General features: G+C 40.2%; 3 protein-coding genes and 1 long non-coding RNA gene across 8 annotated transcripts in view; 2 read left to right on the top strand and 2 right to left on the bottom strand.

The window, feature by feature from the left end:
* The first annotated feature begins 6,045 nt into the window (after window positions 1-6,045).
* LOC118824660 (endonuclease domain-containing 1 protein) lies at window positions 6,046-9,956 on the top strand. Its single transcript, XM_036594966.1, is given in 4 exon segments — window positions 6,046-6,359; window positions 6,361-6,411; window positions 7,772-7,903; window positions 7,905-9,956. Coding segments are annotated over 4 exon segments (903 nt in total). The 5' UTR covers window positions 6,046-6,116; the 3' UTR covers window positions 8,382-9,956.
* A 1,699-nt stretch (window positions 9,957-11,655) lies between these two features.
* On the top strand, window positions 11,656-21,365 carry LOC118824889 (endonuclease domain-containing 1 protein-like). Its single transcript, XM_036595339.1, has 3 exons — window positions 11,656-11,973; window positions 20,051-20,379; window positions 20,947-21,365. The coding sequence occupies exons 1-3, from the start codon at window positions 11,689-11,691 to the stop codon at window positions 21,197-21,199; spliced, it is 867 nt and encodes a 288-aa protein (XP_036451232.1). The 5' UTR covers window positions 11,656-11,688; the 3' UTR covers window positions 21,200-21,365.
* Window positions 21,366-33,089: 11,724 nt separating this feature from the next.
* LOC118824450 lies at window positions 33,090-38,183 on the bottom strand. The gene is made up of 3 exons (XR_005008609.1): window positions 38,077-38,183; window positions 33,302-33,403; window positions 33,090-33,190 (listed from the first exon to the last, which is right to left on the bottom strand). It is a non-coding gene; the product is annotated as an uncharacterized LOC118824450 (long non-coding RNA).
* A 7,526-nt stretch (window positions 38,184-45,709) lies between these two features.
* Window positions 45,710-72,089, bottom strand: part of nlgn2b (neuroligin 2b) — a 93,636-nt gene continuing 67,256 nt past the window's right edge. For all 5 annotated transcript variants that reach the window (XM_036595353.1, XM_036595356.1, XM_036595354.1 and 2 more), the window contains 6 exons: window positions 61,229-61,414; window positions 57,080-57,177; window positions 54,984-55,151; window positions 51,741-51,894; window positions 50,493-50,859; window positions 45,710-46,733 (listed from right to left, as the gene is read on the bottom strand). In XM_036595353.1, the coding sequence (XP_036451246.1) occupies window positions 45,779-46,733; window positions 50,493-50,859; window positions 51,741-51,894; window positions 54,984-55,151; window positions 57,080-57,177; window positions 61,229-61,414 (1,928 nt within the window). In that variant the 3' untranslated portion in view covers window positions 45,710-45,778. The remainder of the gene's footprint in view (window positions 46,734-50,492; window positions 50,860-51,740; window positions 51,895-54,983; window positions 55,152-57,079; window positions 57,178-61,228; window positions 61,415-72,089) is intronic.

Raw genomic sequence — 72,089 nt, forward strand, 5'->3', positions numbered from 1 at the left:
AACTATAGTAGAACCCTTTTGGTGCTTTATAGAACCTTGTGCAATACATTCTCTAACAATCTGAAAAACAATTTCACCATGTATAGAACCATTTAGGCATGCAAATGGTTCTACACACTTAGAAAAGATGGTTTTTCAAGGGTTCTTTAATAAAGAAAATGGTTCTATATAGAACCATGAACACTCAAACAACCTTTTGCATGATTAAAGAGTTATTCGTCAAGTTATAAGCTTGACTTTGTAACAGTAGAAGAACACTTTTTGGTGCTATATAAAACCCTTTTCAAATGGGTTCTCTATAGAACCACCTACAGCACATTCTCCATCAATCAGAAGAACACTTTCACAGTGCAGAAACCCTTTGAGGTCTTCGAGTGTTCATAGTTCTATATAGAAACATTGCCTTTACTACAGAACCCTTGAAGAACCATCTTTTTTAAATGTGTAGATATAACACATGGTTCTATATAGAACCATTGCCTCTACTAAAGAACCCTTGAAGAACCTTCTTTTCAGGTGTGTAGTGTGGACTGTGTTATGTGTATCATTAGTTTTCATGTTTTTACATCAGCGTCACTGTTAGGTTGAAAGTGGTCCAACACCCAAAAATGTCCATTCAAGAACAGCTCAGCTCAGAGGACAGAAGCTGACCAAAGCAGTGGTCTAAAGGTCAGTTCCAGTTCACTGTATGTAGGCCTATTTGGACAGTGTCATGTTGCTGCAGTAGAGCGCCATGCAGTCCTGATATGCTAATACTACGCTGTAGTACGACCCGGTCAGTAAAGATATGTTTGCTGAGACTGAATGGACTCAGTGCTTCCTTTGTGCCTGGCCAAAGTCCATCTTACTACAGTTCCTTATTGAGGAGCTTATCACCCCGTTCCTCCACCGTCTCTCTCTCTCCATCACTACGCTGTCCTCTAAGACTCCTTTGTTCTCTTCATCTCTCGGGAAATTCAACTGAACCATCTCTTTTACATTTTACAGCACTGCAAACTATCCATGTAGATAGAAGAGAGCGATGGGGGAGGAGAGGCTGAGCTGGAAACTTGACTCATGGCCTGAGTGCAGAATATGGAGACTGTGGTTTATAGTGAATATAAACCTGCTACACAGTAGCCACATTTTTATGCAGCCTAATAATCTATTAATAATCCAACTAATAGCTCAATCGGAATAGAATACGTCCATGTAAACACCTCAGTCGGAATAGTTTAGTCTGGTTGAGGCCATTCGGAATACAGTTTCTATCCGACTGATCGAGGTGGGTAATCCTGTAAATAATCCGTTAAACGTAAACGCCTGTATCTGATTACATTCCCTATCGGAAAGTTTAAGTCCGTTCTGATCATATTTGTTGCGTCAGAGTGAAAGTTTATACCGTTCAACATGGCGGAGCAGAAACTGGTCTGCAGAGGAGACGAAGTTTATGCTCTGGTCTTTAAAAGACGGCGGTGGGACGGACGTCCAGCTTATGTGTCTCAGAACACGACGTCTTCCTCTCGGCCTTCTTTAATAAGGACATGTGAAGGACGTTTTCCTAAGTCTGACATCATTTTAAAGCAATTAAAAACACAAGCACTGCTCACTGCTGCTCATCTCACTCTGACTGGACTCACGTGATGCTGGTTGTCATGGTAACGTCTACCCTAAATGGTTCTCTACATGTGCATAATTTTGGATTGGATTACCTGTAGTGAGCATGTAAACAGATTTTCCATCAGATTGTTGAATAGAGTGAGAATAAACACATCAGTCTTCATCTATAATGGGAATGTATTCAATCGGATAGCAGGCAAACATCTTTGCGTGTAAACACAGACACTGTGAAACGTAAACACTAAGGTCAATTTTGATGTATATTCAAGCATTTAAATACAATTCTAAATAAAATATAAATGGCAAAAGCACAAATTGCAATTTTTTTCAGAAGATTTCTCCTCAAATGCATTTTGAAATAATGATCTATCTCTTTTCAGTCACTCCATTAAGGAGAAGTTAAGTGTTGGAACAAATGATCCTTGAGTAAGTGAAAATAGCATAAAAGTTGGTACTGGTCATTGGTCCTTGGCACACAGTACTGATACACAGCCTGTAAACCACTAAGACAAACTTTTTTATCTTGACCTTCAGTGTCTGGTATTTCTAGGCATAAATGATGCATTATGAATTCTTACCATTTGAGCACTAGAAAAAGAAAGCATTGACAAATTGGTGAGTAGGCACCAAAGACCAAGGCCCAAAAATGACTTCCAAAGGCACCCAAGGAGTTCACAGACAGAAATGGAAGAAAAGTATAGACTGGAAATGTCTTCTGGTTTATTTTCAACCACACATGCAATCCACCTGATGTCAAAAACCACTCAACAAATGATAGTTGAAAATGTTGAGCTAATGCAGCTCCTTTAAACATTTTTGGAATGAGCTGGTGTGATGAAGCTCCACTGAACACCTTTGGGATGATTTTGGAGTGAAGAAGCTCCACTGAACATGTTTTGGAATGAGCTGGTGTGATGAAGCTCCACTGAACACCTTTGGGATGATTTTGGAGTGATGAAGCTCCACTGAACATGTTTTGGAATGAGTTGGAAGGATGAAGCTCCACCAAACACCTTTGGGATGAGTTGGTGTGATTAAGCTCCACTGAACATCTTTGGGATGAGTTGGAGTGATTAAGCTCCACTGAACATCTTTGGGATGAGTTAAAGTGAAGAAGCTCCACTGAACATGTTTTGGAATGAGCTGGTGTGATGAAGCTCCACTGAACACCTTTGGGATGAGTTGGAGTGATTAAGCTCCACCGAACACCTTTGGGATGAGTTGGAGTGATGAAGCTCCACCGAACACCTTTGGGATGAGTTGGAGTGATGAAGCTCCACTGAACATGTTTTGGAATGAGCTGGTGGGATGAAGCTCCACTGAACACCTTTGAAATGAGTTGGAAGGATGAAGCTCCACCAAACACCTTTGGGATGAGTTGGAGTGATTAAGCCCCCCCGAACACCTTTGGGATGAGTTGGAGTGAAGAAGCTCCACTGAACATGTTTTGGAATGAGCTGGTGTGATGAAGCTCCACTGAACACATTTGGGATGAGTTGGAGTGATGAAGCTCCACTGAACACTTTTGAAATGAGTTGGAGTGATGAAGGTCCACTGAACACCTTTGGAATGAGTTGGAAGGATGAAGCTCCACCGAACACCTTTGGGATGAGTTGGAGTGATGGAGCTCCACTGAACACCTTTGGGATGAGTTGGAGTGATGGAGCTCCACTGAACACCTTTGGGATGAGTTGGAGTGATGAAGCTCCACTGAACACTTTTGGGATGAGCTGGAATGATGAAGCTCCATTGAACACTTTTGGGATGAGCTGGAATGATGAAGCTCCACTGAACACCTTTTGAACATGTGATGGTTTTTGGCTTGGATGTACAGCTCCAGAAAAACAACTTTACCTGGTATTCACCCTTTGTGTTCTGAGGATGTTCTTTAAGCTTCACATCTTCACACTCAAATATCTAATGTATTAGGAAGTGGTTCCTTAAAGAACCACACATTCTTTAGGGAACTAAAAGTGGCATTGTTGCCAAAAGCACGACCAGTTTTGATTTAGGAAGAAATGTACCACAGGCAGGTCTGAATAGTGTGTGTGCAAGTAAGCAGTCCTTTGTTAAATGAGGCCAACATTAAGGCCAGGTTCCAGCCCAGAACTTAAGGACACCTCAGTCTAGTCCACTTCTATACAACTCCCAACACAGCTGGGCCACGTAATCAAATTCTACCCACACAACCTGTCTCAGGTGTGCTTAGAGTTGGGGTAGAGCAAAAGTATGGACTGGCAGAGAGTTGTTGAGAACTGGATTGGGAAATGCTGGTCTGGAGCTGCTAACCTGAATTGTCAGTCCTCCGTGAGTTTTTTTTTGCACTCTTTTTTTTATTTCCACTCTTAACCCTCTGGGGTCTGAGGACATTCTCTTGATTTGTTCATCTCTTCCTAAACTCTCCTTAAAGGCTCTTCATATAACGTGATCCTCATATGTTTCATATCTAAATGCTCCGTTATCTTCATCACTACTTTCCAAAACCGCTGCAGCAGCTTCAGCAGCTGTAAACTCTCTGCACGCCGTTTCACATGAGTCTCCGATGTGGACTGAATGAGGAATGTAGGGTTTCCGGTGTGATGGTCAGTCCTTAGTGATTTCCTGAGTGTCCGTTGGTCAGTTTCACACAGAATGTAGATGGACATACGAACCCACCAGTTCCACACGGTGAGAGGCAGATGATGTGTATCTCAGCCCCTCTTCATAGGCTCATAACTCCGGATGTGAGTCTCGTATGATCTCGTGATCAGATGGAATGGAAAGAGCGACTCTACAGATTCAGGAAGTGTTTGAACTGGATTTCTGTGCTGGATCATCACAAAGATACAGACACAGATATAGAAACATTGAATTTGACGGGCAGGCAAGTTTGTGAACCCCAGAGGTTTAAAAAGGTGCCACAAAGGGTTATTTGAGTGATGCCACTGAAGGGTTCCCTGAAGAACCTTTTAAAGGTTTAAAGAACCTTCATATAATGTGCAGGTTCTAAAGAATTACATTCACATGATGTTTATCTAGAGCAACTTACAATTTAATCATGTTGCAGAGGTTGGTGAATGTAGCGTCAGGTTTATTACCCAATGACTCTTATTAATAAAGTCTGGTTTTCTGGGAAGGGTGGGTTTCAATTAGGCCCCTTTAAAGGGTTCTTCCTAGAACTTTACATTACATGGTGTTTTTTTAAATATTAAAAATGTCTTTCACACTTACACATCTCAGTTACTAAAATGGTTCTCTAAAGAACCATCCATTGAAAGATTTTTTAGGGAAAGAAAAAAGAAAACGTGACGTAAACTCAATGTAAGACTCAAAATTCACTCTGCAGCTTTTTTTTAATCATCGCGCCACTTTACCTGAAAATATGATCATACATCTTTTTTTGTTTTTGCACATGTTCAGACTGGGAAATTCGAAAGAAATCAGAGTAAGAGTTTACATGCACTGAAATCTGATTACTGGGCTAAAATCCAGCCCCTTTATTGGATTTCTTTATTGGATTTTAGACCTTACTCCAATCTAAGAATTATGCTGTTTACAGGACCATTTGAGTAATCAGATAACTGCAGGAATCTGAATATGATCAGACTATTGTGTGCACGTAAACATATTCAATGCTGACACAGTTATATAGAGTACGGGAAACACAAAAATGTGCAGATCCAGGGTCACCAGGTCTGGGAACCTCAATCGTGCCAAGAACCTGTTTGCCAACTTTGTTTTTAAGAGTGTACTTAAATGAGCAGAATTAGGTCTTTCTGAAAGCTCCTCCTTTAGAGGCCCTTTACATGATTTAACTAGCTGAGCTGGCTGGCTTTGGTTGGCGAAGCAAGAACATTCTGTGTTGTGAACCTTATTACCATTATAACAATCTCTTACACGCTCAGAAATAAAGGTGCTAAACTGTCACTGGGTCAGTTCCCCTCTTGTCACTGGGGTGGAACCCTCAAGGCTCCATCTCAGTACCTTCAGTCAGGGAACATAACTGAACCATAATCCACTGAAATGATATGTTCTAAGCTGTACTGACTCCACACACCCCGTCTCGTCTCCAGGCTTTTATTTTACTGTTCTGTTTAAAACATTCGGTTATGAAAAGGTACAAATACAAACTTTTCACCTGGAAAAACTTATTTAAGGTTCACAATCGGACCTTAAAACCACTGTTGGAGCTTTGAGGGAACATTTATGTTGTTTGTACCTTGATGAATGATGAATGTACCTGTACAGAACCTTTATTTCTAACATATTCTGTTTGCTCCATCAACCCTGTCAATAAACAACCACAATCATTAATGTGGCTTCCTCCACTAAACCTCTTAGGTCTCAAGTCTAGTCCTGGAAGGTTGGCAGCTCTTGCTGGGGGAGCAGTGGAGGCACGTCAGTAGATGAAAGGCACCAATTGCCTAATTTGCTTATCAGTTCACTGCCATTCAAAGCAAATAGCTCAGGCTTCTACTCACTTACTCATTCAGTCCAAGCAGCATCGCAGCGAGAGCCTCGGCTAGAGCCCCACCAAAATGAACCTCATCCTCAGCCTGGAGGTGCTCCTCTCTGTGATGGTAGTGACCACAGCGACTGTGGTGGAAGACTTCAACCATGTGGAGAGATGCAAAGACTCACTGTACATGGGCACTCCACCGAGGGGCATCATCGAAACCCACCTGAAGAAGATATGCCAGCGTTACGCCGACAAGCCACGCTACGTAACCCTGTATGACCCCCGCAAGCGCATCCCCGTCTACTCTGCGTACACGTTCAAGAAAAACCGAGGGTGACCGGAGGGTGGACTACCCTTGGATGTACGAGCCTCAGGTATGAACGTTTAGATGTTGTATGAATATAGAATATAGAAATTGTACAAGAATTGTAGTTAGCATTATCATTTAACTAATTAAAGTACAGTAGCAATCACATAGCTATACTTAGTAATTACATAATAAATAATATAACGATAATAAATAATGTGAAAGGATGACACACATATAAATGCAATTAAATGTAACTACACTAGTAATTACATGGCTCAAGTCCACATTTTCTTTTGATTGACCAACATGGAAGTGTAATTAAATGTAACTACACAAGTAATTACATAGTTATGCTTAGTAATTACACAACTATGATCATTTACATTAACATTCATGTTATGCTTGAAAGGTTTCAATGTCAAAGATCACCAACAAGTAAATGTGATTTAATGTAACTACAGAAGTAATTATGTAGTTATGCTTAGTAATAACATACGTTATAATACATTAAATTGACAAAGTATTGACAGGTTTGAGTCTGATTTTTTCATTTCTTTTGATGTGAAAGCTCGACAAAAATGTAAATGTAATTACATGTAACTACACATGTAATTACATAGCTATGCTTAGTAATTACATAATTATAAAGACTTGCATTTACATCAAATGTACATTCTGTATCATCAGCTTCAAGTTTGACTTTTTCATTTCTTTCATTATGAAAGACAAAAATGTAATTGTAATTAGATATAATTACACAAGTAATTACACAGTTATGCTCAGTAATTACATGATAATAATCAATTACATTGACAATGAAGTTCTGACAGGTTTGAGTCAGACTTTTCTTTCCATGTAGAAAAAAAGAAATTAATTAAAGCAATTAAATGTAACTACACAAGTAATTACATAATCTAACATTTTCCATTTTTTGATGATTGACAAAAATGTAAAAGTAATTAAATATTATTATGCAAGTAATTACATACTTATGCTTAGTAACTACATGATTGCAATAAATTACATCGACTTTTGAGTTACATTATTTATCAACAGGTTCAAATCTGATTTTTCCATTTTCTTCTTTTACTTACAAACACTAATGTGGTATGAATCGAAAGTTTAGAATCTGCATTTTCCACATACTTTTTCTGTACGTTTACAGTGAGCTATGAGTCAGAAATAATTCATATAAATGACATGCATGTTATATGCAATAACAATGACATTAATGGAGAAACAATGACCCTTAGAGGTAACAGGCGCGATGGTCTAATGGTGATGCTTATTTTGGGGATTTTTTAATAAGTGCTTATTATTTCTGTATGTGGGTCGACACTTCAGCTCCCCACTCTTCAGACTAATAACTGTATAATAAGCCTGTAGTTTAAGACATTAAAGCACTGCATCCCTCTGATTTCCAGCTTGCAGAAACAGATGGCAATGGAAACATGCTTCCATTCCCTACCGGCTACCTGCACATGAAGTTTGAAGACAGCCAGGCGGTCCTCGAAGACTATTCCGACGTGGTTTTGTACGAGAGAGGTCATCTGAACCCCTGATCAGCACCAATCTGACCCTCATGACCGCGCTGCTACGTACACCTTGACCAACGTGGTGCCTGAAATCCGGGAGTTTAACATCGGGCCCTGGAGAGAGTATGAGGAACGCATTAGAGTTCGCCTCAACAACTACTGCCGTGGAACCGCGTTCATTGTGACCGGTGTGACCACTGCAGGCTACATGATCCGCCGAAACAACCAGGACCGCGTGGCCATCCCAGAAGATGTTTGGTCGGCCTACTGTTGCACCGAATATGACCGAAACGCGCCGCACGACGTCCGAATCCGCTTCCCCACCCAGGGTGCTCTGGCCAAAAACGCCAAGGAGGGCAACGCGGTCCACGAGATGCCCGTGCAGGACCTGGAGAACTTCCTGAAGACCAGAATGGACGTGGACCAGAACCTGCAGATATTCTATGACAACTGCATCTCTCCGTCACCACTGCCGCTCTACCTGCACCACACCATATGACGAGATGCGTCCTTGCCTCACAGCATCGCTGTGCTTCTGGCCTCCACAGGCCTGTTCTCTCTTTCTCTGGCTGCTCTCGCCATGTTTTTATATTCTTCTGTATCGTTACACATGAAAAAGTAGGGCTGTTAATCTCTGACCTTTCAAATATTCTACTCGATTACAATCGTTTAGGAAGAAATTCAGAGCGACATTTCGCTAATTTCATCACGAGTTGATTCAATTATATAATGATTCTTTGGGAAAAGATTCATTGTTTCATGAAATTCAGAGTTTCATCATAATTCAAATCAGTTTGAGTATGATTATTTCAAAAAAGATTCAATTCTTCATAAAATCTCCAGATTTTTCACAATTTGATTCAGTTTGATAATGATTCTTTCAAAAAAGATTCATTGAATCATTTCTCTAATTTCATCACAGTCTGACTTAATTTGAATGTAATTCTTTAAGAAATGATTCAGTGTCACAAAATCTCTAGTTTCATCATCATTTGATTCAATTTGTTAATGATTCTTTCAAAGATTCAATTGTTCTATAATATAATGTGTTCATTATATCATGACATTTCAGATTCCTTCATGATTTGATTCAGGTTGTTTGATTCTTTAGCAAATGACTCAGTTTTAAAGAAATCTCTAATCTCAAGTTTCATCATGATTTAATTAAATCTGACGATGATTCTGTCAAAAAAGATTCAGTGTATTTTATCAAATTTTGACTCAGTTTGATTATGATGTTTTAAGGAAATGACTCAATGCATCATGAAATCTGAAATTTAACTACAGTCCAGAATTATTAAAAAATTTGCCTGAGAATTTGAAAATGGTCTGAAAACTGGCCAAAAATGATACTTATACTTAAATATATACTTTCTTGAATGTTGTTATAATTGATCATAATCAAGTTTCACAATAGAACTATTTGAATTTCAAGCTTTTGATTGATACATTGATACATTTTCCCACCTTTGTGTGCATTTCTGTTAAAAAAAACCCTCTTCTTCTCATCTTAACATGGATTTTAAAAGTGATATTTCTGTATCCTGTCTTTACTGGGTTTGTAGGGTTTGTTAGAAATATGTGTTACTGTTTTGTCTCTGTGATTTATTATTCTTTTCTCTCTTCTGTCGTGTGTAGCTTTAACTGGTTTGTTTAACAGATGTAGGATCGAATAATAGTAACATATAAATCTAAAAACAGAACGTAACGGGTTTGTCTGAAAGGTGTAGAGCTGAAAGGTGTGAAGGTGATTTAGTTGTTTTTTGGTATATAAGATGAATGACATTTTAAATTTGTGTCCAAAAGTTAAAGGACATTTACTACTTTACTACTTTACAGGCCTTTATCTCACACACGGGCCGACGTTTACACGGCCTCTTTATCTCTAAAGAATTCTGCATAATGTGAAGTTAAATGGTGGCAATTTGCCTACACTCACAACGGCTCAGCGACGTTTACAGCTCTCAGTGATCAGCTGTAATTTGAGCCTCGTTTGAAAGCAGTGTGTTAAAACAGAGTCAGAATGACAGAGAAACCCTGTTTTTCTTGGTGTGAATGAAATAAAGAGTCCCTGTATCACATCTCATTGTGTTTCTTTTGAAAAATTGCTTTCACTGCAAAATATCACCATCAGTACATTTACATTTATCACATTTTATATATCAGAGACATATTAAGCTAATGTATTACCAAAGGTGCATAACTATCCTCTCCCTGGCCACTTTATTAGAAACTCCTCCATTGCCTTTGTACAGCTTTGAGACAGATGGTCTTCAGCCTGTAACTGTACACCCACATATTGGATCTATATGATAGTTTTATCTTATAAAGTGGCCAGTTAGTGGAAGCCCAAGGTAGGTGTTTCTAATAAAGTGGCCAGTGAGTGGAAGCACAAAGTAGGTGTTTCTAATAAAGTGGCCAGTTAATGAAAGCACAAGGTAGGTGTTTCCAATAAAGTGACCAGTGAGTGGAAGCACAAAGTAGGTGTTTCTAATAAAGTGGCCAGTTAATGAAAGCACAAGGTAGGTGTTTCTAATAAAGTGGCCAGTTGGTGGAAGCACAAGGTTGGTGTTTCCAATAAAGTGGCCAGTGAGTGGAAGCACAAGGTAGGTGTTTCCAATAAAGTGGCCAGTTAATGAAAGCACAATTTAGGTGTTTCTAATAAAGTGGCCAGTTGGTGGAAGCACAAGGTTGGTGTTTCTAATAAAGCGGCCAGTTAGTGGAAGCACAACGTAGGTGTTTCTAATAAAGTGGCCAGTTAAAAGAAGCACAAAGTAGGTGTTTCTAATAAAGTGGCCAGTTGGTGGAAGCACAAGGTAGGTGTTTCTAATAAAGTGGCCAGTTGGTGGAAGCACAAGGTAGGTGTTTCTAATAAAGTGTCCAGTGAGTGGAAGCACAAAGTAGGTGTTTCCATTATAGTGGCCAGTTAATGAAAGCACAAGGTTGGTGTTTCTAATAAAGTGGCCAGTTGGTGGAAGCACAATGTAGGTGTTTCTAATAAAGAGGCCAGTATGTGGAAGTGCAAAATGGGTGTTTCTAATAAAGTGGCCAGTTGGTGGAAGCACAAGGTAGGTGATTCTAATAAAGAGGCCAGTTAATGGAAGCACAAAGTAGGTGTTTCCATTAAAGTGGCCAGATAATGAAAGCACAAGTTGGGTGTTTCTAATAAAGTGGCCAGTTGATGGAAGCACAAGGTAGGTGTTTCTAATAAAGTGGCCAGTTAATGAAAGCACAAGTTGGGTGTTTCTAATAATGTGGCCAGTTGGTGGAAGCACAAGGTAGGTGTTTCTAATAAAGTGGCCAGTGAGGGGAAGCACAGGGTAGGTGTTTCTAATAAAGTGGCCAGTTAGCAGAAGCACAGGGTAGGTATTTCTTATAAGTTGGCCAGTTGGTGGAAGCACAAGGTCGGTGTTTCCAATAAAGTGGCCAGTTAGTGGAGGTACAAGTTTCTAATTTGTTTTATTTCTATCTGTAAGTCTGTGTGTCTCTCCTTATATGGTTGTGACCAAGCACTAGATAAAGCGTCCACACCAGCACAGTGAATAGTCTCCATCATGTAATGAGACTGCATGAGGCAATTCCTTACTTTCATAACTACATAAATTACACACGCTGTCGTAGTAATTACAGAGTAATAAGCCTTCAGACTACTAAATAAACAATAATTGCAGAGTATAAGGATGGTAAGTGCTGTAGAGTGACAGTAGGAAATGGGAGGAGAGTGGTGACGCTGCAGAGTTAAAGGGAAAGTTCAAGGGTGCTGCAGTGAGAGAGCGAGAGAGTGAAGATAAAGCGACAGTAGCAGGATGAAAGGCTGGCTGTACCTGCTGCTGTGCCTCCCGCTGGCCCATGCCGGGGTGGTGCAGGATTTTAACCATGTGGAGCGGTGTAAAGACTCGCTCTACATGGGCACTCCACCAAGGGGCTACCTGAACCACGGGCACAAGAAAATCTGCCAGCGGCTGCAGGACAGGCCGCGCTACGTGACCCTGTACGACCCCCGCAGGCGCATGCCCATCTACTCGGCTTACACCTTCAAAAAATCAGATGGGGAGAAGAGCGTGGACCAGCCCTGGATGTACGAACCTCAGGTGAGACTGAGTGAGACACTGAATGAACTTCAGTGTCACACGACCAGACTATATTACACTAACACAGATATTGGAAAAATACAATGCAATAGAAATATAAATACCCAACTTTGAGCCCAAAGTTTTGTTACACATTTCTATAACCTGAGAATAGCTCAGCCTGTTTGCACTGAAGTCCCTGTAGTTACTGAATAATAAGCCTTGGTGTGGAATAACCCTGAGATTTTAATGGGGTCATTTTTTTTGTACATAGAAAAACATGGGGTGAAAACCAGGGGCGTCCAAACTTTTGCATACAAGTACATAAGTGTATTGAAATAAATTTATAGAAATAAGGCACCATAATTCACATCAATATTATATTAGTAACTACATGAAAAGGATGAAACATGGTTGAGTTTGGGTCCTGGCACACTAGTCTGGACCTGCCATGGTTCTGTTAATATTGAGGGGTTAATTAAAGAAACTGTACAGACTTATGCAAAAGTTTGAACACCCCTGGTTGAATGACATGTTTTGTTGATTTTCTTAGTATAAATAAGTTAACACAGTTAAACATAGCATCTTCTGCTAATTTTAGAGCACAGTTTCTATCTATTTGCTGGAGAAATATGAAAAATATAAAATTTAAAGTATGCCATAACTTCTGTCCAGGCAGCATTTAATATTTTCACCTCATTTACCTTTTTTTCACTTAGAAAATCAACAAATACAGGGAATTTGCTCAGGGCCCAAAGTTTTGCATACAACTGTACACATAAGTTACATCTCAGTTTGTGCGCAACTCTATAGCATAGAATAAAATAGAATAGTTCTGATGTTTATTTTTTATCGTGGACATATCTTTTATTAGAATAGAATAGAATAGAATAGAATAGAACCGATGTTTATTATCTATTATGGAAACATATCTATTATTAGATTGAATAGAAAAGAATACAATAAAATAGAATAGAATAGAACAGAATAGAATAGAATAGATATTCATTATCTGTTAAGGAAATGTCTATTATTAGAATAGAATAGAATAGAATAGAATAGAATACAATAGAATAGAATAGAATAAATGTTTATTATCTATTATGGAAAAATATCTATTATTAGCTTAGAAAAGAATAGAATAGAATAGAATAGAATAGAATAGAATAGAACCAATGTTTATTATCTATTATGGAAACATATCTATTATTAGATTGAATAGAAAAGAATACAATAAAATAGAATAGAATAGAACAGAATAGAATAGAATAGATATTCATTATCTGTTAAGGAAATGTCTATTATTAGAATAGAATAGAATAGAATAGAATAGAACTGATGTTTATTATCTATTATGGAAACATCTATTATTAGATTGAATAGAATAGAATACAATAAAATAGAATAGAATAGAACAGAATAGAATAGAATAGATGTTCATTATCTATTATGGAAAATATTAGAATAGAATAGAATAGAATAGAATAGAATAGAACTGATGTTTATTATCTATTACGGAAACATATCTATTGTTAGATTGAATAGAATAGAATACAATAAAATAGAACAGAATAGAATAGAATAGATGTTCATTATCTATTATGGAAAATATTAGAATAGAATAGAATAGAATAGAATAGATTTGCCATTTGGTGGAATATCTCAGGTGTCCAGCACAGTGAAGGTGAGACAGGTAACAGTCAGGTGAGACACTGTCCAGTTCACACACACAACAGGAGAGACTCGCGCTAACACACTGCTCAGTTAAAATGCAAACTGAGTGATAAGAGGATACGAGAGAGTCCGAGCAGTCGTGATCAGGATATACGACTGTATGCATAAGCAAAAGTGTGAGTAGTGTAAATGTGAATAAGTGAACACATCCTCTACAGAGAACACACAGAAACATGATTTTGAAGTGCTGTTCCTTTGCTGAGTTTAACATATTGAGGGGAATAATATCAAAAATAACATGCAAAGCGTGCCATAACTTTTGCACAGACTATACTTTGTGTTTTTTTTCCCCAATAGGATTAATGCAGTAAATAAACAGTAACTGTGCATTAAAAAGTGTAGAAGTGTGTCTCTGGAAGGATGTGTTCACTTATTTACACTAAGACTGGACGTTACTAAGTTACTGGACGTGGCCGTTGCAGAGAAACACGGCTTCCGCTAAATTAAAGGTCGGCAACTTGCAGCTCCGGAGCTGCATGCGGCTCTTTTACTGCCCTGTTGAGGCTCCACAGCTGAATCTGATTAGTAGGTAAAAATAAAATAATCCTCCTTTACAGTAAAATAAAGCTCTGCTGATCGTTCAACACAGTTTAACAATAAATGGTCTTAAACTCTGGAGTTAATGTAGAACTGCTAATTCACCCTTTAACCCTGAAGATCAGCGCAGACTGCTGGTCACCATAGCAACACAGACAACAGTCTCGCCTAGCTAGTAGCTAACGAAACGGCAAAGAGAGAGATTTAAGAAGACCATCTAGAATATGGACTTATTTGCTTCTATAATCACTTCAGCTGGTTTCCTGATACGTTTATTCTGCAGCGAAAAACTGTCAAACACTAAAAAGTCGTGAAGCTGAAGTCAGTTTCTCATTCGCCAGCTTCTTGTTCAAATTGTCCCGTTCCACCTTAAATGGTACAGCAGTTACATTCTGGCACCTCATGCACCATTTAAGGTGGAACGAGAAATTTTACAAGAAGCCGCAAATGAGAAGCGACTTTAGACCCATAAAAATTTGGATGTTGAGACATTTTACAAAAACTTTTTTACTTTTGAGGAAAAGTTTCCTGCAGGAGATGTGAGAAAAGTGGCTATAGCTGAGCTAAAGCTTAAAGCAGACCAAAGTAAGTCTGCGTTTTCGTTTATATTATATTTTTCAGCCTATACCACATCAGCACATACTGAGACACATTTGCAGCCAAGATGGTTTGATTGGTTTGATTTTTATTGAAAGGACAAAATCGTTCTTGTTAGCATTTGGGTTGCTAACCCTGTGCTAAAGCAACGACAATAACAACGATGATGAGTAGAGTGTACAGATTACTTACGTGCTCGGGTTTGAAGGGAAAACAGCCTCATCTCAGTTTCAGTGGTTTGTCTGCTGATGATGAGCAGAGGAAAACTGGTTTTGTGCATTTAACAAAGGAGCAGACTTTGTCATACGGAGGAAAAGAACCTCTGTGTCTTCTTTTCACCACTGCTGACCAACGTTAACATGCAGTTTGTGCTTTAAAGTTGCTGCTGCAGCCGCTTTCAGAGGAACAGTTTTCATTTTCCCCCTCAAAACCTGTCAGTATCTGAGAGAGCGAGAGCTCAGCGGGGAGCAGATGTTCGTTCACTGGTGCCGGTGTTTATAGAAAACGTCTACAGTGGCGCTACGGACCCTGGCGACCCTGCGCGCCCCCTGCTGGTGTGTGTGCATCATTAGCTTTTTGCCAAGCAGTTATTGTTAGTGAGCTGTTTCAACATCTCCAGCTAGCACGGCTAATCTAGCGTTTGGTTATAGTTATTTTCACCTATTCAGTGATTTATCACTCTGCAGACGTTAGCTGACGATACTGTGCTCTGATAGCTTTTGGTGTTTGGTTCTCTAACAGTTCTGCACACAACCTCGAATTCCATCTCAGCAACTATGACAAAGATAAAGTGAGACACCTTTCCACACTCTCAGGAATAAAGGTACTAAGCTGTCACTGGGTCAGTGCTCCTCTTGCCACTGGGGTGGAACCCTCAAGGGTCCATCTCAGTACCTTTAGTCAGGGAACATAACTGAACCATAATCCACTGAAATGATATGTTCTAAGCTGTACTGACTCCACACACCCCGTCTCGTCTCCAGGCTTTTATTTTACTGTTCTGTTTAAAACATTCGGTTATGAAAAGGTACAAATACGAACTTTTCACCTGGAAAAACTTATTTAAGGTTCACAATCAGACCTTAAAACCACTGTTGATCCTTTGAGGGAACATTTACACTGTTTGTACCTTGACGAACGAAAATGTACCTGAACAGAACCTTTATTTCTAACAGTGATATTCTGTTTGCTCCATCAACCCCTGTCAATAAACAGCCACAATCATTAATGTGGCTTCCTCCACTAAACCTCTTAGGTCTCAAGTCTGGTCCTCGAAAGTTGGCAGCTCTTGCTGGGGGAGCAGTGTAGGCACGTCAGTAGATGAAAGGCACCAATTGCCTAATTTGCTTATCAGTTTGCTACCATTCAAAGCAAATAGCTCAGGCTTCTACTCACTTACTCATTCAGTCCCAGCAGCATCGCAGCGAGAGTCTAGGCCACAGCTGGGTCACAATCAGACCTTAAAACCACTGTTGTACCTTTGAGGGAACATTTACACTGTTTGTACCTCGATGAATGACGAATGTACCTGCACAGACCCTTTATCTCTAACAGTGCATGGTGAGCTGAAGTGACACGAACGCCTGTATTTCTGAGGTTAATAACTGTCCATAAGGCTGTAGCGAAACTTGTTTACCCAGCATTTATGTACTTTTGTACATACTGTTTGTTGTGAAAAGGGCCTATAGAACAGGCTTTGGCTTTAATGGGTTGCAAATAAACTGGAATTGTAAGCATGGCCAAGAGAAAAATATCCAGTGAATATTTTATTTATTTTGTAATATTCTGTGCTGAATAACATTTGCCATTTGGTGGAATATCTCAGGTGTTCAGCACTGTGCAGGTGAGACAGGTAACAGACAGGTGAGACATTGTCCAGTTCCAACACACACACTCCACACTAACACACTCAGTTAAAATGCAAACTGAGTGATAAGAGGATACGAGAGAGTCCGAGTAGTCGTGATCAGGATATACGACTGTATGCAAAAGTGTGAACAGTGATAATAAGTGAACACATCCTCTACAGAGAACTCACTTCTGCACATTTAAACCACAGTTACTGTTTTATTTTACTGAATTTACAACACTGGGGAAAAAAATAAACCATAATCTACAAAATGTGTCATCACTTTTGCACAGGTCACTTTTAATGGATTGTTTTTTCCCTCAATATCGCTGCTGTCGGGAGAAAGTCTTGTATTTTTTCCCTCAATCTCCCGTTTTTTACGTTTTTCAGTTTTTGGCATCATTTGCAAATGCCTGTTGCTCTTTACATTGTATGTAAATTTCATGATGAACGGACCAAAAGAAACGGCCCAAAATTACTTGGGAAAAAAATCTGGTTCCATTGACTTACATTAAAAGTAAGGTATGTTTTTTCCTTCTCCTGTAAAGTTACCATTTTGGAGAAAAAGATTCGGTTCTGACAGCAGCGATATGTTAAATTGAGCAAATAAACAGTTATTGTGCATTAAAATGCACTGTCTGTATATATAACCATCTGCAAAATAGTCAGAAGAACCCATTTATGATGCAAAGAACTCCTCAACCATGCATTGAGTGTTCATGGTTCCATATAAAACCATTTCCTTTACCAAAGAACCCTTTAGTAAAGAGTGTAGCACAAGGCCTGGAGACTGACCACTTACATAAGACGCCTGCTCATCAGTGTTTCCTCTGAAATTAAGGGAGTAGCGACAAAGCGAGAGAGGAGGGTGAGAAAGGGACGAGATGAGAAGCAGAACCTTCAGCAGGAATAAAATCAGCCACCTCTTCATCTCCTCTGCTCCCTCTGAGCTTGTTTGCTGTTATTGCTATTGAACCAGCGCCACACGCTTAAACATGTAATATCACTGCCATCAATAATGCTAATAACCGATGAGAGATTGCAGAGGGGAATTAGAGAGCGGGAGGGCGGTGGAGGAAGAGAAAGAGAGCGCCAGAACAAAACTCATTCATTCTGTCCGAGCTCGTTAGCTTTGCAGCGGCAGCATTTTCATCCTCATTTGTGTTTCTGCTAGATTAGATTAGCGCCGCGCCACATGAAAGGCACCTTTGAGAAATGTCATAGTAAAGCGTCCGAGCTCACTCACTCCGACAGCTGTGCGTGTGGGGAGGCCTCAACCTGTCATTGCCTGTGAATTATGGTTCAGGTGGGGAACCCTCAGGGCCCTGTGAGTCCAGTGAAATAAAAAATACATGTCTGTCATTTTTATTTAATAGAATTATCACACTTATTTTGTTTATGCTCTACAAGTTTTGCAGTAATGCTGTTATTTCATTGTTAAAGGGGAATTTCACAGATTTTTAATTATGCCTGCATAATTCAGTGTATGAGATATAAACAGAGTGATTCAGAGTGGTTTGGTATGAAATGGTTCAGATGGCTTTACAGTGGTGGTGATAGGAACCAGGGGTCCCCATGACTACAACACAAATATAGACATTTTATTTACTATCCAGAACCACCAGTGAACCTACACGAGTCTTCTGAGTTTATATGGAATGTTGATGATGGAAAATAGTGGAAAATCTGAAAAATAAGATGTCCTTTGAGGACTATTTTGCCTTAGAATGCCCTGTTTTATCCCTTTACCATGAATGGATTAAAATAAATGGATTGAAATTTGGTTTAGGCCAAAACTACAGTGGATCAGTGTCTCAGACATCAGGCAGTGTATTCATTTCATGTAGTAACTTTCTGTGAGGGAGAAAGTTAAAGATCTCTCGTGCTCTCCCATTGGTCAGGACTTCAGGAGCTGAAAAGAAGGCCTTACACAATAGATTAACTACCAACATACAAGCTGACAGAGGAATCAACCAATCACGCTTTGGTTGCCAATGAGCCCAAGTCTGTGAGACAAAAACATCACTCTGGGCCCTCTTGAAGTTCTAGATACACCTCAGACTTTGAATACAAGTCGTCTAGCCTGCTTCCAGTTAGCTGTTAGGAATGGAAAACAGCAGCGGCAGCTCTACGTCAGAACCCTTTACTGAAAGAGTCACTAAAACTGATATATACAAGCTCAGATATATGATAATGTCTGTTAAAAGCTTTAAACGCCAGCATTTAATCTAGAACCCTAAAATTACTCACGTGAATCAGTGCTAGCTCAGCAAAAACACACTACTAGAATCCCATTAGCATCAACTACACTCTTAAAAATGAAGTTCTTCAAGGCTTTATTAGTAAAGAAAATGGTTTTATGTAGAACTATTAACACTCATAGAACCCTTTGCATGTTTATAGGGCTTTTTGCATCGTTCTTCAGATCGATGGAGAATGTGTTTTATGGGGTTCTATATAGATCCATTTTGAAAAGTGTTCTATACAGCACCAGAAACAGTTCTTCTATTGTTATGCACCAAAAAAGGTTCTTCTACTGTTACAAAGCCTGTAACTATAGAAGAACGCTTTTAATGCTATATATGTAGAACCATATAAAACACATTCTCCATCAATCTGAAGAACACTTTCATGAGACAAAGAACTCTTTAATCATGCAAACGTTCATGGTTCTATATAGAACCATTTTCTTTACTAAAGAACCCTTGAAAAACCATCTGTAGTACCATCCTATTTGGTGCTATATAGAATCGTTTTCAAAAAGGTTCTATATGGAAACACCTACAGCGCATTCTTCATCAATCTGATGAATACAATACATTACATCTACAATACATTCAGAAGAACCCATTTACGATGCAAAGAACCCTTGAATCATGCAAAGGGTTCTTTGTGTGTTCATGGTTCTGTATTGAACCATTTTCTTTACTAAAGAACCCTTGAAGAACCATCTTTTATAAGTGTGTAGTAACAATAGAAGAATCCTATTTGGTGCTATATAGAACCGTTTTCAAAAAGCACATTCTCCATCAATGTGAAGAATACAATACATTACATCTGCAATACATTCAGAAGAACCCATTTATGATCCCAAGAACCCTTTAATTAGGGTTCTTTGTGTGTTTATAGTTAGTATGTAGGGTTAGTCAGAGTTGATTTTTCCTTGTTTTGGCATTTACCATAGAAATGAACGGCAGAACGCTAAAAAATACGGCTGTCACCCTAGCAACCACCTGGAACACCATAGTGATCACCTTGTCACACACTTATAACCAGTCGCCTAGCAACAACTTAATAACCACTTAAAAACCATTGTAACCATAAATCAACACCCTAGCAATACGGGGAAAGTATATATTAGCTCTCTCTCTTTATTTACAGCTGGCCTCAGGTCTGGGCAGCAGTAACATGGAGCCGTTTTCTCCGTCTTCAAGCACGCGGATGCTGATGGACTCTCAGGCCACCCTGGAGGACTTTGCGGATGTGGTCCAGTACGAGAGAGGTCATCTGAACCCTGACCAGCACCAGGCCGACCCCGTGGACAAAGCAGCCACTTACGCCCTCACCAACGTCGTCCCACAGATCAGAGAGTTTAACGTGGGCCCGTGGGGGCAGCATGAAGACCGCATCCGGCAGCGGCTAAACAACTACTGCCGCGGGACGGCCTACGTGGTGACCGGCACCACCACGGCCGGCAACATGATTCGCAGGTAGGAGTAAGGCTGTATATCAACCCAACGGGCTCCAAAAGAATGTCCGGGTCTCAAAAATCAACATTATACTGATGAAGATATGATGATAACTCACTCACATTCTGGGACGATGTGTCCTTCACCGAGTTTTGAGTTCTGTTTCAACGCAGATGCAACCGTCACATTCATCCGCTCAGGGAAGGGGTCTGACGCATGCATGCAATTACACATTTCCACCAGAGAGGTCACCAAAACGTACATAAGGCAGCATTAAGTTTTAACCATCTCTCTCCATCGGCTTCTTTCTTTGTATTTAACATTTTTTCATGCTGTATGAACCATAATTTAATATTATAAATGTTTATAAATTTAATGTTATAAATTAAATTAGCTACCATGACTTAGCTAGCTAGCTAACCACTTTAGCTACAAGGAAGTAGCCCAACCAACCATTAGAGGACGCAAACCTACAACCCAAAAATGGCAGTTTTAGAGCCTCTGTTGACTTCAGCTCTGCAGATGAATGACGTTTGTTTGTGCTGCTCTGAATAATGTGTTTATGTTGTTGAACATCCGTATCTGCAGGAATAACAATGACCGGGTGGGCATTCCAGAGTACATGTGGACGGCGTACTGCTGCACCGATTTTGACCGCAACGCTCCCTACCTGGAGCGCTACCGGTTCCCCGCCTTCGGGGCCTACGGCCTGAACGACCGGGTTAACAACGCTGTGGTGGAGGTGCCTCTCAAAACCCTGGAGAAGTTCCTGAAAGGACGCATGGACGTGGACAAGAACTTCCAGATATTCTACAATGACTGCGTCCCAGATGAAATGTAGCTTTAATCATCTTCCATTATCTCTATTGTCTATTATGTTACATGCATATATTATAAATCACCTGCTTCTATGGTAATATACATAACATATGACCTTTATGTATTATACATAGGGGTAATTACATATTTATAGCTTTAACTCTGCTGGTCTCAGCATATCGCTGTTGTTGGAAGAAAATCTTGTATCTCCAAAATGGTAACTTTACAGGAGAAGGAAAAAACATACCTTACTTTTAATGTAAGTCAATGGAACCAGACTTTTTTCCAAGTGATTTTGGGTCGTTTCTTTTAGTCCATTCATCATGAAATTTATAAACAATGTAAAGGGTAACAGGTATTTTCAAATTATGTCAAAAACTGAAAAACAACAAAAATGGAGATACGAGGTTTGTTCCGACAGGAAAATTCTGTGATATTCAATTTTATGTTCAAAATACTGTGAACCTGCCCGCAAACTGAAAGATTTTAAACAGATTGGAGAAATAAACAAACAAACAAACAAAAAATCTGTGTTCTGGTGAAATTCATGAATTACGTTTTATCTCTAAGCTTTATAAGGGCCTTTATATGAACACCTTACTATTAAGAAAAGTGAACTACTGTTACAAATATAGCTTATAAAGCAATCAGGCATAACATTCTGACCACCTCCTTGTTTCTACACTCATTGTCCATTTTATCAGCTCCACTTACTCTATAGGTCCACTTTGCAGTTCTACAGTTACAGACTGTAGTCCATCTGTTTCTCTGCATACTTTGTTAGCCCCCTTTTACCCTGTTCTTCAGTGGTCAGGACCCCCATGGACCCTCACAGAGCAGGTACTATTTGGGTGGTGGGTCATTCTCAGCACTGCAGTAACACTGACGTGGTGGTGGTGTGTTAGTGTGTGTTGTGCTGGTACGAGTGGATCAGACACAGCAGTGCTGCTGGAGTTTTTAAACACTGTGTCCACTCACTGTCCACTCTATTAGACACTCGTACCTTGTCAGTCCACCTTGTAGATGTAAAGTCAGAGCCGATAGCTCATCTCTGCACAGTTTGTGTTGGTCATCCTCTAGTCCTTCATCAGTGGTCACAGGACGCTGCCCACAGGACGCTGCTGGCGGGATATTTTTGGTTGGTGGACTATTCTCAGTCCAGCAGTGACACTGAGGTGTTTAAAAACTCCAGCAGCACTGCTGTGTCTGATCCACTCAGACCAGCACAACACACACTAACACACCTCCACGTCAGTGTTACTGCAGTGCTGAGAATGATCCACCACCCAAATAGTACCTGCTCTGTGAGGGTCCATGGGGGTCCTGACCACTGAAGAACAGGGTAAAAGGGGGCTAACAAAGTATCAGAGAAACAGATGGACTACAGTCTGTAACTGTAGAACTACAAAGTGCACCTATATAGTAAGTGGAGCCGATTAAATGGACAATGAGCGTAGAAACAAGGAGGTGGTCATAATGTTATGCCTGATCGGTGTATATGGAGTTTAAACTAGCGATTGGTTCAAATTGGTTTAAGATTAACTCACTTCCTTTTACTTGAATTCAAATACTAAAAATGTAAAATTCAAACATCTTCAAGCAATAATTATATTGAAGTCTCTCTATGAAAAAAATAATCTACATTTTGCTTAATTGCATTTTAGTCTTTCAGCATTTAGTTTCTTCTTCCTTTTTCTGAATTTAAAGGGGAATTCCACCACAATTTCTGCATAATTCTGCCAGTGAGATGTAAATAAAATTAAGAAATTTGAAATGCTGAAACGCACAATTCTGGAGTCAGAATACATCACAGATGTGGTGATAGGAACCAGATGTCTGAATAGTTTAAAGGGGAGTCCCACCAATTCTTTGAATTCCTGCATAATTAAATGGCTAGGATGTAAACAGTCGTTCAGAGTGGTTTGGTGTGAAACGCTCTGTTCTAGATAAACTTACAGAGTCAGAACTGTTCACAGTGGTGGTGATAGGAACCAGACGTCCACCTCTAAAAGCTCCCTCACAGAAAGTTACTACATGAAATGGTCATGAATTCACTGCCTGATGACTGAGACATGCTAAAATTTCCCCTTTCATTTCATTATGTTGCCCTGGTTTAGATCCTAGGTTGCTTTCCTGTTCTCACTGTAGAGCTATAGCATTATCTTTTAGGCCAAAAGGATCCAAAAAGAGAAGAACAGAGCCGAACAAACTTCCTATGCTGATAGATACTGAATGTACTAACAGCATTTCAGGATTGTTTTTGGTCCGCTCTGGTATCTTCTCTAACTTAAATGGAAATTTTTCCAAGTTTCTGCACTGAGTGTTTGTGATGTAAACAGAGTGATTCAGAGCGGTTTGGTGTGAAATGGTTCAGATGTCTTTACAGTGGTGGTCATAGGAACCAGGGGTCGCCATGACTACAACACAAATATAAACATTTTATTTACTATCCAGAACCTCCAGTGAACCTACACGAGTCTTCTGAGTTTATATGGAATGTTGATGATGGAAAATAGTGGAAAATCTGAAATTGAAAATTTTGTTTGGGGACTATTTTGCCTCACAACACCCTGCATATTATGTATCCCTCCACCATGAATGGCCATGAATAAGGCCAAAATCTTCTCAAAACTATCATAAAACAGTGTCTCAGTCATCAGGCAGTGAATTCATAACCATTTCATGTAGTAACTTTCTGTGAGGGAGCTTTTAGAGGTGGACGTCTGGTTCCTATCACCACCTCTGTGAACAATTCTGACTCAGTAAGTTTCTCTGGAACAGAGCGTTTCACACCTCGACTCGGTTTACATCTCAACCATTTAACTATGCAGAAATTTTGAAAAAACGGTGGAATTCTCCTTTTTAGTTGGCTCTGGCTGCTTCAGTCATTGACACAACAACAGAGTTACTTGTGGAATAAGCTCACAAGTATGCTGGAATGCTGAAGCGTGCCGCTGCTAATCTGTGTGTCTCCACCAGATGGCGCTGTCGTCAAACTCAACTCAGCCATCAAAGCCTTCAGAAAAGTGAGACTTGCATTAAAATGCTTTATAATTCAAAGATAAATCACATAGATTCACATTTATTTTCAAGAACTACTTTATATTTAGTAAGATTACAAGTTAGTAACGTCAGGCGCATCCAAAAGGCCAGAGTTGCCTCTGAGAGGCTTTAAACCAGGCAGAAAGGCCACTCGGGCCTGCAGGAGACACCTGACACAGGCAGTGCATTCAAAGGCCAGAGGAACCGCGCATGCAGCAGGGTGAAGTAGTTGCATGCCGTTCAACGATCTACGACCCAAAATGCAAAAGCTGGCCGTGAATGCTCTCAGATTCAGGTAGAACATCTAAAGCTACACCTATTCATAATAATTAGGGGGTCCTTGTGCATTAAGCATGAGAGATGCAGCTACAGCACATGTATCTGAACCAGTTTAACCCAACAAAGTACTGAAATATAAGTGTTGTTTTTCAGTTTTATACTGAAAATGACTGATGTGCTGGACATATTATTGGTCTCATAATTGCACGTGGGCTGGAACTGGACATTATGAGGTCAACCGACCTTATAGGCCCACTGTGCATCCTTTTATTTATTCAATTTCCAGTCAAAACGGCCATTAAGTGCAGAAAATTACACAGAGCTAAATCTAATATCAGCTGGTTGAGTGTTCAGTGTGTCACTCTTTACCTTTATTACAGCTTCCATTCTTTTCAGGAGACTCACTTTCAGTTCCTCAAAGAATCTGCAGACACACCGCCAAAGTTCAGTCTTAGAAGCTGGTTGATCATTTTCTGAAGTAATCAAACACATTCAGTGGTGTTGAGGCCTGGACTGGTTTGGGCTCTTGTACACTCTTGAAAACGATGGTTCTATGTAGATCCTTTTTGAAAAGAGTTCTATATAGCACCAAAAAGGTTCTTCTATTGTTACAAGCTTGACATCATAACAATAGAAGAACCCTATTTAATGCCATATAGAATCCTTTTTGAAAAGGTTCACTATGGAACCATCTACAGCACATTCTCCACCAATCTATAGAACCATTTCACGATGCAAAGAACCCTTTAACCATGTAAAGGCTTCTTTGGATGTTTATGGTTCTATAAAGAACCGTTTTCTTATTAAAGAACCCTTGAAGAACCATATTTTTTAAGAGTGTACTTGGCCATTTTTGACTGAATGACAGATGGTCTCTGACTTTTGCACCTCTTCAGAAATCTGCAGACTCACCTCCAAAGTTCAGTCTTAGAGGCTGGTTGATCATTTTCTGGAGTAATCAAACACATTCAGTGGTGTTGAGGCCTGGACTCTGGGGTGGTCAGTCCATTGTGTTGAGAACACCAGCATCTTCTTTGATTTATTGTTTTCTGCCTGTTGCCTTTTTCAGTAGCGGCTTCTTCACTGGGGGGGTTTACTACGGTGGCCGACAAGGCCCAAAACACTGTAAAATTAAAAAATGAGCTGCAAACACAGGAAGCACGTCCGTCAAAATGGCAAATTTACACTGCATTTTACAAACAGTCTCCAAAAAAATAAAAATGGGCCACAAAGTCGTAGACGTCATCAAAATGGCGACACCAGTGCTAAGTTTTACAAACATGCTGCAAATACAGAAGAACACGCGCAGCTCCAGAGAAACGCTACCCAGCGGAAATGTTTACAGAGGACACTCAAAGAAGACGGAGCCGTTCAAGCTTTTCTCAGAACTGACCAGACGCTTGTGGATAAAATCAGGAAAAAAGGCTTTACTGGTTAGAATGTGATCCGAGCTCGTTGTCAGAAATGAGGCATGGGTCAAATCCAAAACAGACCAAAAATACAAAAGGACGATCATAACAAAGCAGGCCAACAAGATCAAAAAGGTAGTGATGTCACCCTTGACCCTGAAGCTTCGTGTCACAAAGGTTGCCTCGAACCACTGTGTTGATGCCTGATTGATCATGTGACCACTCACGTCTGAAGCTTCGTTTCAGGGAGTGATTCAAAAGTAGCAAATCACTGAGTGGGCTTTGAGGGTCGTTCAAGGATTGAAAGAGAGAGAAATCAAAACAAATAGCGAGTAGAATGGAACCAGGGAGAAAAAGAGGGCGTTCTGTAGTTTTGGAACACAATTTTCGCCATCAACTAAAGTATTTTAGAGCGTTTTATAAGAAATTTTATAAATTTTATAAAACTTTTGAAGAAATATTATAAAAATAAAGAAAAAACTTAGCCTTAAAATAGGTAATGGACTAGGGCTGTGAAAAATATAAGTCGGTAATCAAAAGCCCTGCTCAGGAGTTTGTCAAAAAAATGTTCGAACTTGAGAATAATTACATAACAATAAATGTGTTCTGGGTGTTTATTCTGAATACATTACTGTTTAAAGCATGATAATAAAATACATGGAAGAGTCCAATGCCATTCAAATCCAGCCTGAATTATCACAGAACTGCTTGTAGCGCATCATAATGTAAAGTGATGTAAAGTAACACTGTAAAAAATGATTCTGTAATTTTACAGTTACTTTCTGGTAGCACAGTTGTCAGTTAATGTAACTAATCAATTAAAAGGTGTTTTCACACTTTTTTCCGGACCCAGGATCACTTACTCTGCCAGTTTGGTACGTTTGGTGAAGTGTGAGAGCTGTTGTCGAGCCCGGGAACGTCCAGAGAACCAATCTCTGGTCCTGAAATTGATAATCTGGGGTTTACTTCACATCCGCTGCGTGTGTGGAAGCATTGGCTCCCGGCGCCGCATGTGAGGTTGCATAATTGGTCCATTGTGTAACGTAACTGCTTTGATTTATAATGTTGTTGTAATAAATGGTGATGCAAAAAGATTCACCTGATTTCAAAATGATTTATTCCACTTGTAAATCATTACAGATCAATGCAGTGAACTGTAAAAGGTTTAAATGAACGTAAACTTTTATGTTAACTTTTAACTTTTAACCTATTATGTAATTGCTCAGTGCTCAGTATGAACCTCCTCCAGCTGTACAGACAACATCAACACCATAGTCAAACTCATCCCATACTGGATTGAGCATGTCGGGTGTCGCTGCACTCACGGCTCTTTCAGTGCGATTTCGGAGATCATCCAGTGTTGTGGAACCAACGACGAACGCTCTGAGCTGTTGGAGCTTCACTGATCATGAAAATCACACTGCACAGTTATGACGGATTCACTCTTGTTGAAGTGGAGAATGCAGAACGCTTTCTGTCAGAAACTCTATGACCCCCTCTTTCAATTGGAATGTGATTGGTTCCTAGGCAACTCATGATTGTACAAATATGGTGCTTTGAAATCAGATGAATCTTTTTGAATCACCCTGTAAGTTCACCTCTGTGGAGCGAGTGTGTGTAGTGAGAGTATGGTGAATAATACCTTGTGTTGGCCTGCAAGGCTAAAAACCTATGAGAAAGGCTTGCTGGCGCTCCTGTACAGTAAAATGCCATGTATCAAAAAGAGCTTTGAGAGTTTATATCCAAGGACACAAATAAAAAGCAGCAAACTGTTGAGGCTGTGCTGACTACTCTGCAAACTGACACAGGGAAGTGTCGTATGGAATTGTGCAATCGACCCACAGTTTAGATGGAATTCTTGTGCGTGAAAGCAAACCAGCAATAATAAGCCCCTCCCCCAAACAAGCCCAGAATCAATCCTGGGTACAGATTCAAGTATTTGGGACCAACGTGTGCAGCATAAACATTCACTGGCAAAAGTGAGCTGACTTTTATGTGAGCAGATAACTAATATCATTGCAGGGTGATGTGAATTAGCTGAATGTAACTGTGTCTGTGTTTACATGCAAAGATTTTTGCCAATCCGATTGAACACATTCCGATTATAGATTAAGACTGATGTGTCTATCTGCTCACTCCATTCAACAACCTGATGAAATCTCTGTTTACATGCTCACTACAAGTAATCTGATCCAAAATGACGTGCATGAGTAGATAACCACTTAGTGTAGACGTTACCATGACAACCAGCATCACGTGAGTCCAGTCAGAGTGAGATGAGCAGCAGTGAGCAGTGCTTGTGGTTTTAATTGCTTTAAAATGATGTCAGACTCAGGAAAACGTCCTTCACATGTCCTTATTAAAGAAGGCCGAGAGGAAGACGTCGTGTTCTGAGACACATAAGCTGGACGTCCGTCCCACCGCCGTCTTTTAAAGATCAGAGCATAAACTTCGTCTCCTCTGCAGGCCAGTTTCTGCTCCGCCATGTTGAATGGTATAAACTCTCACTATGACGCGACGAACATGATCAGAACAGACTTTAACTTTCCGATAGGGAATGTAATCAGATACAGGCGTTTACGTGGATATTATTCTTCTATTTAACGGATTATTAACTGGATTACCCACCTCGATCAGTCGGGTAGAAATTGTATTCTGAATGGCCTCAATCTGACTAGACTATTCTGATTGAGGTGTTTACATGGATGTATTCTATTCTGAATGGGCTATTAGTCAGATTATTAACGGATTATTAGGTTGCATGTAAACGTGGCTTGTAAAACTCAAAATAGCAAAATTTGATATGACTAACTATGCTAGTACAGCCATGACGTGTCAGATGGCTAACTAGCCAGCCAAGTTAACCATGAACTTACTGAATGTGAGTATCTGTGTGTAGAACAAGTCCCAAATAAGAGAACATTGGTGAAAGTCAGAATCTTCATAAAAACTTTATAAGTGAGTTTATACTGTGCACTGGCCACTGTATTTTACACACCTCACTCGTAGGTTTAGACCTAAAAATATCCAGCCAAAGGCAGCTCTCTGGTCAGAAACTGGCCATTGAGGAAGGCCTAGAGAACGGCTAACACAAACTGTGCATCAACAGATGGAGCTACAGCCTCTAACTGTATTTCTGATAAAGTGGCCGGGTCATGTATATTTGCAATGTGCACAGTGTAATCTCATATGTTTTAAGCACACGAGTGAACAAGGCCGTCCTGGTGCGACTCACGGCCGTGTCCTCAGCCTTAGTGTCACAGTTTAGTTACACCATTAGGCCAGTTGAGTAGACGGCCTGTTGCTGTGAATGTAGCCTATGGCTGCAATCTGAAATGAAGCAATGGAGATGGAGGTAATGGGCTGCACTGTAGCTGTAAATAGTCTCAGAGCAGAGCTCTGTGGGCCATAATGTAGAAGACGAGTGAACGATGTGCCCAAGCACACTGGCCTGTAAACCTGGCACAGATCCAGTACTCAGTATCAATATCAGGCCAATATAACAGCAGAAATTGCTGGATCATGCAATGATGGAGAAGCAAATCCCATTCAAATTCAGCCTGAATTGCTTGTAGCACAACACAGTGTAAAGTAAAGTAAACCACTGTAAAAATGAATCTGTAAATTTACAGTAACTTTCTAGCAGCACATTTGCCAGTTAAAGTACTTAAAGTACTTCCAATGTCCCATTTTAAGATTTATAAGATTACCTGGCTTATTTCCAGACATCTTTCACTTGTTTTAAGAAATTTTATTAAGTAAAATTATCTCGTTATAGCCCTGCGATGGACTGGCGACCTTTCCAGGGTGTTTCCTGCCTTCCGCCCAATGATAGCTGGGATAGGCTCCAGCTGCCCCACAGCGACCCAGAAGGATAAGCAGTTTAGATGATGTGTGTGTGTGTGTGTGTGTGTATCTCACTATACTGGCAGATAATGTTGCTGGTTTCAAGCACATTTCTTCAATTCTTAATGAGACAATTTTACTTAAAATGACTTACAACAAGTTATAAATGTCTAGAAAAAAGGAAAACAATCTTAAATTAATCTAACAACAATATCACCAGGAGAAACTTTAGATTTATTGACTATATTTAATATAATTGTAATTGACAATATACCATTTTTCGCAGGGGTATGAACAGAGTCTCTGACATTATAGGAAACATAATCCTTAATTCACAGTCTTCACACAGCAGTTCTGACCTGAGGAGAAAGTGAACACAGCCTCACGGTTTAGAGGTAATATTACTGTAAATTGATTCTACACAGATTAGGAGCACAGACTTCTTAGAGAATAATCACTGATCCTTGGTTTCTATATAGATCAAAGTTCTTAGATTTAAGACCAATCAAAGCAAAGGTTTTTGCTTTTTAAATTAGACACACAGAGCAGAGCTGATCCTGAATCAGGAGCGTAGCTGACTACAAAGTAATAACATCAGGCCTCAGCATGAGAATATCTAAATAATGGCCATTAACCCTCTGAGGTCATTCTCTCAATTTATTCATATCTCCTTAAATCCTCCTTTAAAGGCTCTTCATATAACACGATCCTCATATGTTTCATATCTAAATGCTCCGTTATCTTCATCACTACTTTCCAAACCCGCTGCAGCAGCTTCAGCAGCTGTAAACTCTCTGTACTCCATTTCACATGAGTCTCCGATGTGGACTGAATGAAGAATGAAGGGTTTCCGGCGTGATGGTCAGTGTTTAGTGATTTTCTGAGTGTCCATTGGTCAGTTTCACACAGAATGTAGACGGACACACGAATCCACCAGTTCCACACGGTGAGAGGCAGATGACGTGTATCTCAGCCCCTCTTCATAGGCTCATAACTCCGGATGTGAGTCTCGTATGATCTCGTGATAAGATGGAATGGAAAGGGCGACTCTACAGATTCAGGAAGTGTTTGAACTGGATTTCTGAGCTGGATCATCACAAAGATACACAAACAGATATAGAAACAGAGAATTTGACGCACAGCTGAGTTCACGGACCCCGGAGGGTTAAGCACATGTCATTTGTCAGGAGATATTTCTTGGGAGATTAGATAAAGTCAAAGGAAAATAATCAAATTTTCCAAATCTAGAGTTGAAAAAAATGAGCTACAGAGAAAATGAGGCTCCTAACAACCACCTGGAAGACCTGGTAGACCCCAAAACTGCCCCCATCAGATAAACAGCACTTAAAGCTTTCATCTCTGAGAGAGAGGAGAAAATCAAGCTGCTTCAGATCTGAAAACATCCACAGGTGTTTCTGTCCATCCTTCCACTGTGAGAAGACAACTCAGCACTGTGGGTCTGAAAGGATGTGTAGCTGTCAAGAAGAACCTCACTGAGAAAAGGAGACGGACACATCAAACAAAGAAGCTGAACGATGGACTGACCACCCCAGATGTCAACTCAGAGGTTACTTGAAAACGGTTTGAGGCAAATGTGCAATGATTTAGACATACAGTTAGCATAAAGCTAATTGGTGGGATATAAGCTTTCATTACTTGTTAGATACATTAACCTCTTAGCTCCAGGGCTAAAACTAAAGAAGCAAACGTCAGACAACAAACATGATTGTTCATATTCAGAATAAGGGTGCAAATGAGTTTTTTTAAATAAATTACTCTTTTGAGCTGAATTGAGAAACGCTGCTTTGTGAAGTGCGTCCCTGGCGTCTGGTTTGTGTGTGAACTGAAGGCTCTAGAACGTTCTCCCTCATTGACACTGGCTAATTTGGCGGGTCAGTTCTCTCTGTGGACGCTCTGAGGGATTTGTTGGTGTTTATTTGGTGTGTGTGAAGGCCTCTCTCAGGCTCTGTGTACTGAGGGTGACTCTAAACTCCATGTGTTCTCTGAACCCGGACAAATACGTTGGGAAACGAGAGCAGAGGGAGGAACCCAGCCTGAGTATTTACACTCAAATATCTGAACATGCACAGCGATGTGTACAGCAGATATACTGCTTTCAGAACAAAACCTCATATCTCCATTTTCTTTGTCACTTTTTGAAATAATTTGAAAGTACCTGTTGTCCTTTACACTAAGTGTAAAGTTTACAAAGAAAGGACCAAAAGAAATGGCCCAAAGTTACTTGGAAAAAATTCTGATTCTATTGATTTACATTAAAAGTAAAGTAGGTTTTTCCTTCTCCTGTAAAGTTACTATTTTAGAGATAGGTTTAGTTCCAACAGCAGTGATATATAAGTACCTACATATACTATATCCTACATACATATAATATATATATATATATATATATATATATATACATATATATGTATGTGTGTATATATATATATGTATGTGTGTATATATATATATATATATATATATATATATATATATATAATGAGATGTCCAATATGTAGAAGTACATAATATGTATTATGTATTACATATAAGTTCTGACAGTGAAGAGATGCAAATACTTATATGTTGTTATGTACTAATAACATGCCTTATATGTATATATGTAAGTATCCATATGCAATAATAATACATCCCATACATTCCATTTACATATATATATATATATATTTATATATATATATACATATATTTATACATGTAGCTTTAAGTATCTTCCATTATCTCTATTGTCTGTTATGTTACATGCATATATTATAAATCACCTGCCTCTATGATAATATACATAACATATGACCTTTATGTATTATAAATGGGGTATTTTCATATTTATAGCTCTACCTCTGCTGGTCTCAGCATATCGCTGTTGTCAGAACAAAACCTTGTATCTCCAAAATGGTAACTTTACAGGAGAAGGATATATATATATATATATATATATATATATATATATATATTATATATATATATAAATATAATATGTGTATTAATTATTTCTTTAATACAATGCAAAAGTAAGAGACTACACTTCATGTATTAAATTCCTAGTAAAAACTGCCATTAAGAACAACTTATTCATTTTTGAGTATCAGTAAAAAAAGTAGAAATATATTTAGCAGAAATTATAATAATAAATCACAACACCTAAATCTAATCTCAGCTGTGTGAGTGTCAGTGAGTCACTCTTTACCTTCATTACAGCTTCTATTCTTTTCAGGAGACTCAGTTCCTCAAAGAATCTGCAGGGATATGGAATATGAATATTAGAATATGTGTAATTATTACTTTAAAACAACAGCTACAAACGACACACATGACCTGCTGTGTTCTGTGTTCAAACTGTTCAGGGTGTCTGACAGCAGCTGCTCCTGTATGAAACTTTATTGTTCCAGGTCGAGTGTCTGATGAAGGACGTCTTTCTAAATGTGAGAGGATGGGATCAGCAGGATCACCGTAAAGCATGAAGAGCAGGGTTTTATAAGGGATTTCACTCAGTCTGGGATAAACCATGGCGAATCGTGAGCTCTCACCTTCTTCAGCTCCGCAGAGTCAGTGTGACATTCCCTCAGTGGTGAACTGTCTGTGCATGTGGACGCACCATCAGCGTACATCTTCTCCCAGTGAATGAATGCCTAACGAGGGATTGAAGCTCATGCGAAAGCTGTTTTTCACAATATGTCACATCAGATAAAGCTCAAACAGGACGACTGAGATGCTAAATTACTGTGAAGGATATGGAAGAAGAGAAAAACTATGGTGTTTTCTCCTCCTCTGTTTCTTTTATGTCAAAATATTGATTTATATTGTGGCTTATTTTCTCATAATATAGAGATATCTACTAATGATGACATCACACTAAAATAATGAATTACTTTCTCAAAGTATTGACTTACTAACTTACTTATTTTCTTAAAGCATAAATTAATAAAAGTAATAACTCAATGTTGAATTAGTCTTGTAATAATTACTCATCATCCAAAAATAATTATTTACTTTCTTAAAATGTAATAACTAATTTTTTTTGACATTGTATCACAGATTTTGATAAAACAAGGCATTATTTCAAGGTAATAAAGCAGATGTTAATATTTTAAGATAATTAGCGATTATATTAAGATATAATATGTGTGTGTGTGTGTGTGTGTGTGTGTGTGTGTGTGTAGGTTTGGTGATTGTGATGCTGATGGTTCTCATGAGGACAAGTGTGTGTCATGTTGATGTCGCATCTTGGAGCCGTGCGAACTGAGACAGCCATAGTGAGAGTGCTAATGCTAATACATGAATAATTTATAGTAGATACTGAAAACTTCATACAAGATACTGAATAATTCATAGTAGAGACTGAATAATTCACAGTAGATACTGAATAATTCATTGTAGGTACTGAATAATTCATAGTAGATACTGAATAATCTCAAGTAGATACTGAATAAGGCTGTACCACGCCCTTTCCAGAACATAGTGTACCACTAAAATGAAAGTCTGTCAGTCAGTCAGTCGTTTTCTTCAGGCAAGCAAACACATGATCCAGAATCACAGCACTGACAGCTCCAGTATGGATTACTTTCCTCTTAACTGGCTTAAGATTCAGTCTGTTTTCTTATGAAATGCTGTCAAAGTCACCGCCCATATTCTTCTAGGAAATAATCCCCAACCTGAGCCGGAATGATGGACATTCAATAAATGCGACTGACCTACATTCAGTATTGTCTATGTGTCTTGGAATAGTACCGCTAACCGCTCAGCTTGACGCTTCTTTCATGTGCTGTCAAACTTATCGTCAATATATAAATACATAAGGGCAGTTCCTGGCCTACTGGCCTTTACAAGCTCTTACTGACCTTTAGCCTTTTTGTCATGGCAGAGAAAAGATGTTTGTGGTGATGTTGTGGACTCACTTGACACTTGCTGGCTTCTGGTCAGGTTTTACTCAAGTGTTCTCTAAAACTAGGCGAGAAAGTGGTAGAAGTGGTCAGTAGATAGCAGCAGCCCCCTCTGCTGGACAAAACGAGCACAATGCAAGACGTCTGTCCGTCAGTTAATGGGCTACACATCAGCCAAAATCAAGGAAAGCATTCACCTCGCTAACATTAGTGGCGTACTTCATAAGAAGAGGCTGATCTAGCAAATTCTCCATGCTTCCATCTACGAAGCATTTCAATGCATATACAAAATAATTATGACTTTGCAGGTGGAAAATAGGACCATCTTCAGTAGAGGCAGCTGTATTTCACATAAACTCATCTCTTGTTTCTCTCTGGCAGGCGCAGACCTCGGCCTGCCTCAGACGGTCAGTGCAGATACACGCTTTCTGTCCTGTTCACGCTCCTCCGAGTTCAGAGTGGACAATTCTAGTGAAATAGAGCTTTAGAGCGTTTAAGTTTTAACTATTAAAACTGAATGATGAGTCAATGTTTCTACAGGGGTCATTCTACAGAAACGTCCATTTTTGTGTCTCTAGCGGTTACAGATATATTACACTTGAAAAACATATTAGAGTTACAATTTATTTATATTTTAAAACAAAACAATTAGTTATTTTAATAATTACACCTTCTTGAGCCTCAATTTAGCAATACTGGTTTTTAAATCAATCATATAGAATTCCAAGCACCACAGAAGAGCTCGTCCTCACAGTCATGTGTGAAGGCTGAGGCCATATTTTGAGGTAAAAAACATGATTTTCTGCACTTTTAACTGCAATAATCTCTACATGACTATGAAATATATGATTTGAATGACATAAAGAAAACAAATGGCAAATAAATATTATAAAATATATAATGGAAGTTGTCCCCAGGAGTCGTGTCACTGGTGTTACTGCATAACAAAAAGTCTCTTATTTTGAAATAAAAGTCACACTGATGACATCACTTGACTTCCTTTTACCTGTTTTCTGAGGATCTATGAAGAAAAGCACATGGTGAGTCCACTGAGTCTTTCAGTTATCAGAGATTTTCTCATTTAGCTCATGATTTCATATGAAGCTTTTAGCTGAAGTTGCTGGTGTGACCGACTTTATTCCGAGGTCATTGTGAAAAAACAATATAAATGGATTAAATTACATATTTTGGTGGATATTCCATGATTGACATCATGTGGTTTGATGCTCTGTAGCAGCCGTTTTGTAAAATGCATTGTTCATTAAAAATGTCTCTGGTGTTCCTTTATTATGAGGAACACCAATGAGGATCAGTAACACCAGTGACTCCTATGGAGAGACAGAAAAGTGGACGTTTCTGTAGAATGACCCTTTTTTTTTTTTTCATCATTGGTTAGTTAATGACTGACCACAGGACCACTTATTTGACCACTGTTGTCTAGATATTATATCTCTGCTAGATTGAGAGTGGACCACCACCCAAAATTCTTTTGGTCAGAAACTGACCATTTATGAAGGGCTTCAGGATGACTGACACAACCTGGAAATTCTAATCTCACTGTATGCTGACAGAGAGTGGAGCAGATGACCCTTACGCCCGGCAGCTGAGGCCGTGTAATGTACGTATGTATCTGTGTGGGCGTGTTTGTGAATAAGTAAGCTGTGCCTTCTCTCTTTACATTTCACTTCTACAAGCGAAGGTCTTTCTGGTTCAGCGACGCGCTGTGTGAGGAAAAACTGCTGAAGGCCACAAACAGAGAAATCAGAGAAGAACGTCTGCCATCTAGAGGATGAAGCAGGTATTACAATTGAAATACAAACAAGCCATCTACAAGAAAGCAAAGAGAAAAGCCACTAATTTTATAGCTTAGTGACTAACAGGAGGAAAAAGTACAGAGAAACTGTGAACATGGGAGTACGGAGTCACAAATACACTTAGGTAAAAGTCAAAAAGCACCAATTTTTAAACACATTCAAAAAATAAAACCATTTGCTTTTTAATCCATCAGAAAAAATAAGAGTCAGGACTCTTAATTTGGAGGTGTAAGATGTGAGTAGCCAGTACTGATCCTTGTCCAAGGACAAATGAGCGTAGATGTGGGCAGGTTCATTTCACGTTTTATGTAGACTTCACTGGATGTTTTATTAAAAATAAAACTCAAATAAAAAACACTGCTGGTTGGAAAAAGACAAATAAAAAAATATATAATTAAAAAATGTTTTTTCTCTTGGAAATGTAGTTAGTTGTGTGAAAGTTGTGAAAATGTATTAGCTTGTAATTCAGACACGCAATATGGAACCAAACTCACAGAGCAATGACAAAACTAACGTACAGAATTGTAAGCTAAATTTCATGGTTACTGTATTTGCCAACACTGATTTTAATGTGATGTCTTGTGATAAATAACGTCACAGAGCAATGCTGAGCTTCAGTTAACCAGCTAAGTTAGCCTTTCTTTCCTGAGCTGCTAACGGTTAGCTTGATAAAGTAGTCAGATAAAACAGGACTGCAGTGCTTAAGTTAGTGATTAAAATAGATAAACGCACTCCTACACACGTCATTATCATTTATATTGTTTCATAAGTTTGATTAAACTTAAAAAAACAACAAGTTCTCCTCAGCATAGCACTGACTAGCTCTAGTGTTAGCTTTAGCTTTAGCCTTAGCTCATCTAAAAGGGGCAGCTTTCTTAGCTCAAACTTTGCCTTACTAGACATGAAAACTGACCACTTTAATGCCAAATGCCTTTTTTGTGTGATTACTGTAAACATGGTTTTCAGAATCCTTTATAAAAGTGATTTAAATTGACCTTCCTTTACATTGACGCTTCCTGCACTTGTGTGCACTGAACATGAGTGCTGCTGAGCTTTTTAGCAAAGTCCTTATAGGAAAGTATTTAACTGGATAAAAACATTACAGATCTCATGAGCGTCCTCTGCTCTTCAAAAACGCAACATAAATGGACTCTGTTTAATGACAGAAGAACAAAAGTAACCCTTTAATGTTCTGCTCAACCATCTGGTAGAGCACATTTTGAGTCACTATATATGCCACAAAGTGCCATCTTGACCATTTAGTAGATGTGAATATTTTTTTAAATTATGTGGTTAAAAAAACGAAAAAGAAACACCAATTGTTTTTATCATTGCCCCAAAACAAATAAAAAAACGCAAAAAATAAATAATCCACTGCTTTTTTCTTGGTTAGGACATTAAAGGGGTAAACAACAGACATAATTTCCAGCGCATCTTGTTTCCGACAAAACCACCTGAACACAGATCAATTCTTATTTAGGCCTCTGGAGTCATAAGTAGGAACTTGCAAGGTGGACTTGAAGGCAGTGTAAGTTGAGAAATCAGCGAGCTAACTGACCTGGACATAGTTCTGTAATGTTATCAGTAACCCATGTAAAGTATATTTACCTTGGGGTCAATGTAGGCAAAAGACTGAGCTGTGAGTGCAGCCTGCCTCAAAACTGTTTCAGCTCCAGGAATGAAATAAAAGCAGCTCCATGTGAGTCAGACTTCATACATTCCACCATTTCTCACTCTGACCCTGCGTTCACACCGGCAGTGACGCAACACGACAAAACGGCCAGAGGTCATTCATTTTCAATGACAGCTGGCAATTTCCTGTGACAGGAGGCGGCGTGAACGTTCTCGATGCAAAGTGGGTGGAGTCGGCGACGAACAAGGTCAGAGCCGGTTTATGAGGAGACTGGCCACTTCCTATTTCCCCTATTATATCAAAAACAGGACTACAAAACAGCAGAAGACACCCGCAAATGAGTCTTCATGAATTGGAGTGAACGGAGCTCAACGGCTAAAAACGAAAAGTTAAAATAGTTTCTAATCACTGAACCAGAACTTTCCTTTAATTTTCGACAGTAGAAGGATGATTTCACTAAAAAAGCAGAGAAAACTCACCTGTATGTTTCCTTTTTTCTACAGCAAACAGGATTTGGGCAGCGTGACGCTAACGTTACTGCTACTGAGTGCTGATTGGTTGGCGAGAGGAGCAGCTCATTGGCTGTTCACGCTCACTGACGTCATGAACGTACTTGAGGTGCCATTTTAAACTCCTATAGCTCGAGTTTAAAAGCTCTTAAAAATAGAACAGCAGTGTTAAAATATTTTATGCTGTTCTCTGTTCAGGAAAAATGTTTAAGAACTCAAACTACAATTTTACTCAAATGCTCCATCTTAACCCATTCATTTTGGACTCGCTCGGGAGCGCCCTCTAGTGTTTGAGAAACCTGGAAGACATTACAGAGTGGAAATTCTCCTCTCTACAAGTTCTCTGACAAGGTTTAGTGGAGTTTAACTTTATTCAAATAAAGAGCGAAGCGATGTGGCGATCACCAATAGGAATTGAGCATTGAGCAGTGCAGTATCTCTGCCACTGTGAAACAGTACGCACTTTTTTGGTTTCCAGATAATTGTTTCTAGTAGAGGTGGAATAACGGTGGCGGTGCTTTCGCCGCAAATAGACAGTAATCGCATAGACCAAATACTGTTTTCCTCACAAACTGACTGCACATACAAGGATTAAATCAAAATAAGCACACAAGCGATTTCTCACCAGGACTTTTACTTTAAGCGGGAATGCATCTGATTTGCGCATGGCGTCAGTGAAACCATGGCAACCAACTAGAGTTCAGAAACTCCCACAGGTGATGAGCGACCAGCGATTTGGGCGACAAGAGACGAAAAGTCACTGCCGGTGTGAACACAGGGTAATAATGCTGACTGATTTGCTACCACCGCCATTCTCACTGCAGGTTTGTCCTTGGAGACGACTGCGATCGGCTGAGATTAATGTCGCTCATAACTCTGCATATGGTCCGTTGTGCTGAGTGAGGAGGCAGAGAGGTCTGTTTAATAATGTCTTTTAATGTTCTCCAGTTCATATACACAACATACAGTGTGTAATAGCCTTTATATGAAATAGAAATATTAACGCCATTCTCCGAACCCCGTCCTCTGAATCCTCTCACATCGAGCACTTTCGCTGAAATTGAACAAAATGAAAACCAACAGGTGCAAGTCTTTTATTTTATTTTTTTCTTTTGGCAACCCAGCATTAATATTTGAACAGTTGCACTTAGTAAATATCATCCTTTCTTTTTTTGTTATTTTTCCCCCGCTTTTTTTTTTCTTTTTTTTTCTTTTTTTTTTACTACATACATGGCAACGGCAGACCGTAGAGTATCACCATTAAATCCTTGGTGAAAGTGTGCTTCGCGTGTCTGTCCGCCGCCACTGGACGCTCTCCCCGTTCACCCCTTTTTGCTCTTTAGAAAAATATGGACAGTTTAAATTCTCTATTCTGAAATATAATATGCAGCTCAAATTCACAGCAAAAGAGATAAGCCAGAAATCAAGGCCCCTCCCAGCTAATCTCCGATGTTTGGGTCAGTTTTGAAATCTCTATAAACCTACAACCGGTTTGAGTAGCAGTTGAACCCACAGTGTCGTTTAATCAGTGTGAAAAAAAAGGAAACGCTCAAAAGCATGATTGTAAGAGCAGGCCTGGTCTTAGAGTGACGATGCCTACTTAAACGCTTCACACCGTAAGCCCCCTTTATGAGGAAATCAAACAAAAAGGCTCTCCAAAGGTGGATTGGATTAAAAAATCGTTTCCTCTTATTGGCCACCACTGACCCATACTCTTAAAAATGAGGGTGCCATGCCACGAGAACCACTTTTGGTTCCTTAAAGAACATTTCAGTGGATGCTTCTTTGTAGAAGCTAATTTGTAAATGCGATATCTGAGTGTGAAGAACCTAAACTTTCTTCTATACCAATTAAAAGTTTGGAACGTCTACAGGAACCATTTAGGGACCTCTAACTTTAATAGTCCATCTGTATTTGACCGCTGAAGGACGTCTTCTTGAAGCAATGGCTCAGTCAATAATGCTGATGTTGCTAACAATGGATGAAAGCAAATAGCTAACAATTAGCATGATAAAGGAACATTATGCTAACAGGTGGCTACCGGTGTACAATCATTGTCAACAACATTAGCATGTATTGTTGAGCTGCTGTTTAAGACCTGATTGGTTTTGTCTTTCAACCACCACTTGCTCTGGTGTCCCAACTGTGCCGTGGTTCTAATTCGGGCCAGGATGGACATTTGGCTCCACTGAGTAGCCAGTTTACTGGAAACTCCTAACCTTTAGCTACTCACATTGGCCATTTTATCAGAAACGGCTACTACAGAGGTGCGCTTTGTAAGTTTATAGTTACAGATTGTAGCCCAATTCTTCAGCCCCCCCCTCTACCCCATTCATCAATGGTAAGGGACCACTGGAGAACCACCACTGAACAGATATTTGGGTGATGGACCATTCCCAGCGCAATGGTGGCTAGTCTCACAGGGCTAGCTGCGATCTAATCTGGGGACAACTTGTTAAACCTTTGGTGCCGGACTGTGACAAAATTCTCCGCCCCCTTTAAAACTCTACCCCCAAATTTTTTCGCCCATGCTTTTTTAATGCTGGAGTAATCGATAGCATTGGCAAAACAAGCTAGCCAATAAAATGCTATCATTTGCCAATGATGATTTTCTCTTGAAGCGGTTTTGTTCTGGACTATTTTGTGGGACTTTTCAGCTAAAATATGCTACATCCATGTGCTTTCGATGCGCTTGTTCATCAGATAGTGAGCAAACTATCGCCCCCTACTTTGAACCTCTGAGCTTCGACTTCATGAGGCGATGGACCGATTTAGAAATGTCACACTGTATTGGTTCCCACCCCCAATAATAAGTCTAAGTTCCTCCCACATTTAGCCCCAAATCTCTCATGACTGTCCTGAGACGTTCTCGTTATGAAATCACATCCAGCTCCTCAAGACTAAAAACTGCATACCAAAAAAGTAAACACTGATATAGAATTAACCATCAGTTAACATCGTGTTATGGCCAATACTGACGCCAATAGCTGATAATGTATTACTTGCTTAACACAAGTTCACATTATAATGTATAAAGTGCGTATAAGAGAGGTTACATGTCTAAAACATCATTGATTAATTTTACATAGCTAAATTGGTAACACTTTATTTGGATAGTCCACTTAAGATGCTTTGTAGATACTTAATTTACTTTCAAGTTACATTCAACTAAAAATCTACTAAACTGACCAGAATTTTCTTTAACTCTAAACCTGCTCTAATCCTAACCCTAACCTTAACCTCAGCCCAAAACCTCACCCTGGCCCTAATCCTAACCCCAACCCCATCACTGTTTAGAATCAACACACTGCAAAAAATGGTATCTTTTCAATTAAAATTCTTAAATACAGTCAAGAAATCTAATATTTCTCCCTGTTACGATTGTTGTAAGCTTAATTTAAGATTGTTTTACACATTTTTCACTTGTTTTAAGTAATTTTATTAAGTAAAATTATCTCACTATATTGGCAGAAATAAGCGAAATAATCGTATAATAAATGCGCCATCTTAAAATGGGAAATATTAGATATCTTTAAGATGATTTCACTTGACAAGATACCAATTTGAAATCTGTAAATAATCTGTAGGGGATTATAGTGGACTGTCTAAATAAAATGAGACTGCTAAATCAGACTATTATTGTACGCATTGACATTATTTTATGTAAATGTTTTGCATTTTAGCTTGTGCTCATATGCAAAGCTAATTACAGTCGTAGGTCAGTGTAGTTTAATGGTGTTCCTGCATATCTAAAAATAGGGTGCTACATTTTTGGCAGTGATTCCAATTGTGGGCTTATTAAAAATAATCAAAATGTCCCATTTATTTGTGAATTATACCTTCTTAATACATCATGCAGCCTTACTCAGGTCACCTAGATCAGTGGTTCTCAAATCGGTCCCCAGACGGTCCACATGTTTGCTGCAAACCAACACAACTCCAAATGTGGCCCATCCGGAGGTCCTGGAGGACCCAGATGGCCAGTGTTTTCAAAAGTGTAGCTACAAGGTAGGTGTTTCTAATAAACTGGCCCTCTTAACTGGCTCCAGGTCGTCTTCTGAAACACCATCAAAGGGAAAAAAAACAGCTTCTAACGTGAACGAAAGGAAGGCTGACCCTAGTAGCTACTCCCGGACAACTCAAACTTGCACCTGCTGTCACAAAAGGATACGTTTTTTTGGGCCGGTCATCTGTAAACCAAACAATGAACAGAATATTTACAAAGACCATGTCTTCTCTTTTACACTTTGAAAAAAAAATGTACAGTTTTTGTTTTGTTTTGTTTTGTTTTGTTTTCTGTGTTTCTGTCCGGTCTCCGGTCCCGTAGAAAGCAGTTTGAGAGTGTTTCCAAAAAACGGGACGGTGGGGGGAAAACAGAAAGGTGACGATGAGTTAGGTGTATGTGAGGCTCCAGCGGCCTTGTCTGTAGTGGTCAGGTCATGGTAGCATGAATGGTCCACCAACAGAAGCACAAATAACAGCATTTCTTGCCGTGCGATCGACCAAACCCAACCAGGCCGAACCAGGGCTGACCGCTTTGACCCTAAAGGCCTACGACTGGTCAGCGTAGAGAGTCCGACTGTGTTTTTCCACGTCCACTGTCTCTTCTTCCCTTCTCTTTCCAATCGGCCTCCTCAGTGCCGAGAAGTGGGAAAAAACGTTGGAGCAGGCTGGCCTTCTGAATACGAGAGAGAAAGACAGAACGAAAGATAAAAGAGGGAAAGAAAGAAAGAGAGAAAGAAAGGGGGATAGTGGACAGTCCTGACTTGGAGACGATGTGGTCAACAGAGTGGAATTTACAGTATAAATGGAGAAGGTTTTGGTGGTGGTGGAGGTGGTGGTGGTGGGGTTAAGTCCTTTGGAGTGGGTTGTACAGCTGGAGAAAAAAAAAAAAAGAAGGGATCTGTTCATCCTTTTTTTATTGTGATCATAATCAGTTTCCATTTTCCTGATATGCTTAAGTATCTACAAAGAATATCTGGATGAAGTGCACAAAAATATAGCAAAAAAAGAGAGAGAGAAGTAGAGAAAGAGAGACAGAGAGAGAGAGAGAGAGAGGGAGAAAAACGACTTTCCAAGAAAAGGATGTCGATAATAAAAACGAGACGAGAAAAGAAGTCTTGAATTGTCCACTTTTTTTCCTTTTTCCTTTAGAAAATAAATCATGCAAATTTCCCAGAGAGAGAGCAAACAAGATATAAATTTTATAATTCTATATTTAGACTCTTTATATAGATATTCTCATTTATATTTTCAATCTCTTCCCATAAGCAGAGACCAGCGACAGTGCAAAACCAAAAAAGAATAATAATAATAGTAAAAAAAGAAGAAAAGAGAGAGAAAAGAAAAAAGCAAAACAAGGTTTTGGCACTTTTTTTTTTTCCGATCAGATTTTGGGCGGTCCACTCCAAGTCGGTCCAGCAGACGCAGCGTCTGATTGGACGATTATCACAGTACTTGGCACAGAAATGCTGGTAAAAACGATATATCAGAATAGTTTTTACCCCCGTACAAGTTTCTCAGTAACACGTTTCAATGTTTTACACGGTTTAGATTTATAAAAGTGTTCAACGTAGGCAAAAGACTGTCCCGTAGTTGGTGTTAAAAACCGAATGACGGACTTGGACGAGAAAAAAATAAACGAGAACAAGAGAAAAGAACGCGGCGAGAGAAAGAACGAAAGGACGCACAGAGAAAAGAACGGAAGCGGAAGGTGAGACTTCTCTGTTTCTCGTGAAGCTGAAGTCGGCCTCTTGTTTCGAATTGGAAATTCCAAAACGAGATGCCGGCAAACTGTTTCTCAGCGTAAAACTCCTCGAAAAAGGAGAAAGACAGAGAAGAGAAGAGCTGGGGGGGTGTTAGAGGTAAAAGGACTGGAGAAGAAGTATTTGGACAGTATCTCTCGAGAGTCTGTGTCCAGAGGGTTAGCGAGACGCTACCTCCGTGAATTCAGCCCCCCTGTACCATCATGAAACGAGCGTTTCCTATTTATGCTGCATTTGTGATGACCTATGTTGTAGAAAAATCGCTGTGCTGGTATGTTTAATGGGAGAAATTTGAATACATTAAAAGATGGTAACAATATAAGTTATACCAATAGGAGCCCCTGGGCTGGACTCCCAACGCTACATCTGCCATCTACATGATAAAGAGCCCTAAATGTGAATGTATATAATGAAATTAAAGTAGCACAAATGTTTCTTTTGATAGTACAAATGTTAGCAGACCATTTTGGACATTAATGAGTTCAGAACATACCTACGCTCTTGCCACAATGGGTTCTTTGAAGAGCCATTTTTGCTTCCCTAAAGAACCATGTTTGAAAAAGAGATTTGCGGAATAAAGAACCTTTCATAGGCCTAAAGAACCTCCACATTATGATCACATGCCAATTTGTGTGTTCTTCCTACACTCTTAAAAAAGATGGTGCTTCAAGGGCTCTTTAGCGATTCTATATAGAACCATGTACATCCAAAGAACCCTTTGCATGATTAAAGGGTTCTTTGTATCATGAAAGGGTTCTACGGATTGATGGAAAATGTGCATGGATGTGCTATAGAAAGATTTTTGAAAAAGATTCTATATAGCACCCAAAAGGGTTCTACTATTGTTACAAACTTGACACCATAACAATAGAAGAACATCTTTGGGTGCTTTATAGAGTCAAAAACTATATTAAACCATACACAACACATTCTCCATCAGTCTGACGAAGCCTTACATGATGCAAAGAGCACTTTAATCATGCAAAGGGTTCTTTGGGTGTTCATGGTTCTATATAGAACCATTTTCTTTACTAAAGAACCCTTGAAGAACCATCTTTTTTAAGAGCGTAACAAAGCGATCCTGACTATTTTTTGAGGGGATGCCGAGTGACGTCACAGGTCATAAAACGTTATGTATAATTTCTCAAAAATGATCCCAGCACGAATCTAGCACCAACGATCCAGACTATTTTGCTGACAGGGTACTGAGTGACATCACTGGTCATAAAACGTAATATTAATTCCTGAAGAAATGCGCCAGCATTAGGATTTTCTATAGCAGCACAAATCAGAACAAACTCAGCGCGAACAAATAGAAAACACTCTTTCATATTTTCCGAACATACGGGGTGCCGAGTTCGCAAAGGTCGAAGTGCTTGGCCCCCTTCCTGGAGGCGCTACTACTATACGCGTGTGGTGGAGTGCTGGTGGGGCAGGGCGTTGTTGCTGTGGCTGGAGCTGGGGGCTGGTGCGGGGGGGTAAGTGTTGAAGGCATGGAGGGGCTGCATGCCGGTGATGGTGCTGGGCATCATAGAGAGGGCATTGGCCGTCATTAGCGGCACGTCCTCGGGCGCCCGCCGCAGCGCCAGTGTGTAGTCCGGCGGGCACACAGGTGGGCGCAGGGGCTCTAGGTCACCGTGCAGACCGCGCGGCGCCAAGGGGGTGCCGTGGTCCAGCTCTACCCTTTGTTGCTTCATCTGGAGGGACATTAGCTCCTCCTCCTGGCTCAGTGCCAGGTCGTTGTGGGGCGGAGCCATACCCGCTATGCCCGCTATGCCCGCGATGCCCGCCCCGGGGCCTCCGGCACCACGTTGAGGAGAAAGACGACGATGCCTGCGCTGGAGGAGCTCGTGCCGCTTGTCGCGCTTGTAGTAGAGGGCAGCGAAGGCCAGGACATTGAGGAAAAGCAGTGATGCTCCCACGGCAACCGTCACGCTCAGCTCAGTCGAATAATCCCGAGTGGCTTCTGGAAACGGAGAAAAGCGAGGACGTTCCGAACCTTCCGGATCTGAATCCGGAGGGTAAGTGGACACCACCGGATGCCTCGTGGATCGTGTCCCCGGACCCTGCACCGGACCCTTCCGGCCGGGCCGGTGGGACCCACCCCCGCCTCCTCCGGGCGGCAGGCGGGTGGTGATGGAGTTGACGATTTCTTCATGCAGCGTGTGCAGGTGAGGGACCAGCTCCAGCCAGAAGGCCACCTTATTGGCACGGTAGTTGTCGCGGACGCGAGGCTTCAGGCCGATGTGCAGGTACTGCTTGTCCTTGGAGCTGAACTTGGTCCAGATGACCTCCTCAAAGCGGTTGGGCTTAGTGTGGATGAACTTGGTGTCCTGCGGCACCGGAATGTTCGGATCACTGAAAGAAAAGATGAGGGAAGAGTGAGAAAAACAAGCATGTACAGTCTTGTGCAAAAGTTTTAACCATCTGAGAAAACTAGATTGAAAAAGCTGTTTAAATAAGCATTAAGTATTTATTTGCTCAGGAAAAGATGAATATTAGAATGAATCCAAAAATATGAAAAAAAAATAAGCAGCGATTTCATGTGTTCATTTTCCTCATGGCAGCCCAGGATTTGTAGAAATCATCCAATACCTGCTTTGGCTAATCAATACTTCATTATGTTAAATCAGGTGGAGTTTAAAAGTCTGCGATAGCTGTGGCTGTCAGGGAGAAATCTGGAACCACACTTTGTTCTCAATGTTCAGAAGATCAACTACGTTTTTGAGAACAAGAAAGTCTTGTTACTTTTTACTGTATTTATGTTTACTTGTATTTGTCGCTGTCCAAAGAAACTTTCACATGACATAAAGGACACCTGATGTGTTGAAATGATGTAGAAAAATAAAAATCGACAAAAATGGAGATACGTGGTTTTCTCTGGACAGGAACGACTTCCTAAGACTTTTGCAGAGGACTGTATATATTAGTGGTGAAGTGATTCTGAAACCGAGACCGAAACCATGATACAAACGTTCATGGTCTCGTACCCCCACCCAACCCCCCCCACCCCAACCGCCACCGCTTCTGTTGAGCCTTCATTACGTTACTAATGTACCAAAACTCATTTTTCACTGCACAGTTAACACTTTAACACATGTAATTCACAAAATTATGATTCTGTGTAAAGTTAGGGCGAGACGTATGCTTTATTTTTTTGCGTTCTTTTCTTCAGTCTTACAAATTGTTGGTGATTTAATAATTAATAAATAATAAAATTCTAAAATTTTTCCTTGTTTTTTCTTAGGCACCCCACAACAAAAAGAAAAAACAACAACAAAAAAAAGGTCTGAATCAAACCACAGCTCAACATCGAGGTTTGAACTGAACTGTATATTTGGAGAATCCTTACGCCCAGTTCTTTGCATCTTGAAAGGGTTCCTAAGAATGTGCTTAAGGTGGTTCTATACAGAACCTTTTTGAAAAGGGTTCTACATAGCACCAAAATGGGTTCTTCTATTGTTATGATGTCAAGGCTGTAACAATAAAAGAACCTTTTTGGTGCTATATAGAACCCTTTTCTAAAAGGTTCTATAAAGAATGATATAAAACACATTCTCCATCAATCTGGAGAATGTAAGTGTGTTCATGGTTCTATATAGAACCATTTTCTTTACTAAAAACCCTTGAAGAACCATCTTTTTCAAGTGTGCACCCTCCCCACCCCACCCTAAACAAAAGAAACAGAAAACAACGAGGTCTGAACCAAACTACGGCTCAGAAATGGAGGTTTGAAACCAACGCCCCAAGTATATATTAAGAGACAGAGTTAATTAGTACATGCTTAAAAAAGCTGGTTCTTCAAGGGTTCTTTAGTAAAGAAAATGGTTCTATATAGATCCATGAACAATCAAGGAACCCACTGCATGATTAAAGGGTTCTTTGCATCTTGAAAGGGTTCCTAAGAATGTTCTTTAGATGGTTCTATACAGAACCTGTTTGAAAAGGGTTCTACATAGTACCAAAATGGGTTCTCCTATTGTTATGATGACCATTTTTGGTGCTTTATAGAACCCTTTTCAAAAAGGTTCAATAAAGAATGATATAACACACGTTCCCCATCAATCTGAAGAACAATTTCATGTCTCAAAAAACCCTTTCAGATAGTTCATGGTTCTATATAGAACCATTTTCTTTACTTATGAACCCTTGAAGAACCATTTTTTTTCAGTGTGTCCCCCCACAGCAAAACTCAAACAGAAAATAACGAGGTCTGAACTAAACCACGGCTGAAAAATGGGGGTTTGAACCGAACCGTGGATTCGGAGAACCGTTACGCCCCCTAGCAGATATTAAGAGACAGAGTTGATCAGTAGAATAAACTGCGCATAGAAAAAGTAAATCATTAAATGAAGTTAATTCAAAAGATACACGAGGTCAAATATGCAGAGTTAAACTGCAGGATGTTTACAGTCATATTTACATCATGTAAATATAAATGTATATATAAATGATGACGCTCAGATTCCCGAACACTCTGTGTAGGAGCAGACTGAACTGTATGTTTCTCTGACATATAACTCTTTTGAAACCAACAGTCGCTTAATATGTGCATTAACACTGAGTTTTTTAAAGCTTTGTTTACGCATACAGTCAAATCTGATCTTTCTCCCACATCCAGTACTGATTTGATCTTTTCTTTGAAGTCCAAACATCAAAAGGTAGCATCCAAACAGATCACTTCTATTCTGATTTGGAACACGTTCAAATACACCAACGCAGCCGTTTCGGCTGAACAGCAAATGCTGATGGTGTGACTAAACGCGTAAATCCGATCAGGTAAAGCTGGAAAAACAAATCTGATCTGAATATTTAGCCCCGTTAGAGTTTGGAGCGTTTCGACACAGCCGTAATGGAGGCTGGATCACAGCTGCGAGAAGCAGTGACGTCCTGACGCGATCTGAGGCTGAGTCAGTGTCAGTGCCGATTGAGATTTAATGGATCAGTATCGGCTGTTTTGAGCCGTGTAATTCCAATCTTTTGTTAATTTCAGGCAATAAAAAAATACATGTCTGGAATTTTTAGTTTCATTTATTTTATATTTGTATTTGAAAGAATCATAACTGAATTTATGTTTGTATTTAAAGGTGCAGTGTGTAAGATTTAGAGGGACTTATTTTATACAAACATGTTCTCGTTAGAGTATAATCACCTGTAACTATGAATCGTTGTGTTCTCGTTAACTTAGAACGAGCCCTTCATATCTACATAGGGAGCGGCTCCTCTTCCAACAGAGGCTGCCGCCGCCATGTTTCTACAGTAGCCCAGAGCGGCCAATCCAGACACTGATGCTCTAGAGGGCGCCTTTCGCGTTTTTACGCTGAAGAGGCAGCTTGAATTTGGTGGCGTTGCAGCTAAGATGTACACAATTAAAAATGATAGTTCTTCACGGGTTCTTTATATAGAACTCTTATCAAAAAGGTTCTATTTAGAACCATCTACAGTACATTCTCCATCAATCTGAAGAACCCTTTCACGATGCAAAGAACGCTTTAATCATGCGAAGGGTTCTGTGAGTGTTGATGGTTCTACATAGAACCATTATCTTTACTCAAGAACCCTTAAAGAACCACCTGTGCAGAAAGAAGAAGTCAGTGGCTGCAAAACGAAATCAGGACAGGCAATAGCAGAAAACCTGATGGCCAACGTAGGTTCTACTACACGCTTGGAAAGGGAGGGGTGAGGGACGGGGATTCAGCCAGTTGCAATCTCCAACCTCACCACTAGATGCCACTAAATCTTACACACTGCACCTTTAAGCTCCTGAAGTATTGTGTCGCTGCATACTCTGTGGTATCCACGTAGATAAAGCCAAGTGAGCTCTCCGATTGGTTAGGACTTCAGGAGCTGAACTGAAGGCCATTCACATTAGAATACCTACCAGCATAATTGATGACAGATGAATCAATCAAACCACACTTTGATTTATGATGAGTAGGACCAGTTTCGTCAGAGGTCCTAGTCCCACCACAAGGCAGTGGTCACCTCTGCTTTACACCAACCAGAACAAGTTCTGTGGCATTTTTGATCATCATACTAAATTTATTTGGACATAGATGGGAAAAGAGACTCATCTGGGATTTCCTGAGTAGAAGCTCGAGTAGAGAGTAGACTGACCCAGTTTTGGCGAAGTTGGTCCAGTAGGTCATGACGACGGCGCTGAGCATTACGTCGTTTTTGGAGAAGTTGCAGGGGAAGAGGTCGGTGGCCCCCACCATGGGCACCCCGAACACGTAGGGGATCTCGTCACCGTGCGCCGCGTCGGCCCACTCCGGCCGCGCCTCCGTCTGGCAGTGGTGGTGGAAGGTATAGAAATAAACCGGAGACTGGAATTCTGCATGCAGCTTTGCCGTGGCTACTGCCGGCGCCACCCACTGGTGGTCGGTGAAAAGCGCGAGCAGCGTTTTCCGCCGCATGTCACCGTTATCCCGGTCAGCCCAGTCCGTGTACATGAACTTTATGGTTTCGCGCAGAATGTCTTTACCTGAGGGAAGAAAGAGAAGGAGAGAAGGACGTAATGAAAGGAATGGATTGGACTTTTAAAGCGGCACTCTGAAATTTTCTTCCCATCATCCCCAATGTTGTATATCAGCCAAGACAAGTTTGCTTCTTCTGTTTTAGCACTGGAGTTATGAGGCTAATGTAGCTAACAAGTAAAGCTAATACCCCACCAATTAGCATGGTGCTAACTGCATGCCTTATCACACAAACTACGTGGAGGTACAGGATGTGGTTTCTGACACTGTAGGACACACTGTCATGTATAAACATGGACTAAAGAGCCTTAGTATAGCTAAAAACAGCTGAACTCATGCATTATAGCTACATTAGCCTTGTAGCTCCAGTGCTAAAGCTATAAAGCAAACTTCAGACACTCTTGGCTGATGGATAACATTTATGATAAAGGGAGAAATTGTACAAATTTGATGTTCTGACAAAACATCGCTTCAGGTTCTGATAGGATGCAACTCAATTAGCCTAGATGAGACTGTTAATACTGACAAGCTATTACTGTTTGCAGAATAATCGCTAATGGTGTGATCTAAATTCAGTTCCACATTACAGAGGGTTACAAGGCCTTTACCATAGCTTGCATTTTCCCTAATGCTAATATAATTACCATATAATTAACTGGGATCATCAGGAGTTTTGTCTCATTTGCATATCTGCATTCTTTGCCAGACTGAAAATCTCAAAGTTAGAATCTTTCCAAGTGGTGCTCAGAGTATGAGTGCAGTTAATTATATTATTCTGTCTGCATGGTTGTAATAAAATGTAATATTTTCTACACATTCTTGAAGTAACTATAGATGAGAATGACTGTGCAAAGGCAATTACGCCTGTATGTCTGTGAAGGATGCGCACCGTCTGGGTATCCGTAGAGGTTGTCCACAAAATTGGAAATGGTGTAGTCGAACGAGGCAGCGGAGATGCCGTCCTCTCCCTCGCTATCGTCCACAAACTTCAGCCCTTCACCTTGATTCACCCCCAGCAAGATGTCATAGTTCAGGAACTCTCCCTGTAGACAACACAGATAATTTACACTACAGCACACTGCAGCATCACAGCTGAGGACGGGGCCATTTCTCAATTTAAAGAGGACCTTTTATGCTCATTATCAGTGTTCATGACTATATTTTTGGCTCTACTACAACAGATTTACACTTCAGTGTTTCAAAAACACATTATTTTCCTCATACTGTACATCTCTTTTTACACTCTGTCTGAAACGCTCTGTTAGAGCTCCTGTGTCTTTAAGCCCCGCCTGCCAATGAGCCCAGTGTGCCCCGATTGGTCAGCTCGCCCACTCTGTTCTGACTGGTCATCTTTCAGAGCGGTTCCGCCCCTCCATGTTCCACCCCTGTCCTGCAGTCTGCAGACAGACTCTTCTCTTCTGAGCAGCTGTAACTCCACTGTGGTTGTTTCTCCAGCGGCGTCGGTTCTGCCGTATCAGTTTGATCCAGAGTGGTTTATGAAAGTCCGGTCAGCGTCTTCTCTACATGCTACAGCACTGAACACACTCCTCCTCCTCCAGTAGCCGCTGTGCGCAGTGTGAGGGAGCTGAGCTCACCGGTAGGCAGGTACTAAGGACTGTGTTACGTGATGATGTCATCTTGTAACAAAGGAAAAGGGCCGGAATTCCAACAAGGTGTTTCAGGCAGCTGGGAAAAGTGGGTTTTGTTGGACAGAGTTTCTCCCTCTGGAGGGAACGCTGAGCTTTGTAGAACGTTTACATGAACAAAAAGATACATAACACACTAAAGGAAAGAGAAAAACCCCAAAAAGCACAGTAGTCCCCTTTAATGATGTAAAAACCCCCAATCATACCATTTCACAGTTTTATTTTTCCATCTACCGTGTATGATTAGCATCTTGTTAAAAAGCAGAGAGGTGTAGTAACTAGTTCCAAGGAGAGTTTCACTGATTGTTCAAAATTTCGGTATAATAAACTGGTTAAGATGTAAACAAACTTAGTTAGAGTGGTTTGGTGTGAAACGCTCTGTTCTAGAGAAACTTACTGAGTCAGAACTGTTCACAGTGGCAGTGATAGAAACCAGACGTCCACCTCTAAAAGCTCCTCACAGAAAGTTACTACATGAAATGGTTATGAATTCACTGGATGAATTCGCCGGATGACTGATACACTGTTTTATGATAGTTTTGAGAAGATTTTGGCCTTAAAATTCATTCATGGTGGAGGGATACACAATATTCAGGGCACTGTGAGGCAAAATAGTCCCCAAAGAAAACGTATTATTTCAGATTTATCACTATTTTACCATCATCAACATTCCATATAAACTCAGAAGACTCGTGTAGGTTCACTGGTGGTTCTGGATAGTAAATAAAATGTCTATATTTGTGTTGTAGTCATGGCGACCCCTGGTTCCTATCACCACCACTGTAAAGACATCTGAACCATTTCACACCAAACCACTCTGAATCTCTCTGTTTACATCTCACACACTGAGTTACGCAGATATTTTAAATATTTTTTACTTTTATACTAATACTCGTGTCACTACATCATTCAATGCTAATGCATGTGTTATGAAGCCTGTGTGTAGGCGGCCATAAAATAAAGTGTTCCTAAATCTTCATTCTGTCCTGTCCCTGATCACACTCTTCAACACTGCCTCCGGTCATCTGTACATAGATAACATATATGAATTAGAAATAATGACCCAGATATTGTTAACCACAACACTGTGCACATGAACAGCGCCTGCAGTCAAACATGCGTATGGACGACACATATGCATCCCAGACAACGACCCAGTTACCAGACACTGTATGGAAAACTTCAGTATGACACTAAAAAATGCCTCGAGTCAAAATAGCAAAGGCACCTTCAGGCATTCAAATGAGCCGAGCAAACACAGAGCAAATCACACATTCAGACTAAACTGCAGGCTCTCCTGCTGCACGCTGATGCGTTTAGATCCATAAAAGACACATTTATAACAAGAACTCGCGCTGAAATTGTACATCAGTTATTTCTCATTGACAGTAGTGGAGAAATTGTGTTGAAAGTGCAGATTCTAATCTTTCAACCCCGTAGCTCGTCTGTGTTCGTTAGCAGAAGAGGAGATCTTTTATTATGGTTTGAATCTGATAGAAAACATCCTTTACATTTTTGACACTGTCCTTTTTTTGATTCTGAAACAAAACAAAAAATTCAGAAGTGCAGACTCAAACCTGTCAAAAAAGAATGTGTATCACATGTAAATGTAATTCATTATGGATGTTATTAATAAATGATTAAGTGTTGTAAATTGAATACTTTTGAGGGTTAATCGCCTTAAATGCTAAGGGTCTGTAAGAGTGTCCACATTTCACTTTCTCACTCTTAAAATGACATAACTTACAGATTATATACTGAATAATTCATAGTAGATACTGAATAATTCAATGTAGATTGTGAATATTTTATAGTTGTTACTGAATAATTTAATGTAGATTCTGAATAATTCATAGTATATCCTAAATAATTCATAGCAGATGCTAAAATAATCATAGTAGGCACTGAAAAATGCATAGTTGATACTGAATAGTTCATAGCAGACACTGAAATCATCATAGTAGGTACTGAAATATTCATAATAGATACTGAATAATTCATAGTAGCTTCTGAATAATTCCTTAAAAAATTTAATAATTCATAGCAGATACTAAATAAATCATAGTAAGTACTGATGATAAACAAAATAATAAGCCTTATAGAGTTAATTATGTAGTTGACTAAGTAATTAATTATGTAACTAAGGTTTCAGATTTGTTTGCAGTAAAGAAACGTAAGCAAAGAAGCCCTAAACAATCCTTTAAGTATGCGTCTTGTAACACTGGCAAAAAAATTAGCTCCGCCACCAGCGACTATTGTTGTTGCCCGGCAACCGGCAGTCAGTGGAAGGAGAGAGAGAGGTGAGAAACTGTGCTCTTAGAATGTTTTTCAACCAATCAGACTGTCAGAAGTAACTGTTGCATAATTGCATATAAAAATAATTATGTACAGTAGATGAAATGTACTGCAGAGTGACCATTAAAACTATAGACTGGTGAGAGTTAAAGGTTACAGAGTCAGTAAATACAGAGCGGCTGATGTCAAACCTGCTGCATGAGGATTTCGGGGTCGTCTGGCACCACGTCTCCGTCCACCACGGGTCCGAAGGCGATGTGATATCGCGCCGGCTGGATGTCCTGATCCACCAGCTCCCGAAAACTCTTCCTCCGCAGACAGTCCACCAGGTCGGCCGTGTCGCTGTAGCTGCAGCCCACCTGAGAGTGGACGATATGGCAAAAACAGAACATCACGATACAGAAGGAGAAGATTATAATGAGCTGCTGTCCATTTAGTTACTATGCAGTGGCTGTTGTTGCTTATAGCCTCAATAAATCTGTGTTTTCTGAGAGCAGTTGTTCTGTTCTGCACTGATCATATGGATCATAAATGAATAACAACTGTGCATCATGTATTATGTAAGGATAACAGCTACCACTGTGATACTGTATGTGTAAGGGGAATTCCACCAATTTTTCATTTGTAAAATGAAATGGTTTAGATTCGCAATGTCTGCAAAACAAATACAGCTATTTTATTTACAACCGAAACCACCAGTGAACCTAAACACGTCTGTTTCATTTGTAACGTTCAGTGATAAATCTGAAAAAAAATAAAATAAAAATTGGGGACTATGTTGCCTCACAACGCCCTGCATGTATCCCTCCACTATGAATGGATTTTAGGACAAAACATTATAGCAAAACTATCATAAACAATGTCTCAGACATCAAGTAGCTTTTAGAAGTGGACGTCTGGTTCCAATCACGACCACTGAGAACAATTCTGGCTCTTTAGAACAGAGCGTTTCACACCAAACCACTCTGAATGACTGTTTACATCTCAACTGTTCAGTTATGAAGAAATTTTTAACAATTGGTGGAATTCCCCTTTAAATGCTACTGCAGTACTGCACAAATTGTCATTTATCTGAGAACTGAATGCATTTCCTTATACTCTGCTTATGTATATGAATAATGACGAAGGATTTTCCAGTTTTATTGCCCTCTGATTTGATCCATATATAACACAACCCCACAACATTAAGATATGCTAGTGTGCTTATTAATACTACAGTAAAATTGCATTTTTCATGTCAGTAATGTGACATTCTGGTCTGATATGTTTCTTTTTCTTTGTATACTTTTTAAAATAACCATTTTATGTTGTGTTTAACATTGTGTTATTGACTTCATGATTTAGCTACCAGTTACTTTAAAATAAAACAGTAAAATCACTTTTAATATGTGCATAGTTGTTTTTGTGGACTACATACAGTCATATACAAAAGTTTGAACACATCAAATGACATGTTTTTTTGATTTTCTAAGTGTAAATAAGTCAACACATCCAGTGCGGAGAACAAATTGAAATGTGATATTTTATGGAAATTAACACATTAAAATATGTAAATATACAAAATGAAATGTGCCATAATTTTTGCACAGGCCACATTTTATGGTACTTATTTTCATCCCAATATGTTAAATTCAGCAAATAAACAATAACTGTATAGTAAAATGTACAGCAGTGTGTTCTCCGTAGAGGACGTGTTCACCTATTTACACTTAGAAAATCAACAAAGCATGTGATTTGACCTGGGGTGCCAAAACTTTTGCACACAACAGTATGTGAAATAGCAATTTCATAGTGTTGTGAATGTAGTATGAATTCAGTTTACTGTAATGTGCACGGAGTAGCTGATCCTTTCTCTCAGTTTTGAACATGCTGTTAAGGTTTTCCGTGACACTTTCGTTTTTTGTTCAGATGTGACTCGCGAGTGAAAAAAAAAACGGTTTTGGCGGCGTGACGCTCGCAGTAAACGACGGCAAACAGACTTAAATTGTAATAGCTGCACTCTCACAGTTTACACATTTGTTTACACGAAACATGGCTAGCTCAAACAAAGTCAAAACATCAAGGCTGCAGAAATTATTTTAATTTTTCCACTTTAGAAAATGAACTACAGGTTAAGAAACAACCGCATTTGAACTACAGGTTGAGGACGAATCGTGTTTATGGTGCCTCTGCTGGATCGGATCGATATAACACTATTAACGACAATAAACTTGAACTGAATTGCATGCGATAAATGTATAAATTAATCGTAAAGAAAACACACCACACTGCCCACCCCTCAGCTCACCTTCTTGGCCAGGATCTTGGTGTAGTCGAGCGGCCGGTAGTTAACGGACCAGCTGGAGATTGCCGAGCCGCTTTGGGCGATGGCCCTCTGGAACAGTCCTGAGGAAAACGGCACACATAATGAGGCACTTTCTATGCTGAGTGCTTTTATTTTAATAGGGCTATATCAGGGTCCAGCCGCAAATTCCCTTTTAAATATCCCGCACATGATGGGGTCATCACCACTGGGTGCCTTCGGCTGGTAGCGTCGCAATCAGTGACTAAATGAATTACTTTCACATGACTATGAGCCAGTGACTGGATTCAGATCATAAAGGCCAGAGGCGCATGATACTACTGCACATGTGATGGACACTGAGGGAAATTAAAGCGATAGTTTGGTGAAAAAGCTTCCCACTTATCAGCCAAGGCATGTTAGTTATGAGGCTAATGTAGATAACAAGTAATGGAAGCTTATGTACACCAATTAGCATGACAGGCCTAAATCATCTAAATCATCTCACAGCCACCTTAAACTGTGTGGTGCTGTTCAGTATCTCTAATAGTCGTGATTATATGGTTCCTGACACACTGTTATCTAGTACAATGTACATAAGTACATTAGCACAGCTAAAACAGTAGCATTCATACTGAAGAATGATTTCTGTCTGTACTTTTCAGCATAGAATTAAACTTAAGACACCAAGTGTGTTTTGGCTGATTGACTGTATTTGGTGTAGGGGACAAATGTAAATATTCTGTAAATCTGGCCAATATTTGTATATTATTGTTTCAAAAACGTGAAATATTCCAAACCCCATAAAATGAATTCATAGAAATTAAGCTGCTTTTGAATCCATTGTTTTTGGCTATCTGCCTATTTAGCCTGCTGCAGTTTAGCTCCGCCCAATTGTCAATCAATCATTGTTGTGACATCATAAAAACAATAAACTGCTTAGTTTACATATATAGACTGTACAGTGAAAGATATGCCTTGAAGTTTTACCAGTCTGCTCTTATTTCAGCTCCTATTTCAGTAAAGAGATTTAATTTTGCCTTTAAAGGGCCCACAGCCATCATTTTTTTGGAATTTTTATGAACATATGTGTGGTTTTTTGTATGAAAAAATAGCCATAATTCATTTTCACATGACCATTTTCCAACCTCTCTTTATCCCTTAGAATTAAACAGGATTTTTTTGTTATTGAATATTTAAGACATATGTAAATGAGCTCTGTTGTGGTTGGCTAACCAACTCAAAAAGCAGTCCAGACTGAAACTCTCCATATAACCAGTGTGAATGGGTGGAGATAAACTCCTGTCAGCTGAATAGGCAGATATGTAAATAAATCGTTTTTGTGACATCACAAAAACAATGAACTGCTTAGTTTCCATATACAGACTGTACAGAAAATGATACACTTTGAAGCTTTGCAGATTTGCTCTTATTTCAGCTCCTATTTTAGTAAAGAGATTTCATTTTTGCCTTTAAAGGGCCCACAGCGTACATTTTTAGTAATTTTTCTGTACCAAAATGTACCAAAAATAGCCATAATTCATTTTCATATGACCATTTTCCAACCTCTCTTTATCTCTTACAATTAATCACGCAGTTTTTGTTACTGTACCTTTAAGATATATGTAAATGAGCTCTGTTCTAATTGGCTAACCTATTCAGAAAGCAGTCTGAAACACTCCACACAACCAGGGTGAAGGGGCGGGGCTAAACTGCTGTAGGCTGTATAGGCGGATATGTAAATGAATCATTTTTATGACATCACAAAAACAACGAACCGCTAAGTTTCCATATACTGACTGTATAGTGAATGATACATGTAAATCAGCTCTATTCTGGTTGGCTAACCCATTCACTTAGCAGCCCAGGCTGAAACACTCCACAGAACCTGTGTGAATGGGCAGAGCTAAACTGCTGTAGGCTGAATGGGTGGATATGTAAATGAATCGTTTTTGTGACATCACAGAAACAGTGAGTTGTGTTATGTCTCATTCACCATACTGCATTCGCAGTGGTACAACAGTATGCTCTGATTTTAGCTCTTATTTTTTTAAAAGTGAGGAAATTCAGCTCTTTTATTCATGATATGGGCCCTTTAAGATGTGTAGGATGAACTGTAGAGTGAAAATGTTGGCGTGGGTTCTACAGGGCGGCAGTATGGACGGCCTGGGCCAGCTGTACCCACTTTCGAGCTGGCATCATTGTTGGCATCGGCTCAGGATGGCAGGCCATCTACATGCAGCGCTGGCGTTATGTAAAGTGCCTTCATGTCCCCCATCTGAAGATTCTGAGATTAATTATTAAACGCTGCCCCCCCAACTCTCTCTCTCCCTCTCTCTCTCTCTCTCTTACGCACAGTGCACTACTCTGCCCCCCCTTTTGCTCCTATCCCTATGAAATCAATTAAGAGTCAGCTCAGCTGCAGCTGAACGCTTCTGCACCATTCTCTCTCTCTCTCTCTCTCTCTCTTTCTCTCCACACACACACACACACACACACACACACACACACACACACACATATTTACATGCTCCTCATTACGAATCTGTCTCACACACATCCATATTTATCATGCACTTCTCATTATAAAGCCGTATCAAACTCAGCCGCCTGTGTGATCTCATCATAACACGATAAATCAGCCTCACACACACACACACACACACACACACACACACACACACACACACACACACACGCATACACACCCCAACGTGTCATACATCAGTCTTGCTGACACACAGCCTCATCACGTTTCCCTAACTGAGCGGGACTCAGGCGTGATCGCTTTACCCTCATTACAGCACCGTGTTAAACCAGCGCTGCCATTAACCCTCTTCAGACTCTCTTTAACCACTCTTACCCATAAATCACTCTGCTGAACTGCTTCAAAGTCATTTCGGTTTTTTAACTGATTTTGGACTTTAGACTAAAATCCTTTTGCTCTGAGTGACCCTATACCTTCATTACGTTTATTTTATTAAAATAAAAGAATGAACATTTCATTTTGTCACTTCCAAAACTGACCGAATGTTTCAGTCGTGACTGTTTCTGTGACAATTTTAGCTCAAACACACAGCCAGTACATGACCAGCAAACACAGCTTTGAACAGCTGTTCACACTTAAAATAATGAATTACTTTTTCATTAAAACACAAAAAGTACTGAACTGCAGAAAATATGACGATCCTGAATGTTCCACACTGATTTTCAGACTTACTTTAAAACAATGGGATCTAAGTGCTCAGCATGTGGCTAAGAGGGACAGGGATGCAGCCTCACTTCCTGCTCTGAAACGCAGGGGCGTGGCTGTAATAAGGCTCCGCCTACAGACAAAAACTCTTTGTGTTTCGGTGGTGATTTGAAAACGTGGACTTGCATTTTTATTTATCCACTAAATTCATGACAAATCTAAATCTTTCAATGTCACTTTGAAAAAAAGAAAAATATATTTCACAAAACAACATTAAAAAAACCTAAAAATCTGTGTATAATTTTCATTAGTGTAAATTTAGGGGTTGGGGTTTGGGACAGACACCTCCCAATAGAAAGCATCTATATATTTAGCTCATTACTGTCTCTATTAATGCTTTGGGTTTAAGTAGATCAGAACATAATCACTGTAAATATCTAAGGCCTGTATAATTAGTTGTGTTCATTTTTTTTTACTTAACTTCTATAGGGGTGGCGCAGTGGGCAGCGCTGTGAAAGGAACAGGGTTTGATTCCCCGGCTGGGCGACCAGGGTCATTTCTGTGTGGAGTTTACATGTTCTCCCCAGGTCTGCGTGGGTTTCCTCCCACAGTCCAAAGGCATAAGGTCAGGCTAGTTGGAGATACTAAGTTGCCCCTAGGTGTGATTGTGTATGTCTGTCTGTCTGCCCTGTGATGGACTGGCGAACTGTTCAGGGTGTTTCCTGCGTTCTGCCCAATGACCGCTGGGATAGGCTCTAGCATCCCTCCCACATCCCAGGAGGATAAGTGGCTTAATTTAGTAAAATGATCCATATATTTGGATATTTGTAAGATATTATCACCTAAAATCATCATCACCTCTAAAAGTTTTAGCATAAAACCTTGCAAATGGAAACGACAATGGTGAAAGTTCTAATCGGAGCATGGTTTTTGATGATGATGATGATGATGAAGGCTCTTACCCTCAGAGTGATGGGACAGGATAAGCAGGTTGACGCAGGACGCCCCGGCGCCGGAGCCGAAGATAGTGATCCTCTCCTGGTCGCCCCCGAAATGGCCGATATTCTCATTGAGCCAGCGCAGAGCCTGGATCTGATCCAGCAGGCCGTAATTCCCTTTAGCCGACTGATCTCCAGTGCTCAGAAAGCCTGCAGGAGGAGAGCGCGGGAGTTAGACAGTAAGACACTGAGGCCAAAGGGCTTTCCACAGTAAAAAAACTCCTGAAAACCATTCACAATAAAACCAGAGAATAAACACACAAGGACTAACAGCACTTTTCAACCACGTCAACGAAAATAATACATCTACAGCCAAAATTCCAAAAATTCAGATGTTGAAAGTGAGACGTTTTGTCATTTCATGAAAAACATAAACTCATAGAACTTGATGGCAGCAACACATCTCAAAAAAAATTGGGACAGGGGCAACAAAAGGCTGTAAAAGTAAGTGATACTGATAAAAAACAGCTGGAGGAGCAACTTGCAACTACCTCACATGACTGGGTATAAAAAGAGCATTTTAGAGAGGCAGAGTCCCTCAGAGGCAAAGATGGGCAGAGGTTCACCAACCTGTGAAAAACTGTGTCTAAAAATTGTGGAACAATTTCAGAAAAAAGTTCCTCAACGTAAAATTATGAAGACTTTGGATATTCCACCATCTACAGTACATAACATCATCAAAAAATACAGACAATCTGGAGAAATCCCTGTACGCCAGGGACAAAGCCGACGGTCAGTATTGGATGCTTATGATCTTCGGGCCCTCAGGCAGCACTGCATTCAAAACAGGCCTGATTCTGTACTGGAAATCACTGCATGGACTCAGGACCACTTCCAGAAATCATTGCTACATTTATTTACATTTTACACAGCATCCCAATTTTTTTGGAATTGGGGTTGTACAGTGTTACTGTTGCTAAGGATTTATTCTCTATTGTTCTGCTCTCTACTACTTACTGTTTGCATAGTTTACTGTATTTTGAACTAGATGGTTTATGGCCTTTGTTGTGCACTATCTGGCCAAAAGACTGCAGCGTCTCTTTTGAAATGAAGGGTATGAACAGGGAGTTTGTCCCTCTTTGCTGCAGTAACAGCCTCTACTCTTCTGGGAAGGCTTTACACTAGATGTTGGAACATTGCTGTGAGGATTTGAGTGTTAGTGAGTTCAGGTACTGATGTTGGACGACTAGTTCTGGATCACTCCAGCACATCCCAAAGGTACTGGATGGAGCTCCATACAGTGGTGAACTGTGACAATTAGAGTTAGGCCTTAAAAGACCAAACTTTTATGATAATGCTAATGTTATGATAAAGTTTCTGCTATCCCCCCCTATAGGATTTCTAATACTATTGCTGATGCACATGCCATCCAAACAAGCATGTAAAAGACATTCTATATGTTTTATTTAAAGCTTATAAAAGACATTAGCGTATACTTGAGCTTGTATGTATCAGTTTTACAGTGATTCAGTAAAGAGTCCTGACATAGAGCTGCCGCCACTGTTTTCCATTCCTAACAACTAACCGGAACACTGCTTAGACGATGGCTCATATTCAAAGTCAGTGATGTATCTAGAGCTTCCAGAAGGACTAGAGTGACGCTTCTTTTCATCACTAAAATGGTCCCATTGTAAATCAAAATGAATGTCTAAGGCCTTCAGTCCAGCTCCTGAAGCCCTAACCAATAGGAGAGCTTGCTAGGCTCTTTCTACCTATTTTCCTAGTTGTGAACTTAAGACTTTAAGACCTTAACTTCTTTTTTATTTAGAATATCAACGTGTAATTTGACAAATGGTGCCCTAATGTTTGCATATGACCATTAATATGTAATGCAAATCATGCATGTATAGCAAAATAAATAAAGAAATAAACAATAATGACTTTTAACTATGCAATGAATTGTGCATTGAAATAGCTTTTTCAAAGTACATAATTACACAATTTATGATGTAGTTGCCATCATGTTATCGTTATAGTAACAACCCGGAATACCCAGTCAGTTTACTGACATCTGGCAAAAATGTTTATGCAACATATTTTGTGTCTTTTTTAGCCTAATGTACTTTATTAATATAGAAATGATGCAGATTGTATATCAAAACAACAATGCCTCTAGACTCGCATGGGTTAAGAACAGTCTATAATAAGCAGCTTTAATGCGCGGTGCGTTTTTATAGCTCTCTCTTTGGCTGCTAATGGCTGTTGTAAGTGTGTCATATGCATACAGAGCAGGTGGGTTTTATGGGCTGGGTTGGGGGGGTGGGCTTAAAGCTGATCACTGCTTTTAGGAGCTTAAACAATACAACCTTAAATCCACATACTGCGAATACTGATTGACGCCTTACACCCGGAGCCACGGCCGACACGTCCACTAACACAATACGACCAATCAGCTCGAGCACGTCTTTTACCATGACGCAGAGCAAGCTCTGAAATACTGGCGCAAATCGAGTTAAGCTAGTTACCGTTTTAACTTATTCGGCCTGAAAGGAATGAAATGAAATGACGGTGGACGCAGGGAGGAGTGAATTTCAGGCAAAATTCCATCTAAGAAAGCTCTCTCTCGCAGGCTTTTTACATCACGAGCAAAGAAAAGAGAGGGAAAAGGGGAATGGGGGGGGGAAGACACAAAAATAGAATGGAAGTTAAAAGCTCTCTGCCCTTCAGACCTAATATCCGAGAGTGAGCGGGAGCAGGTGAGTGGTAGGTCTGTGCGTGTGCGTGTTAGGAAGATGGAAAATATATCTAAGAGATAAAAGAGATGGTGGCAAAATGAGCGTAAAAAGAGACATTATGCCCATTTGCTGCTGAAACACTTAAAACACTCGAGTATTTTATCATCAGGGAACATTTTGGGGATATTTTATGATTTCGGACACCGCTGAACACCCAAATGCACAAAACAGACAATGAGGAGGGATGAGGAGGAGGATGAAGGATGTATCAAACATCTTGATTGTGGATCTGGATCTTAGTGCATCATTCGATCCAGGTGATCAGTTGATCAAGTCGATTCATCCACTTAAAAGCTGGATAGGCCTCTCAAGCACAGCTTGATGATGGTTTAAATCATAATGGACAAACAGGGCCGTTTCTTGTTGCATTAAGAAATAATTCATCTAAAACTCCTTTGGAGTTCCTCAAAGTTCTGTTATAGGGCCGCTTCTTTTCTGCTACACGTAGGAAAAATGATCAGGAAATCCCGCAGTCATGCATTTCTATTCCCTCTGGACGTCAAGACTCTGTCAGCAGGCAATTCTCAGTGGACATAGCTAAATTTCTCAGTGGATGTCACAACATTTCTGAGTGGATGTCACAAAATTACAAAATTATTTGCCGCTTAATCAGGCCATAATGAGATAATGATGCTTGGTGCTAATTCCCAGCAAAAACTGATGTTTGAGAAATTTTAAAGTTCTTTTAATTATTTCCAAAGCTCCCTAAATGTATGCAATTGTTTTTGTTTTTACAAATATATTTTGAATAAAACCTCGTTACATAACATACATCGTCATTTTTATCTCTTCTCCTATATCCTACATTTACCCTCCTGTTTATATTTGCTGACATGCTTTGCTGTTGAGATAAAGTGCCTGCCATCCTAAATCCCCCCAGGGGCTGTGGAGACATGACTTTAATAAAATGAGAGAAAAGCCCCCCGAGCCACTGTCCACTGGTTTTAAACGGCAGAAACACTACAACAACGAAACATGCCTCCATCTCGCTCTCCTGCAATAACAGCTCAGTGGAGCGTCCTTGGATGGAGAACGGTCTGTCATATCTTAAGCAGCATTGATTTCCAGGCAATACTATCGGCTAGTTTTCCCAACTGGTATAAACGTCCTGCTCTGGGGCAGGAGAGGTCGTTTGAAATACAAGGCCTTCATTTTCTCCTAATGAGTCACCTAACCAGCCTGGCATGATGCAGGTCATGCAGTTCAGGCAGAGACTGACTGTAACGCACCAGGCAGGGAAGCAGAACGCAAGCGTGTGGTGTGTTTATTGGCGCAAAGTCATAGTCCAAGTCCATTGCAGGGGTTTAATACAGACCGAAGCACAATCGCAAACAGGACTAAACCAAATAAACAACAAAGAACAGGGCTTAAAGCGCTGGTTCTGCCAGTTTTCCTCTTAACTCAGATGTAGCTGATCAACCAAGTCATGATTCCATTTTCCAGGAGCTATGAGGCTAATGTAGCTAACAGGTAATAGTGCACCAATTAGCATGGCTAAAACATCACACACTGTGTTCAGTAATCTCTAATAGACTTCCTTACGTGGTTTCCAACACTGTTTTACACACTGATATCAATAAACATGGACTAAACTAGGAAAACAATTCAGGCTCCAACATAGATACTCCTACACTCTTAAAAAAGATGGTTCTTCAATGGGTTCTTTAGTAAAGACAATGGCTCAGTATAGAGCCAGGAACACTCCAAGAACCTTTTGCATGCTTAAAAGGTTCTTTGCATGATGAAATTGTTCTTCAGATTGATGAAGAATGTGTTGTACGTGGTTAATTATAGAACCTTTTTGAAAATGGTTCTATGTTGCACCAAAAAGGGTTCTGCTATTGTTATGATGTCAAGCTTGTAACACTAGAAGAATATTTTTTGTTGCCATATAGAACCATATACAGCACATTCTCCATCAATTGGAACCATTTCACCATGCAGAGAATCATTTAAGCATGGAAATGCTTCTTTGAGTGTTCATGGTTCTATATAGAACCGTTGCTCCTCAAGATAAGACAATCCTTTATTAGTCCCACAAAGGGGAAATTCACAGTGCTACAGCAGCAAATGGGATAGCAAGGCACTCAAGACAAAACCTTCCATATAATGGGGTTACTGGAGGAACCATAGATCGTCTACAAGTGCCTCCAGGAAGTTTTAACTACCTCACTGGGTTCCATCAAGTACCACGTTTCAGCTCTGATGCCGAAGGAAGCCTTTTCTTTTGAATGAGCATCTTTGGGTGTTCCTCGAAGAACTTATTGGCCTAAAGAACCCTCACCTTTTTAGGCTTTCCTCAAAGTCCAACTGCTAAGAACTAGCAGGTTCTTTGAGTGACCAAATGGGTCCGGTGAGCACCTACGTCCACTGAAAAGGTTCCGCCAGTGTGGCACCCCCAAAAGGTGTCTTGAGTATTCTTTCACTTTTACAGTGTAAAGTTTTTGGATACACAACATACTTTAGTCCATGTTTATAGAAAATAGTGCATCATACAGAGTCAGAAACCACTTAATCAAGGCTATTAGAGATACCGAACACCTCCACACTGTCAGAGGAACAGCTACAATAAAGGGGTCGAGCTGGAAGGTTCTGCAACCCAGTCCCCAGGAGCACACTTTTTTCCCCCCATTTTCTCCCCAATTTAGTCGTCTCCAATTCCACCCACTGGTTAGGACCCAATCACACGACACCATCATGCTAGGACGGGTGAAGCCTAGCACAGGCTTTCTCCAAGTCCTGTGAAGCACCACTGCATCTTTTTCGAACTGCTGTTCACGCAACGTCACTGGACAGCCGAACACGCTCTGAGGAAAGCGCCAACCGCCAGATCTGTTACGTCAGCTAACAGAGTGATGGGGGGAGAAGGGGGGCATCCTACCCACCCAGAGAGCGAGGATGATTGTGCTCTCTTGGCCTTCCGGCCGCAGATGGCTGTAGCATCACCAGGGATCGAACTTGCAATCTCCTGATGATGGGGCCAACGCTTAGATGGTTGCGCCACTCGGGAGCCCACTTTTTAAGACTGAAATCGGAGACGTCAGTAAAAAAATCCCAAATTAGCCTGTCAAATCAGAAAACACACAAATTTAGGCTGACAACCTTGGTAACATGTAACAGTTCATTATGGCCTGTAGTGGGGGGTCCTGCAGACTAGCAAATAACAGCCATACTGGACAAAGCTCCTTGACATCAGAACATATTAGTGGCTGCATCAACTGAAATGTCCACTAATCGGCACTCAAACTGTCACTCTGCCATTAGCAATGAAACAACATGGCGGTGAAAAAACACAGTGCAGGAGGAGGATCCAGACAGCAGTGTTTCTGCTAAACACAAAAGGCTGCAGAAATATAGTCTTCCAAGTCAGACCTCTGCCTATTTCCAGAAAGTTAAGTAGGTTTCAATGCTCAAGAAATGCCTACTTTGACAGGAAATGGCCATTTGACTGACATGCAAACTGGCTGTTGACCGTTGATGTGTACAGACAGGCGAGGGAAAATGGAGCTACAACAAAAACAGATCCTTAGGAAACAGGAAACAAGTAATACCAGTCTGCAAATACATGAGGATATCTTGTTTATTTGTTACCGGCTGCTGCACAGGAAACAAATCTAGGCTCCTGAATCTGACCCCATTAACAGGAGATCAAGAGTTTGATCCCTGGTGATGCTTCAGCCCAAGAGATCTCACTTGGCCTTGCTCTCTGGGTGGGTAGGGTGGTTCTTGCTCTCCCACCATCACTTAGTGCAGTGGTGGCCACTGTGAGTGTCTGTTGGCTGATGTAACATTACTGGCGGTAAGTGTTCTCCTCCAAGCGTGTTTGAGCTGTCTTGTCCAACATTTTATACCTGCTCATCAATAGTGAGTTCTTCCCCCTTTGCTGCAGTAACAGCCTCTACTCTTCTGGGAAGGCTTTACACTAGATGTTGAACATTGCTGTGAGGATTTGATTGAACATTAGTGAGGTCAGGTACTGATGTTGGATCAGTTCTGGATCACAAAGGTATTGGACTCCATCCCTCCAGAGAACGCAGTTCCAGTGCTCCACATCCCAATGCTGGGGTCTTCATGCCCTTCTAGTCCACACTTGGCACTAGACATGGTGACCTTGGTCTCATGTGTGGGTTCTCCAGAGTGTCCCATTCTATTGGTCAAGGCTTTTCTATGGAGATTATACAAGTGTTAACCCTCTGGGATCTCGATTTTTGCATGTATTCTTCATAACTCCGGATGTGAGTCTCGTATGATCTCGTGATAAGATGGAATGGAAAGGGCGACTCTACAGATTCCGGAAACGTTTGAAGCGGATTTCTGCGCTGGATCATCACAAATATACACAAGCAGATATAGAAACATCGAATTTGCAGCATGAACGAGTTCACAGACCCCAGAGGGTTAAAGAGGATTCACTCATTAGAAGGGCTGCCTGGACCTGCAGTATATAATACAGGCCATCACCCTGACCACACTGCCCTCCTTGCACTCGGCCTGATGAAGACATCACATGGTGGACGGATTCGAGCGCCTCGCCTCGAGGAGCACAGACCGGCTCCTCGACTCAGCTTGATTGAGGGAATATCTAATGACAGTTCGGACGTCCGCCCAACCACCATGTGAGCAGTGCGCTCGCTGATTGATGGAGTGATTGACAGTCTGAATGGAGCTGCTCAGCCATTGGAGGAGATATTGATTGATGAGCTGTGCATTCTGGCATAGCATACACACACACACACACACACGATCCGTCTGCCATCACATTAACCTTCTGCAGAGCTGTTTGCTGCTGTTGCCTGGCAACCAGCCACTGCCAATATCAGAGAGATGCGTTCTGCAGCTACACGGACGCAGGTACACTCAGAGACCTTTTCAGACAATGAGGAACCGTCCAAAAACACACTTTTGTGTGATTTAAAGTAATTATTACATTATCACACAATCCCTGTCAGCACCTACCCCTCGATCCTGCCTGCACATGTAATATAAACATAAAAATAATGTGTGATTGTAAACAGCAGCTCAAATGTATACACTGTTGCTCTTATATAAGCCCCCTAGATCGGCTGCCCTTTACACTGTGGGAACATTTCATCTACATTCATTCCTTTCATGATGAACGGAACAGAAAGAGTTCGGAAATTACTCGGAATAAAATTGTTATATTAATGTACATACAAAGTAAAGAACATTGTTATATTTACATTGAAAAGACTGTATAACAGCCCATCTGTGTGTCATTGCCTCTCTCTCTCTCTCTCTCTCTTTCGTTCTCTGTGTCTATCCATCCTCCTTTCTCACTTATCTCTCTCTCATTCTTGCTCTCTCTTCTTTATCTCTTCTACTTTCTCTTTTTCATCGCTTCCTTCGTCTCTCTCACACCCTTTATCTCTGTCTCCCCTCCTTTTTCCCTTCTCTCTCTGTTTCTCTCTCTCTACCACTCTGTCTCTTTCTCTTCTCCCTCTCACTTCTCTCTCTCGCTACCATTCTTTCTCTGTCTTACCCATTCTCTCTCTCTCTATCTCTCTCGCTCTCTCTCTCTCTCTTTCTGTGCGTGTGCTGAGTTGGTCATCCTGCTGACTTTAGCGCTGAGTGGAGCAGTTTGGGGGCCGGACTCATGCATATTCAACAGCAGCTTCAGCTAACGTCCAGAAACCGCAAAAAAGAGAAGAGGAGAGAGAGGAAGGTGTGATGGAGAGGAACGAAAAGGAAGAGAGTGAGAGAGAGAGAGAATAGAGTTGACCTAAATGCAAAGACAAAGGCTTAAGGATTAAATATACACTCAGTACAATAAAAGCACCACAAACACCTCCCTTGTGCTTCTACTAACTGGACACTTTATTAGAAACAACCACCTTGTGCTTCTACTAACTGACCACTTTATTAGAAACAACCACCTTGTGCTTCTACTAACTGACCACTTTATTAGAAACAACCACCTTGTGCTTCCACTAACTGACCACTTTATTAGAAACAACCACCTTGTGCATCTACTAACTGACCACTTTATTAGAAACAACCACCTTGTGCTTCCACTAACTGACCACTTTATTAGAAACAACCACCTTGTGCTTCTACTAACTGGACACTTTATTAGAAACAACCACCTTGTGCTTCCACTAACTGACCACTTTATTAGAAACAACCACCTTGTGCTTCCACTAACTGACCACTTTATTAGAAACAACCACCTTGTGCTTCTACTAACTGGACACTTTATTAGAAACAACCACCTTGTGCTTCCACTAACTGGCCACTTTATTAGAAACAACCACCTTGTGCTTCCACTCACTGGCCACTTTATTAGAAACAACCACCTTGTGCTTCCACTCACTGGCCACTTTATTAGAAACAACCACCTTGTGCTTCCACTCACTGGCCACTTTATTAGAAACAACCACCTTGTGCTTCCACTAACTGGCCACTTTATTAGAAACAACCACCTTGTGCTTCCACTCACTGGCCACTTTATTAGAAACAACCACCTTGTGCTTCCACTCACTGGCCACTTTATTAGAAACAACCACCTTGTGCTTCCACTCACTGGCCACTTTATTAGAAACAACCACCTTGTGCTTCCACTCACTGGCCACTTTATTAGAAACAACCACCGTCTGCTTCCACTAACTGGCCTCTTTATTAGAAACACCTTCCTTCTGTTTCTGCTAACTGGCCACTTTATTGGAAACACCTACCTCACAATGTTGAGCATTTCACACCAAAACTACTCTGAACGACTTTGCTAACATTGCAATGATTAAATTCTGTGGAAATTTAAAGAAATTGGTGGAAGTCCCCTTTGAGAAGTCATATTTTTCAATTTCACAGAACTGATAGTCGTATCAGGCAGTAAAGCCTCTGAAATGTTACCTACATCAGCTGATATTGTTGGAGATCTGATTTCTTTTGCAGCTCTTAAATTTTCATAAAATTTGGACTCGAATCATCACAACAGAAGAACTGACATTATAAAAGCCAGTCAGCTTTTTCAAATGTGTAAAAAAAACATGAAAAACAAGGGAAAAATTGAGTTTTTGGTGTGAAAATGATGATATGTAATTACATTTGGATCATGTAGCAAAACGAAAGTAATAACTCCGGACCTGCTGAGGGTTCAGTGAAGAGCTGAGTAAAAGAGCGGAGCGTATGAAGATGAAGGAGAACAGAAAGTTATTAGACTGCCTGACTGGAACACAGAGTCCTGTTTGTCCTCTTTATTGCTGTGAGAGAAAAAGGAGCCGGAGGTTTCTCCTCACAGCAACAGCGGCAGCACTCCTGCTCTATAAAAAGAGCGGTGAGCTCTGCTGTACTCCAAAATAGCTAATCAGGCGTTGTAGGCATCATCAATAATCCATGAGGATGAACGATATTAGGGTGTTGTGCTCGACTGCACGGAGCCAGAGAGGCTGAAGGAGGAAGCACCGGGGTCGCGCTGATCGACGGCCTGTGGATATATCTGACCCTGATGAGGGCGTTTGGTCTGAAAGGGCCTGTGATATGACTTTTTTTTAGAGTTTGATGTGGAATACAAACACAAACAATGCAGAAACAAGTTTTAAACCCAGTCCATTCAGTCCATATCTGGAAAGTAAGCTGCATTCTTTGTTTTTGTGATGTCACAAATTAGCCTACAGCAGTTTAACCCTCCACTCATGCTGAAGTTATAAGGAGCGTTTCAGCCCGAGCTGCTTCCTGAACGATGCACAGCCAATCAGAACAGAGCTCATTCGCATATCAGTCTTAAAGGCACAGTAACAAAAAACAAAAACAGCCTGTTTAATTCTAACAGGTTGGATAATGGTCACATAGCAAATCAATGCTGTCAGCATGTCTCCATTTTTGCCATTTTTCAGTTTTTGACATAATTTGAAAATGCCTGTGGTCCTTTACATTGTGTGAAAATTTCATGATCAAGGGACCAAAAGAAACGACCCAAAATGACTTGGAAAGACGTCTGGTTCCATTGACTTACATTAAAAGTAAAGTAGGTTTTTTCCTTCTCGTGTAAAGTTACCATTTTGAAGATACGAGGTTTTGTTCCGACAGCAGTGAAATGAGAAATTAGTATATGACTCTTTTTGGTGCACAAATGT

The sequence above is a fragment of the Colossoma macropomum genome, unplaced genomic scaffold, assembly GCF_904425465.1.
Source record: "Colossoma macropomum unplaced genomic scaffold, Colossoma_macropomum, whole genome shotgun sequence".
NCBI lineage: Eukaryota > Metazoa > Chordata > Actinopteri > Characiformes > Serrasalmidae > Colossoma > Colossoma macropomum.

Coding starts and splice junctions, on each gene's coding strand:
- LOC118824889 (XM_036595339.1), top strand. CDS start 11,689: ATGAAAGGCTGGCTGTACCTGCTGCTGTGCCTCCCGCTGGCCCATGCC. Junction 11,974..20,050: donor CCTGGATGTACGAACCTCAG/GTGAGACTGAGT, acceptor CTTTATTTACAG/CTGGCCTCAGGTCTGGGCAG. Junction 20,380..20,946: donor GCCGGCAACATGATTCGCAG/GTAGGAGTAAGG, acceptor CCGTATCTGCAG/GAATAACAATGACCGGGTGG.